Consider the following 72,089-nt stretch of genomic DNA (forward strand, 5'->3'; position numbering starts at 1 on the left):
AGCCCAACGCCTCGCTCGGGTTCAGTTAGAACCAACGCCTCGCACACACGCGCATACCTTACAAGAGAAACACACATCGCTCGGCCCCGACCTCCCACCGTAACCGGGAACTCTCCAAAATTTTCCTCCCCCTCGCTTCTACCACGGTTTTTTCCATCATGGACGGCCCAAAGAATATCATGCAGCTGCATCTCCGGCCCGCCCAGGACGAAAAGCCCATTTGCTGTCATGATTTTTTGTCATAGAAGTAGGAGCCCACCACATCTATGATGATACCGGGTTTTGTCAAAATTATCGTCATAGAAGTGTCATATGTATGACAGAAAAAAAAATTCGTTCGGCCCAAAATGTCATGGATGTGTCTTTTTTTTGTAGTGATGTTCCGGTCTTTCTCCGACACACCTTGATCTCGGGTATTGACAGCTTCCATAGTCTGCCAAGTTCCATAAGGGTAGCCTTCCTAGGTCATACTAATCTGGAAATTCTTCAGAACCTTCAAATTCTCCTAGTTTTCGGAGTCTTCAACCATTGTAGTTTCCATCATTGTAATGCACGATAAAAATCATCTTTACTCCAAAGTGGTCTTAGTTGTCCGAAATCTTGTACTTCTGGGAGTGGTCTCATCAATCGTATCTTCGTGTGGTCAAAAGGGGAAAGGGGTATGGTCTAACTAAAAGGGACTATTTGATAAATCTCAGAAAAGAAGAGAGGTAAAAGATCTTTTTGAAAATAAAGTTTTTAGAGAAAATCTTTCCTATGGGCTTGCCAGTCTACAGGGTCACGTCCTACATTCAACATGTGCTCTGATACCATTGTTGGGGATCGTTGCAGAAATTAAAATTTTCTACGCATCACCAAGATCAATTTATGGAGTAACTAGCAACGAGAGAGAGGGGAGTGCATCTTCATACCCTTGAAGATCGCGAGACAGAAGTGTTACAAGAACGCGGATGAAGGAGCCGTACTCGTAGCGATTCAGATCGCAGTGGATTCCGATCTAAGCACGAACAACGGCACCTCCGTGTTCAACACACGTGCAGCCCGGTGACGTCTCCCGCACCTTGATCCAGCAAGGAGGAGCAAGAGGTTGAGGAAGAAGGATCCAGCAGCAGCACGACGGCGTGGTGGTGATGGAGTGGCAGTTCTCCGGCAGGGCTTCGCCAAGCTCACGCGGAGGAGGAGAGGTGTTGGGGAGGGGAGGGGCTGCGCCTTGGATGTGGTGCTGCACCCCTCCCTCCACCCCTCTATTTATAGGGAGAAGGGGGAAGGGGGCAGGCCCCTCTAGATGAGATCTAAAGGGGGGCGGCGGCCAAGGGGGAGGGGGCTTGCCCCCCAAGCGAGGGGGCACCCCCTTTAGGGTTCCCCCCCAACCCTAGGGGGGTCATGCCCAGCCCACCTAGGGGCTGGTTCCCTTCCACCTACAACCCATAAGGCCCTCCGGGGTAGGTGGACCCTCCCGATGGACCCCCGGAACCCCTCCGGTGGTCCCAGTACAATACCGGTATACCCCGAATATTTCCAGTGACCGTATGATGACTTCCCATATATAAATCTTCACCTCCGGACCATTCCGTAACTCCTCGTGATGTCCGGGATCTCATCCGAGACTCCAAACAACATTCTGTAATGACATACTCCCTCCGTTCCTTTATATAAGGTGCATTTGTTTTTTGATAAAATTTCAAAATGTAAGGTGCATTTCTTCTAATTCTTCATAATTCCCTTGTTAGCCCTCCAAAAAAATGGAAAGTATCTCTCTCCTGATTTTTTGTATCTCTCCTTGTAGCAAAATAAGGAAAGTATCTCTCTGTTGATTGCATGCATCTCTTAATTTCCCGGACTAATTGATTTACTTACCACTAATGAACAATTTGCCAAGGGTAATTTAGTCCTAACATGTCTATAATTCTGTGCCTTGGTCACCGTGCCAAAAATAATACACCTTACATAACGGAATGGAGGGAGTACAAATCTTCCTTATAACCCTAGCGTCATCGAACCTTAAGTGTGTAGACCCTACGGGTTCAGGAATCATGCAGACATGACCGAGACAGCTCTTCGGCGATTAACCAACAGTGGGATCTGGATACCTATGTTGGCTCCCACATGTTCCACGATGATCTCATTAGATGAACCACGATGTCGAGGATTCAAGTAATCCCGTATACAATTCCCTTTGTCAATCGGTATGTTACTTGCCCGAGCTTCGATCGTCACTATCCCAATACCTCGTTCAATCTCGTTACCGGCAAGTCACTTTACTCATTCCGTAATGCATGATCCCGTGAACAACTACTTAGTCACATTGAGCTCATTACAATGATGCATTACCGAGTGGGCCCAGAGATACCTCTCCGTCATACGGAGTGACAAATCCCAGTCTCGATTCGTGCCAACCCAACAGACACTTTCGGAGATACCTGTAGTGCACCTTTATAGCCACCCAGTTACGTTGTGATGTTTGGTACACCCAAAGCATTCCTACGGTATCCGGGAGTTGCACGATCTCATGGTCTAAGGAAATGATACTTGACATTAGAAGAGGTTTAGCAAATGAACTACACGATCTTGTGCTATGCTTAGGATTGAGTCTTGTCCATCACATCATTCTCCTAATGATGTGATCCCGTTATCAATGACATCCAATGTCCATAGTCAGGAAACCATGACCATCTGTTGATCAACGAGCTAGTCAACTAGAGGCTCACTAGGGACATGTTGTGGTCTATGTATTCACACATGTATTTCGGCTTCCAGTCAAGACAATTATAGCATGAACAATAGACAATTATCATGAATAAGGAAATATAATAATAACCATTTTATTATTGCCTCTAGGGCATATTTCCAGCAGTCTCCCACTTGCACTAGAGTCAATAATCTAGTTACATTGTGATGAATCGAACACCCATAGAGTTCTGGTGTTGATCATGTTTTGCTCATGGAAGAGGTTTAGTTAACGGATCTGCAACATTCAGATCCGTATGCACTTTACCAATCTCTATGTCTCCATCTTGAACATTTTCACGAATGGAGTTGAAGCGACGCTTGATGTGTCTGGTCTTCTTGTGAAACCTGGGCTCCTTAGCAAGGACAATAGGTCCAGTGTTGTCACAGAAGAGAGTCATCGGTCCTGACGCATTGGGAATAACTCCTAGGTCGGTAATGAACTCCTTCATCCAGATTGCTTCATGTGTTGCCTCCGAGGCTGCCATGTACTCCGCTTCACATGTAGATCCCACCACGACGCTTTGCTTGCAACTGCACCAGCTTACTGCCCCACCATTCAAAATATACACGTATCCGTTTTGTGACTTGGAGTCATCCAGATCTGTGTCGAAGCTAGCATCGACGTAACCCTTTACGACGAGCTCTTCGTCACATCCATAAACGAGAAACATATCCTTAGTCCTTTTCAGGTACTTCAGGATATTCGTGACCGCTGTCCAGTGTTCAATGTCGGGATTACTTTGGTACCTTCCTACCAAACTTATGGAAGGTTTACATCAGGTCTGGTACACAGCATGGCATACATAATAGACCCTATGGCTGAGGCATAGGGGATGACACTCATCTTTTCTCTATCTTTTGCCATGGTCGGGCTTTGAGTCGAGCTCAATTTCACACCTTGCAATACAGGCGAGAACCCCTTCTTGGACTGATCCATATTGAACTTCTTCAATATCTTATCAAGGTATGTGCTTTGCGAAAGATCTATGAGGCATCTCGATCTATCTCTATAGATCTTGATGCCTAATATGTAAGCAGCTTCTCCAAGGTCCTTCATTGAAAAACACTTATTCAAGTAGGCCTTTATGCTTTCCAAAAGTTCTATATCATTTCCCATCAATAGTATGTCATCCACATATAATATGAGAAATGCTACAGAGCTCCCACTCACTTTCTTGTAAACACATGCTTCTCCATAAGTCTGCATAAACCCAAACGCTTTGATTATTTCATCAAAGCAATTGTTCCAACTCCGAGATGCTTGCACTAGCCCATAGATGGAGCGCTGGAGCTTGCATACCTCGTTAGCATTCTTAGGATCGACAAAACCTTCCGGCTGCATCATATACAATTCTTCCTTAAGGAAGCTGTTAAGGAATGCCGTTTTGACGTCCATTTGCCATATCTCATAATCATAGAATGCGGCAATTGCTAACATGATTCGGACAGACTTCAGCTTTGCTACGGGTGAGAATGTCTCGTCGTAGTCAACCCCTTGAACTTCTCGATAACCCTGAGCGACAAGCCGAGCCTTATATATGGTAACATTACCATCCGCGTCCGCCTTCTTCTTAAAGATCCATTTATTTTCTATCGCTCGGCGATCATCGGGCAAGTCTGTCAAAGTACATACTTTGTTTTCATACATGGATCCTATCTTGGATTGCATGGATTCAAGCCATTTGTTGGAATCTGGGCCCGCCATCACTTCTTCATAGTTCAAAGGTTCACCGTTGTCTAACAACATGATTTCCAGAACATGGTTGACATACCATTCTGGTGTGGAACGTGTCCTTGTGGACCTATGAAGTTCAGTAGCAACTTGATCCGAAGTACCTTGATCATCATCATTAACTTCCTCTCTAGTCGGTGCAGGCACCACAAAAACGTCTTCCTAAGCTGCGCTACTTTCCGCTTGAAGAGGCAGTACTTCATCAAGTTCTACTTTCCTCCCACTTACTTCTTTCGAGAGAAACTCTTTCTTCATAAAGGACCCGTTCTTGGCAACAAAGATCTTGCCTTCGGATCTGAGGTAGAAGGTATACCCAATGGTTTCCTTAGGGTATCCTAGGAAGACGCATTTTTCCGACTTGGGTTCAAGCTTTTTAGGTTGAAGTTTCTTGACATAAGCATGGCATCCCCAAACTTTTAGAAATGACAGCTTAAGTTTCTTCCCAAACCATAATTCATACGGTGTCGTCTCAACGGATTTAGACGGTGCCCTATTTAAAGTGAATGTAGCTGTCTCTAGAGCGTATCCCCAAATAGCGGTAAATCGATAAGAGACATCATAGATCGCACCATATCCAATAGAGTGCGATTACGACGTTCGGACACACCGTTACGCTGAGGTGTTTGAGGCGGCATGAGTTGTGAAACAATTCCACATTTCCTTAAGTGCGTACCAAATTCGTGACTCAAATATTCTCCCCCACGATCTGATCATAAGAACTTTATTTTTCTGTCACGTTGATTCTCTACCTCATTCTGAAATTCCTTGAACTTTTCAAAGGTCACAAACTTGTGTTTCATCAAGTATACATGCCCATATCTACTTAAGTCATCAGTGAGGGTGAGAACATAACAATAGCCTCCGCGAGCCTCAATGCTCATTGGACCGCACACATCAGTATGTACGATTTCCAATAAGTTGGTTGCTCGCTCCATTGTTCCGGAGAACGGAGTCTTGGTCATTTTGCCCATGAGGCATGGTTCTCTTGTGTCAAATGATTCGTATTCAAGAGACACCAAAAGTCCATATGCATGGAGCTTCTTCATGCGTTTGACACCAATGTGACCAAGGCGGCAGTGCCACAAGTATGTGGGACTATCATTATCAAACTTACATCTTTTGGTATTCACACTATGAATATGTGTAACATCACATTCGAGATTCATTAAGAATAAACCATTGACCAGCGGGGCATCACCATAAAACATATCTCTCATATAAATAGAACAACCATTATTCTCGGATTTAAATGAGTAGCCATCTCGTATTAAGCGAGATCCAAATACAATGTTCATGCTCAAAGCTGGCACTAAATAACAATTATTGAGGTTTAAAACTAATCCCATGGGTAAATGTAGAGGTAGCGTGCCGACGGTGATCACATCGACCTTGGAACCATTACCGACGCGCATCGTCACCTCATCCATCGCCATTCTCCGCTTATTCCGCAGCTCCTGCTTTGAGTTGCAGATATGAGCAACCACACCAGTATCAAATACCCAGGAGCTACTACGAGTACTGGTAAGGTACACATCAATAACATGTATATCACATATACCTTTGGTGTTGCCGGCCTTCTTGTCCGCTTAGTACTTGGGGCAGTTCCACTTCCAGTGTCTGTTTCCCTTGCAATAAAAGCACTCAGTCTCAGGTTTGGGTCCATGCTTTGGCTTCTTCCCAATAACTGGCTTACCGGGTGCGGCAACTCCCTTGTTGTCATTCTTGAAGTTCTTCTTACCCTTTCCTTTCTTGAAACTAGTGGTTTTATTGACCATCAACACTTGATGTTCCTTTTTGATCTCCACCTCCGCTGATTTCAGCATTGAATATACCTCAGGAATGGTTTTCACCATCCCCTACATATTGAAATTCATCACAAAGCTCTTGTAGCTAGGTGGGAGCGACTGGAGGATCCTGTCGATGACCGCGTCATCCGGGAGATTAACTCCCAGCTGAGATAAGCGGTTGTGCAACCCAGACATTTTGAGTATGTGCTCGCTGACAGAACCATTCTCCTCCATCTTACAACTGTAGAACTTGTTAGAGACTTCATATCTCTCGACCCGGGCATGAGCTTGGAAAACCATTTTCAGCTCTTGAAACATCTCATATGCTCTGTGCTGCTCAAAACACTTTTGGAGCCCCGGTTCTAAGCTATAAAGCATGCCGCACTGAACCAAGGAGTAATCATCACTATGCGACTGCCAGGCGTTCATAACGTCTTGAGTTGCTAGGAAAACGGGTACTTCACCTAGCGGTGCATCTAGGACATATGCTTTCTTGGCAGCTATGAGGATGATCCTCAAGTTCCGGACCCAGTCCGTATAGTTGCTACCATCGTCATTCAGCTTGGTTTTCTCTAGGAACGCGTTGAAGTTGAGGGCAACATTAGCGTGGGCCATTTGATCTACAAGACACATTGCAAAGATTTTAGACTAAGTTCATGATAATTAAGTTCATCTAATCAAATTATTTAATGAACTCCCACTCAAATAGACATTCCTCTAGTCATCTAAGTGATACATGATCCGAGTCAACTAGGTCGTGTCCGATCATCACGTGAGACGGATTAGTCATCATCGGTGAACATCTTCATGGTGATCGTATCTTCTATACGGCTCATGTTCGACCTTGCGGTCTCTTGTGTTTCGAGGCCATGTCTGTACATGCTAGGCTCGTCAAGTCAACCTAAGTGTTTTGCATGTGTAAATCCGACTTACACCCGTTGTATGCGAACGTTAGAATCTATCACACCCGATCATCACGTGGTGCTTCGAAACAACGAACCTTCGCAACGGTGCACAGTTAGGGGGAATACTTTCTTGAAATTTTTATGAGGGATCATCTTATTTATGCTACCGTCGTTCTAAGCAAATAAGATGTAAAACATGATAAACATCACATGCTATCAAATAGTGACATGATATGGCCAATATCATTTTGCTCCTTTTGATCTCCATCTTCGGGGCGCCATGATCATCATCGTCACCGGCATGACACCATGATCTCCATCATCGTGTCTTCATGAAGTTGTCTCGCCAACTATTACTTCTACTACTATGGCTAACGGTTTAGCAATAAAGTAAAGTAATTACATGGCATTATTCAATGACACACAGGTCATACAATAATTAAGACAACTCCTATGGCTCTTGTCGGTTGTCATACTCATCGACATGCAAGTCGTGATTCCTATTACAAGAACATGATAAATCTCATACATCACATATATATATCATTCATCACATCCTTTTGGCCATATCACATCACATGACATATGCTGCAAGAAGAAGTTAGACGTCCTCTAATTGTTGTTGCATGTTTTTACGTGGCTGCTATAGGTTTCTAGCAAGAATGTTTCTTACCTACGCCAAAAACCACAACATGATATGCCAATTGCTATTTACCCTTCATAAGGACCCTTTTCATCGAATCCGATCCAACTAAAGTGGGAGAGACAGACTCACGCTAGCCACCGTATGCAACTAGTGCATGTTAGTCGGTGGAACCTGTCTCATGTAAGCATACGTGTAAGGTCGGTCCGGGCCGCTTCATCCCACGATGGCGCCCAATAAAGATAAGACTAGTAGTGGCACGTAAATTGACAAAATCGACGCCCACAACAACTTGTGTTCTACTCATGGATAGAAACTACGCATATACCTAGCTCTGATACCACTGTTGGGGATCGTTACAGAAATTAAAATTTTCTACGCATCACCAAGATCAATCTATGGAGTAACTAGCAACAAGAGAGAGGGGAGTGCATCTTCATACCCTTCAAGATCGCGAGATGGAAGCATTACAAGAACGCGGATGAAGGAGAAGTACTCGTAGCGATTCAGATCACGGTGGATTCCGATCTAAGCGCCGAACAACAGCACCTCCGCGTTCAACACACGTGCAACCCGGTGACGTATCCCGTGCCTTGATCCAGCAAGGAGGAGGGAGAGGTTGAGGAAGAAGGCTCTAGCAGCAGCACAACAGCGTGGTGGTGATGGAGTGGCAGTTCTCCGGCAGGGCTTCGCCAAGCTCATGCGGAGGAGGAGAGGTGTTGGGGAAGGGAGGGGCTGCGCCTTGGATGTGGTGCTGCACCCCTCCCTCCACCCCTCTATTTATAGGGAGAAGGGGGAAGGGGGCCGGCCCTCTAGATGAGATCTAGAGGGGGGCGACGGCCAAGGGGGAGGGGGCTTGCCCCCCAAGCAAGGGGGGCGCCCCCTTTAGGGTTCCCCTCAACCCTAGGCACATGGGCCCTAGGGGGGTGGCGCACAGCCCACCTAGGGGCTGGTTCCCTTCTACATACAGCCCATAAGGCCCTCCGGGGCAGGTGGACCCTCCCGGTGGACCCTCGGAACCCCTCCGGTGGTCCCGATACAATATCGGTATACCCCGAATATTTCTGGTGACCGTATGATGACTTCCCATATATAAATCTTCACCTTCGGACCATTCCAGAACTCCACGTGACGCCCGGGATCTCATCCGGGACTCCAAACAACATTTGGTAATCACATACAAATCTTCCTTATAACCCTAGCGTCATCGAACCATAAGTGTGTAGACCCTACGAGTTCGGGAATCATGCAGACATGACCGAGACAGCTCTCTGGCCAATAACCAACAGCAGGATCTAGATACCCATGTTGGCCCCCACATGTTCCATGATGATCTCATCGGATGAACCACGATGTCGAGGATTCAAGTAATCCCGTATACAATTCCGTTTGTCAATCGGTACGTTACTTGCCCGAGATTCGATCGTCGGTATCCCAATACCTCGTTCAATCTCGTTACCAGCAAGTCACTTTACTCATTCCGTAATGCATGATCCCATGACCAACTACTTAGTCACATTGAGCTCATTACGATGATGCATTACCGAGTGGGCCCAGAGATACCTCTCCGTCATATGGATTGACAAATCCTAGTCTCTATTCGTGTCAACCCAACAGACACTTTCGGAGATACCTGTAGTGCACCTTTATAGCCACCCAGTTACGTTGTGACGTTTGGTACACCCAAAGCAATCCTACGGTATCCGGGAGTTGCACGATCTCTTGGTCTAAGGAAATGATACTTGACATTAGAAAAGCTTTAGCAAACAAACTGCATGATCTTGTGCTATGCTTAGGATTGGGTCTTGTCCATCACATCATTCTCCTAATGATGTGATCCCGTTATCAATGACATCTAATGTCCATAGTCAGGAAACCATGACCATATGTTGATCAACGAGCTAGTCAACTAGAGGCTCACTAGGGACATGTTGTGGTCTATGTATTCACACATGTATTATGGCTTCCAATCAATACAATTATAGCATGAACAATAGACAATTATCATGAATAAGGAAATATAATAATAACCATTTTATTATTGCCTCTAGGGAATATTTCCAACAACCATCTTGTAGCGACCCGACCTCAGATGGTCAAGTCTCTATGCTTAAGTGTCATCCCTGGATCGGTATGCTGACACACAAAATACTCGAGGATTTATAACAGAGGTAAATCACATGTATAAAGTAACAAAAAATACTATTACCTCAATCCATATAGCGGAAGTAACAACAAAGCTGTGGATTCCCATCAACACCAACGACAAAGTTGAGTGTAGATATCGTAACCCTAACGTATCACTTACTCGTCGTAAGATTCCTGCAACATGAGACGTTGCAGCTATGTAGGTCGGTACATTGAATGTACTGGCAAATTCACACCATAGAGCAATGATGAATAATGGCTATCACTACATGCATATTTGTTTGGTGGAGGCTCTAAGTTTAATTTTTGCATAAAGCTAATTTTTCCCTACAACAAAGTAATAAAAAAAATTTAACTACAAAGTTTGTTGAAATTATTGAGAAGGTAACCCCAACTAGATCCCTAATTAACATCAATAACCCAACAAATTATTTAAGTAACATGATGAGATCAATCAAATAATTCAAGTACCAGATACTCAAGATGTCCATAACCGGGGACACGGCTAACCATGATTAGTTTGTACACTCTACAAAGGTTTGCGCACCTTTCCCCACAAGACTCGATCTCCTCCGTTGGATTTCTCGCACTACATGATGTTTGAGAAACGGATGACCGAGACACAGTCTTTCAGAATCATTAACTCTCTACTCCGGGTAAACAGTACCACCTACATCCCCTACATCTGCTAGTCTACCTCTTCAAGAGCTCACGCAACTTACTCAACTATGCCAGAGCCCATAATTGCTTGTGGCTGCACACGGAAGTTTCTAGCATGAATAATCTTATGATCCCTTTGAGCCTAGGTGGCATTCCATAGGGTGATCGCACGTGTACTCGGGGATCCCCTTGGGCAAGCACTGGGTTCTCCAGGTGCCCGGGCAAACCACTGGATGCTCCAGGGTGCCCCAACCAATCTTCCCAAATGTATATTAAAGTAGCCACCTTAAGTTAAACCCTTAATTAACAATATCTCTCACATCTTTCATGAATTCCCTCAAACCAAACCACGTCTACGAGCACAGCATAGCAATATAAGCATAATGTAGTAACACCCAAGGGTTTGAATATAATACAATAGGTTTCTACCTCATCAACTACTCCCCGGTACCCACATGTTATCAAACCTAATCATGCAATGTTTGAGCGTAAAACTAATGCACAAAAACTGGGGATAAGAAAATATGATCAAAGTGTGAACTTTCATGTACTGTTGATGAAGATGATTCGCACTCATAATCCTGATAGTCCTATTCGTCACACTCCGTTTAATCTATCGAGAGTAGGCAATTGCACACATAAGCACTCATGCAAAGAATCAAAGAAAAGATCTTGGAAAATTTCGAAAACAAGCAATTAACTCTTGCAATAGAAAAACAATTTTTAGCAGTACCAAAATTGAGTGAATTTGGCCTTATCAGGAAGTTTAGGTCAAGAGCTTCGATTTGCAGAAAGAATCAACTAAAACAGAGGTAAGAAACTCAAGAAACAAACGAAACAAGATCGAATACTAATCTGAACTCAACTTCAATTTTAAATTGTCAAAAGCATGTTTAAGTTGGTTTACTGGACAGATGGGGTCGTTACAAAGATTTAGACGTTGGTTTCAACGAAAATGGAGGTACGGATAAAAAGATATGATCAAAAGAAATTTGATCATGAATCTGAACAAATTTCGAAATTTGATAGTTGCAAAAAGTTTATTTGATACATTCATTAGATAGGTGGAATCAAGACAAAAATATTGGCATTGGTTTCGTCTAATTTGGATGACCGAGTAAAAAATTATGGCTATTTGAAAATCAGGGCTATGCTATTTTACGGAAGAAAAATAGCTATGGCTAAAAGAATTCTATTCTTAAAATGTAACTACATGGACTAATTTATAAATCTAATTATTCTATCGTACTAATCTAGAAATAATAAGCTACGAGAGTATATATAAAAAGAATACGAAGAAAGATACATTTATAAGGTAGAGAAAAGACGACTTCACGGAGAGGAGACGACTTCCAGAATTTTTGCCGGAGAGAAGTAATATATTTTTCTTTAGTGAATCTAGTCAAACCAAAATATATTGATTTAATCCGAATCAGATGATTTTTGGAGGCTCTATGAGAGTATATTTATAGGTGGAAAAAAGACTTAAGGGTCAAAGGCTAGGCAATGTGAGACTAAACGAAGATGTAAAAATAGTAAAAATACAAAAGAGAAAAACACACGGGCTAAAGTGTTCGGCCAGCCAGCGCACGCGCTGCAGTTTTTTTTTGAACTCTTTTTTGAAAAAGAAATATTTCTAAAAATTAATATATTGGTTTTCTCCAATCATAACCGAAAAAAATAAAAACAGTTACGGGCCTGTCTGCTGAATATGTTGCGCACGTGGGCGACAGATAGTTCTGGGCCGCACATGTAGTTTTTTTTAAATAGAGGCAGAAAAGGAAAAACTGAATAACCAAAATGAAAATAAAATTTTACATAGGCATATTATATATCAAAATTTTCATAAAAATATTTTCTACAACATGAACGTTTACCGAGCGTGAAATAATATGCGCAAAATTTTAAATAGAGCAAACAGTGCTACTGGTTCATTTAAAAACCAAATAAAATCATTTTAAAAATACCAAAATGATTTCAAATTTATTTATCTCCAATTTTCTGATGTAGGGAATCATTTTACCCTATTTTCCGTATATTCTATTTTTGGAGAAAAATAATTTGAATAAAAACCCAAATACTCCAAATTAAAAATAATTTCAAAGGGACTTTAAATATGATTCTTTTTGAACTTCAACTCATATTTCATATGATTTGAAGAAGTCATTTTTTCTTCTCTCTTGAAAATCATTGAGTTGCATAAAGTTTCTGAATTGGAAATATTTCCAAATGAAATTCAAATCTTTTCAAAACCCTTTTCATTTATTTCAATGGAAAAAGTCATGTCATCTTCTCTCTATGGTTTTGTATTTGAAAAGAAATTGAATTCATGGAGACCATAAAAGCAAGATGAAAGTTTGGGAAAATCCTTTTATTCCCTCTCATTTAACTTTCAAAAGTTTCAAATTTCACTCAATTTCACACAGCACATCACACACGCAATCAAAACTATCTAGTTAATATAACATTCCAAAATTTAGAATTTTGGGATGTTACAATATACCCCTCGAACCTGCTGACCTCCTTATCGCGAAGAAATCTCTTGTTTTCTTTTCTTGCTGTTTTTCTGTCAGATCTAATCCACCATCTCCGCTTCAAGCTCCTCCAAGGACAAGTTCTTCGAGAACGTCATCAACCCATATCTGCGGGAGGTGATGCAGCATCCTCAAGCTATTCAGATGCGCAATGTGGTGTTGCATATCCGCGATGTGCAAGGCCTGAAGGGAACTGGATCCGTGGAGGCCAGGCTTGAAGCTATGGAACAGGAAGTCTTCCGCTGCAAGGGGATGGTGGAACATGGACTCAATGCCAATCACCTCATGATCGCGGACTACACCCGTGATCTCAAGGTGGATGGCAATTCCATGAAGGACATCATCTTCTCCTTCAAAGAGCAAATCAACTTCCTCCAGAGCCAGATCTACGACCTCCAAAACCAAGTCTTTGAATATGAGGCAAGGTTTAAAGGTATGAGTTTGGCTGCCGGTTGCAGGAATCGAGAGACTCACTCTTCCTCTTACGACGGTGAGCCTCTACCATGGAAACCTGAGGACAAGATTGCTTCTACTTCACCACTATCACCTCCTTCTTCATCACCAAAAGAAAATTGAGTATCGGGTATGGGCACTCCCCTTGGCTTTCGTGAAGCTTGGGGAAGGTTCCCCAGTATCGTATCATCTCCACTATCTTTTGCCTTTACTTTTCTTAGTTCAATCCATAGTTATCTTTTGCCTTAGATGAATAAAAGTTAGTTCAATCCTTTCTTTTCGAGAGTTTGCTTAGTGATCTATCTTTGTAATCATGTGCAAGATATATAATAAACTTTAGTTTGAGTTCTGCTTCTTTTACTTTCATGTTTCAATAAAAAAAGGAAATAAATAAAAAAGATCATATGCTAATCTTATGGTAAGTGATGACATTGCACAAGGAAAAGTATAAGTAGAAAATTTTATTGTACATTGAGAAACATAGCATTGGTCAATGATGCAACTCATGAAACAATTAATAAGGGAAGAGAATATTCACATGCAAATACACTATCCTGGAATTCTTCTGTGATTGTGAGCACCCATCAAAATATTTTATGCCAAAATTGTTGACGTTGGATAAGGAAGACAACGTAATTATTTATGTTTGTTCATATTCACATAGAAGTTATATTGTCATAGATCCTTCAACATGTGGTGCTTGCCCCTCACTACTGCAGGATGTTGCTAACATGACACTACGATCAGAGACCCTTTTACGAAACTGTGTGCGATGCAATAATTGCAAACGATGGTGTAAAAGAACCGTCCAAAAAGGTGCAAAATGTTTGCGATGACGGATGCATCAAACACGGTTCAGATTTGACTTGCGTGTGCGATGCTGGGTATACGGTTGATCAAGCAGAACTATTTGCGATGAGGTAGAACAACAGAAACGAGCAACCTAATCAATGTGTGTGCGATATACAACATACAGTTTGCTCCGATGAACCGTTTGCGATGATTTAGGTGAACACAAACGATTCAGCGTAACAAGATGTGTGTGATACCCGACAAACAGGTAGGTAATCAGAATTGTGTGCGATCATTATAAACAGCCCATACGGTCTTTTTTGTGAATTGTGTGTTCGTCAGGGCACACAGTTCAACAAACCAACTTGTGGGTGATAATGTAGAAGATCTCTGTCGAATACATATTACTAACCGTCTGCGATGAGATTGATAGGATAAACAGAGATATATACAGTCTACTTAATTTAGTCCTTCTTCTTCTTCTTCTTCTTCTTCTTGTTGGATGGCCCCGCGACATCGTCCTGGCGAGAAAGCTTCTTACCGTTGTTCGTTGGCTTTTCATCACCGTCGCCATCGTCATCGTCGTTGCTGTCGTCGTCATCCTCCTCCTTGTTCGACCATTCCTCCTCATCATCATTGTCGTCCTCTTCTTCGTCCTCCGACGGCTCCTCGTCCGTCTAGTTGTGGTCTGACAACTCTGGAGGTGGCGTCCCTTCCATGAAATGGATATAATCGAGGTATGGGCTCGACGCCGGACTCATGGAAGACGATCAGGATGATTCCGATGTTGACCTATCATCGGGCGCCAGACTGCTGGCCGAACTGTCGTCCTCACTGTCGCTCGACATGGTTGTCGAGTGTGTGCCAGTGTGTAGCGCGGCCTGCTGGGGACGATGAGGATGGTGGACACTTAAGAGGGGTATGAAGAGAAGAGAAACTGCCAATTGAAGCAGGGGTTGACGTATTATCTAACCGCAATTATTTGTACCTAGTTGCTCCAAATTCCCGGGGTTGCACAGGACTCCTATTGGCTATTTGGCTGGTTTCCTTTTTCAGGACAAAAACAAGGAACAAGTTTTGGGATTATGCACCGGTAACGGTATGAACGGAGTAGGACAGTTGGCAAGCAATACATTGAGCTCTTCTTATTGATAAAGCCAGTAATAATAAAACTAGAAAGAAAAAGAAAAAAGACAAAGAAAAATATATGCACGAATCTTCGCGTAACATCAATGGCATAGGACCTAGATGTGCATTACTTAGAGCACATCTATATGTGCTTTCGCAATACTGTCAAACAAAACCCCTAATCATCATTGCAAATAACACATAGAACATCGCTAATGCGACAACCACAACTACACATGCTTGTTCCTTCTTGTCTCTTGCTTTCATCTGTTGCCTGTGATTGATTCATTCTTGCTTCATTGTATTGATTGTACATTCTAGATCAGTCAGTTTCTTCTTCATCTTAACATTATCTTCTGCGAGCTTGGTGATAACACTCCGAGCCCTGCCATGCCATTCTTCATCCAGCCAGTTAACAAAGCCACAAGCCTCATATCCCTGTCAATGTTAAATAGTATTCAGGATGAGCGGTGGTATTAACTCAAGTAAAACGATGAACTTAGCACTAACCTCTAAGGGGCAACTGAGAAACCTCCTGCCAATGTCGAATCCCTCCGTGCATACATGTCGAGCGGGAGTGTGCCCATGCACAAAACTTACCTTTTGGTACTTCTCGGTGGCGCAAAACTTAGAGTCGAACTCATGTTGCGGGAGTCTGGAGTCATGCTTTGGATCCAGCGGCAAATCGCTTTCCTAGGGGAGGTTCAATTCAGGACGGATTCAGCAAGGAGCTACTTTGGACATGCTAAAAAAGACCATGATTGATTGGAACCTGACAGGACGATTTAGATCCATAGAACACCTGCGTTCTGATGCCTTAGGCAAGTGCTCTGCGGCGACCGCTATCGTGGCGGCGATACGAGCAGGAGCAGCCGCACCGAAACCATCAACACCACTCGCCCGCATTCCCCCAATGTCAGCTCCACGCAAGGGAATTTGGAGGCTATGTAGGGATTTGGGGGAAATGGGGGAAACTGTGGGGATAAGCTAACGGTCGGGAACTACTTATGGCACTATACGTTGGAGTATACAGCACACTGTTTATACATGTCGTTTGGGTCATGTATTACAACGTCACACACGATTTGTGCACCAAATCGTGTGAGAAGACAACGTAGGTGATACAAGGTTGTTGTTACATAACCGTATGTGATGTACTACACTGTACATATAATTGAGTTACGGTGATACCGTGTAAACAGCCGCTCTGCGGATATCTATAAAAAAAACAGCCGGTACGCATATAGAGATGGAGGCGGCGGCCTAGGCAAGGGCTACCAGAGAAGAGGTCAATCCTCGGTCGGTGGGCAGTGGCGGCGTCATAGGAGGTCAATCCTCGGTCTGCGGTGGGAGATAGGAGGAGCTCAGCCGTCAAGGTCGGCGGCAGCGTGATTCGAGCACATCCATCGCGGTCGATGGCGGGATAGTGGAGGTCGAACTTCAGGCGGCAGCTGCACTAAGCTTTGCTCCTCGACCCTGCTATCTCGGCGTGCCACCACATCACGCTTGTCTGTCTGCTGGGTGGAGGTTGCCGCACGGCTAATTAATGAAGGTATTCTTTTCGTGAGTGGCTTAATTAAGGTATCCAATTCCTAAGGGTAGTGATGTACTAGTACTCTGCGTGTAAATTGACTGGCAATGAATTTTGGTCATTGCACGTCTGGATAACAATATGGAGCGCCCTCAATAATTATGAAAGTAAAGCCTTGTGATTTATGCGCGCATCATTGGGCAGCAGTTAGTCCATGTATCAATGTTGTTTGTTTTGTTTTTAATTACCGTTTGTGTGGTGCAGATGGAACGATCTGAATAGATGAAGGATCGAAATACTGCATATTTTATCAGCGGCGTGACAGAGTTCATGAATTTGGCTGAAAGTACAAAGAGGAGAATTGGTGATGCGTATTACATCTTGTGTCCATGTGCTGATTGTGCCAATACAGAGTCACGTGTAGTTGCAGATGTCCACTGGCACTTAGTCTCTCAGGGATTCATGGATGGATATACACGTTGGACCAGACACAGTGAAGACGAGGTCATGGATGAAGATACCCAGGGCTGCGAGATGCCAAACCGCGATCAGTGTCACATGGATGTTGAATCTAACATCGGGGCACATGCGTCAAGCTACCAATGGAACACCGGAAAGCCAAAACACCCACTGGAAAACCAAGACGTCGATGCAGATGACGACGATCTTGATATGCCAGATTTTGCTGTTATGATTGCAAATTTCGAGGGCCCAGACAAGGATATGATTGGGTACAAGGATCTGCCAACCATTGATGCAGACTCCAAGAGAGAATTGTATCCAAGTTGCAAAAATAAATATTCCAGGTTGAGTGCTGATACGTCCATTTTGCATCATGCTTTTATATCAATATTTATTGCATTATGGGCTGTTATTACACATTATATCTCAATACTTATGGCTATTCTCTCTTATTTCACAAGGTTTACCATGAAGAGGGGGAATGCCGGCAGCTGGAATTCTAGCTGGAAAAGGAGCAAAAGTTGGAAACCTATTCTGCACAACTCCAAAAGTCCTGAAACTCCACGAAACAACCTTTTGGATTTGATAAGAATTTATTAGTGAAAGAAATAGGCCAGGGGGCCCACACCCTGTCCAGGAGACAGGGGGGCGCGCCCCCCTTGTAGGGCGCGACCCCCTATCTCTTGGGCTTCCTGGTGGGCCTCCGGCGTCCATCTTCTGCTATATCATCACTTTTACCCTGGAAAAAATCATGGGCAAGCTTACAGGATAAAACTCCGCCGCCATGAGGCGGAACCTTGGCGGAATCAATCTAGGGCTCTGGCGGAGCTGTTCTGCCGGGGATACTTCCCTCCGGGAGGGGGAAATCATCACCAATGTCATCACCAACGATCCTCTCATCGGGAGGGGGTCAATCTCCATCAACATCTTCACCAGCACCATCTCCTCTCGAAACCCTACTTCATCTCTTGTATCCAATCTTGTATCAAAACCAGAAATTGGTACCTGTGGGTTGCTAGTAGTGTTGATTACTCCTTGTAGTTGATGCTAATTGGTTTACTTGGTGGAAGATCATATGTTTAGATCCTTTATGCATATTATTACTCCTCTGATTATGAACATGAATATGCTTTGTCAGTAGTTACGTTTGTTCCTGAGGACATGGGTGAAGTCTTGCTATTAGTAGTCATGTGAATTTGGTATTCGTTCGATATTTTGATGAGATGTATGTCGTCTTTCCTCTAGTGGTGTTATGTGAACGTCGACTACATGACACTTCACCATTATTTGGGCCTAGAGGAAGGCATAGGGAAGTAATAAGTAGATGATGGGTTGCTAGAGTGACAGAAGCTTAAACCCTAATTTATGTGTTGCTTCGTTAGGGGTTGATATGGACCCATATGTTTAATGTTGTGGTTAGGTTTACCTTAATACTCCTTTTTGTAGTTGCAGATGCTTGCAATAGGGGTTAATCATAAGTGGGATGCTTGTCCAAGTTAGGGCAGTACCCAAGTGCCGGTCCACCCACATATCAAATTATCAAAGTATCGAACGCGAATCTTACGAACGTGATTAAAACTAGCTTGGCGATAATTCCCAATGTGTCCTCGGGAGCTCCTTCTTCATTATTAGAATTTTTCCAGGCTTATCCTTTGCTACATAAAGGATTGGGCCACCTTGCTGCACTTTATTTACTTTATTTACTTTTTGCTCGTTACTATCTTATCACAAAACTATCTATCACCTACTATTTCAGTGCTTGCAGAGAAAACCTTACCGAAAACCACTTATCATTTCCTTCTGCTTCTTGTTGGGTTCGACACTCTTACTTATCGAAAGGACTACGATAGATCCCCTATACTTGTTGGTCATCAAGTGCCACCCTGGCGCTTCTCAGATTTAAAGCAGCAAACGGTCTATCAAATAAGGGCTTCACAGAGATGTTAGGTATTTTCAAAGAAAATCTTCTGGAAGATAATGTGCTCCCTAGAAGCACGAATGAAGCGAAGAATTTTTTTTGCCCATTGGAACTTGAAGTACAGAAGATAGTAATGATTGTATATTGTACCATGGTGAGTACAAAGATTTGCGTGCATGTCCTAAATGCAAGCATGCACAATACAAGCGCATGAGAGCAAAGGACAAGTACAAATTGGACTACGAGATCAAGACAGGAATCCCGTTCAAGGTTGTTTGGTACTTGCCTTTAATTCCAAGGTTGAGGCGATTGTTTGCAAACCCTAGAGAGGCAAAGAGGTTGTGGTGGGATCATGTTCAGCGAATTGCGGATAAGTATATGAGGCACCCGAAAGATGGGGCTTAGTGGGAATTAATTGACAACAAGTTTGAAGACTTTCGCAAGGATCCTAGAAGTATAAGGCTCGGGGAGTGTACTGACGGGATGAATCCTTTTGGCGATATGAGCACTAATCACAGCACATGGCCGGTGCTTCTGTGCATATATAACCTAGCTCCTTGGTTGTGTATGAAGAAAAAAATACATTATGATGTCAATGATTATCCAAGGCCCAAAGCAACATGGAAATGACATCGACATTTACTTTCAGCTACTGGTAGAAGAACTGCTGACAGTGTGGATAGATGCACCTGCTGTAAAATGTTATGATGCTTACAAAAAGGAGATTTTTGATCTACATGCTATGCTGCTACACACCATTCAAGATATGCCGGCATTAGGCAACACATCGGGGCAGAAAACAAAGGGAGATGTAGGGTGTGTCACATGCATGGATAGGACAACTAGCAGAAGACTTCTCAACTCGTGCAAAACCGTGTATTTGCGTCATCGTAGGTTCTTACGGAAAAATCACCCATACCGAGAGATGAAAGCTGAATTTGATGTTACGACAGAGGTAGAAGTGGGCCCAATACCCTATGATGGGAGGTGGTCCACAACATGGCTAAACAAATTAATGTTGTGCTTGGCAAGAATCACGCTAAGACATTGAAACAAACACCCAAGGGTCAAGTGTTTAAGAAGAAATCAGTGTTCTGGAAATTATCTTACTGGGAGATTCTACGTGTACATCACTGCATCGATGTCATGCACGTAGAGAAGAATGTATGTGAAAGCATCCTTGGTGCTCTGCTCAAGATTAAAGGTAAAAGAAAGGATGGTGAGGGTTCACAGCTTGATATGCTTGCTGATCAATCAAAAGTCAAGAGTGAAGTAGAAGATGATGAAAAATTCATCAAAGCTCGCAAGAGTTACAATTTCAGTACAAAAGAAGCAACATAGTTCTTCACCTATTTGTTGTCAGTTAATACACCCTCTTCCTACTTCGCAAACATCAGAAGTCTCGTGGATGTGAGCTCAGGTAAAAAGAAGTTGGGAAACACGAAGTCACATGATTGCCACGTAATGTTGACACAAATCCTCCCGGTGGCCATCAGTCTGTTCGACAAAGATATAAGGAACACACTGATTGAGCTCTGTGATTTCTTCAACCAACTATGGCAGAAAGTTGTAGATCCTGAAGAGCTGGATCATATGCAAGATGATATTGCAATAATATTGTGCAACCTAGAGATGTTTTTCCCACCGTCATTCTTTGATGTGATGGTCCATCTCACTGTGCACCTTGTCCACGAGATAAAGTATTGTGGTCCTGTGTTTCTTTGCAACATGTATTCCTTTGAGCGGTTCATGGGAATACTGAAGCGTTTTGTCGAAACCGAAACCATCCAGAGGCAGGCATCCTACAGGGTTATACCGCAAAGGAGGTGGTTGAATTTTGCACCGAATACATGAAACAACGACCAATAGGTTTTCCCCTCTCTAGCCACGAGGGAAGGCTGAAAGGTAAGTCGGTCCTTGCTGGCACGCAAATGGCTGCACCCAGAGAATTGATAGAGAAAGCCCATTTGACGGTACTGCTTAACAGCCTAGTTCTCACCGCTTACGCCAAACAACACTTGGCGGAGATACGCCAAATCTTCTTAACAATGGTGCCTTTATCAGATGTGGAGATGAAGGAGCACACTAAGAACTACGCCGAATGGCTGAAGAAGCGTTTGACACAAGGATCCATCAATGACATTGCTACGTGGTTGGCACAAATGCCATAACCTACGATGTTGATGTACCAAGCATATGACATAAATGGATACACGTTCTACACTGATGAACGTGATGATAAGACCTCATATCAGAACAGCTCTGTTCGAATAGAATGCATGACTATAGATGAAGCTGATAAAAGGGTATACTATGGAACCATCAAAGAGATTTGGGAGCTTGACTACGTGAAAGTTAAGGTGGCATTATTCAGGTTCTCATGGATCCCTCTTGGTCAAGTAAAGGTTGATGTTACAGGAAGACCTATGTTAACAGGACAACGATGGCATATCACGTGGACCCGTTCATTCTTGCTAGCGACGCTACACATATTTTCTTTGCGGAACACCCTTTGCATAAAAACTGCCATGTAGTGATGCATGGGAAGAGGAGGGTACTGGGTGTCGACGATGTTGCTGATGAGGACGAGTACGATGAATTTGGTGAGTTGCCAGCCAAGGGATCACTGTAACAAAGAAGCATAAAATCATCAGAAAACCCAAGTTCATTTGGGGTCAACTTAATGACCCCAGTTCCCCCATGTACATGGGAATTTAGCCGTAAGACTAGTCTTTATGCCTATGCTGCAACTTAATTCGTTCAATTTAGAACTGTTGCGTGTACTGAATTTGTGAGTTATGCCCAGTTTTCTGTTGATGTAAGAACCGTTAATATGTTGACCTTGATATGCTGTCAGCTCAGGCAATGAATATGAACTGTTTTTTGTTATTATTATTATTATTATTATTATTATTATTATTATTATCATCATCATCATCATCATCATCATCATCATCACCATTAGATCATAGAGGTAGCACACTCAATTGATCTCACTACAGTATGTGTGAACAAAAATATGTATGCAATCTGGTTGACAAAACCCCGCCCACGATCTTAGTCGTGCGTTCTGATTGGCCAGAATCCAAACCCCACGGATCATACGTCTGCACTGTTAGATGCTCCCAGATCGAATGGCGATCCTCATCCCTTTCGATAGCACATGCAGTTCCGGTTGTAATTTTTTTATGCACAAAATGCACGTTAAACTCAAAAAATGTCTTAAATATAGCTAACGATACCCAAAATGCACCAGAAAATAAAACTCGTGGTATAATGGTGATTGTGTACTGTGGAAATATTTATGAGGCCAAATGATGAAGTCACCGACCACATGAGTTTGAATTGACACGTTTCCTTTGGGAAACCATGATCCTTCATGTGAGATGCTCCGGTTTGGAAGGAACGTTCATAAAAACTTGTGCCAAAATTTACCATTTTGTTCCACGGGGTCGTGATAGCACGCCACGGGCACACATCGATTTTGATGATGTCCGGACTCCATCTGAATTTCCTGTAATTAAAATACCAACTAGGCCTACGCCAGTGGCCGCACCTCGCGGCTGAAATGTTTGAAACTTCTCCCCGCTTCTCGAACAAACGGATGAAAACTCGCAAAGCGACGCACAAATGATCTGTACACCTTCTTTGCTAGGCTGGTCGTAATGGGATATCATAGCTAGTATCATGCCAACTAGGCAATTTTGATGGGCTGTCGTAGAATTAAATGAAGAAAGAGAGGGTTAAGTATCATATCATGAAACCGTTTTCGTATTGAAATGTTTTTCTAATTCCTTATGGTTTAAAAACAAATTCGAATACGGTCAAATTTGATTTCGAATGCGTATTTTTTTAAATTTGTCGACATGAGGCAAATAATATACCATTGGAAAGATATCGAAAATACGAAACTTAGTCATATTGAACATTTTCTAAAATTCACAACCGCTGAAGAGTAATTTGGATTACGGTGAGACTCATCGTGTTGATTTTCCATTAGAAAAAATAGAGTACTTGTACTGATCTATGTGTGCGTTTGTACTGATGCATTCTTCAGAGAGTAATTTTGAAAGGTTCCGAAAAAAGAGTACTTGAAGTGATGTTTGCATGGGTTTGTACTAATTTTTTTCACTAACTAGACTTTGCTCTGTTTTGGGTAATATTTTTGCTCGTAAGTTTTCAACGGTTTATTGTATCGTCGCCCCTGTACTTGCATGGTTTATATCATCGAACTGAATGATATTTTTTTCAAAAAGAAAATGTTTTTTATTCTTTTTTTGAACTAAAGATTTTTTTACAACAATGTTCTGGACTTCTCTTATTTTACGACTTGTACTTTTCTCATTTGAATTGCATGGGGTTTCTTTTTGCTTGATTTTTACAAGTTGAATTTCGGTCATTTCTTTTATTCCAAACGGACCACCATTTTTAACTTGTACTAATCAATATTTTTAACTTGTTGGAGAACTGATGTTGTTTTGCAAGGTGGACTTTCAATATAACTCGCAACAAGTTGGCACCATGTTCACTACAGCAGCTATGCAATATAGGAAACAAACTTTCACCAAAAAAACTGAGAACAAAATGCTTCATGTGCAAATTTCATTAGGTACCAAACAACAGTTCTCCAACAATACAGTCCAAGAGTCCATAGAGAATTTTGTTCAAGATTACATATATGCACTTGATTTTATATATGAGAACAAAATGCTTCCTGATGTCTACTACACAACCTTCTTCTTGTAGACGTTGTTGGGCCTGCAAGTGCACAGGTTTGTAGGACAGTAGCAAATTTCCCTCGAGTGGATGACCTAAGGTTTATCAATCCGTAGGAGGCGTAGGATGAATATGGTCTCTCTCAAACAACCCTGCAACCAAATAACAAAGAGTCTCTTGTGTCCCCAACACACCCAATACAATGGAAAATTGTATAGGTGCACTAGTTGGGCGAAGAGATGGTGATACAAGTGCAATATGGATGGTAGATAAAGGTTTTTGTAATCTGAAATTATAAAAACAGCAAGGTAACAAGTGGTAAAAGTGAGCGTAAACGGTATTGCGATGATAGGAAACAAGGCCTAGGGTTCATACTTTCACTAGTGCAAGTTCTCTCAACAATAATAACATAGATAGATCATATAACAATCGCTCAACATGCAACAAAGAGTCACTCCAAAGCAACTAATAGCGGAGAACAAACGAAGAGATTATGGTAGGGTACGAAACCACCTCAAAGTTATTCTTTCGGATCAATCTATTCAAGAGTTCATACTAGAATAACACCTTAAGACACAAATCAACCAAAACCCTAATATCACCTAGATACTCCATTGTCACCTCAAGTATCCATGGGCATGATTTTACGATATGCATCACACAATCTCAGATTCATCTATTCAGCCAACACAAAGTACTTCAAAGAGTGCCCCAAAGTCTCTACCGGAGAGCCAAGAACGTGTGCCAACCCCTATGCATAGGTTCATGGGCGGAACCCGCAAGTTGGTCACCAAAACATACATCAAGTGGCACGTGATATCCCATTGTCACCACAAATAAGCACGACAAGACATACATCAAGTGTTCTCAAACAAAGACTCAATCCAATAAGATAACTTCAAGAGGGAAACTCAATTCATCACACGAGAGTAGAGGGGGAGAAACATCATAAGATCCAACTATAATAGCAAAGCTCGAGATACATCAAGATCGTGCCATAGAGGGAACACGAGAGAGAACACGAGAGAGAGAGAGAGAGAGAGAGAGAGAGAGAGAGATCAAACACATAGCTACTGGTACATACCCTCAGCCCCGAGGGTGAACTACTCCCTCCTCGTCATGGATAGCGCCGGGATGATGAAGATGGCCACTAGTGATGGGATCCCCCTCCAGCAGGGTGCAGGAACGGGATCCCGAGAGGTTTTTGGTGGATACAGAGTCTTACGGTGGCGGAACTCCCAATCTATCTTGATATTCGAAGGTTTTAGGGTACGTAGGCTTATATAGGCGAAAGAAGTCGGTCGGGGGGTGCTCGAGGGGTCCACGAGATAGGGGGCGTGCCCAGTAGGGGGGCGCCCCCCTATCTCCTGGGCTCCTCAAGTATCTTCTGACGTGGACTCCAAGTCTCTAAGATGATAATCTTCCAAAAAATCATGTTCCGAAGGTTTCATTCTGTTTGGACTCCGTTTGATATTCCTTTCCTTCGAAATACTGAAACAGGCAATAAAACAACAATATGGGCTGGGCCTCCGGTTAATAGGTTAGTACCAAAAGTAATATAAAAGTGTATAATAAAGCCCATAATCATTCAAAATAGGTAATATAATAGCATGGAACAATAAAAAATTATAGATACGTTGGAGACGTATCAAGCATCCCCAAGCTTAATTCCTGCTCGTCCTCGAGTAGGTAAATGATAAAAAACAGAATTTTTGATGTGGAATGCTACCTAGCATGATTCTCAATGTAATTTCTCTTTATTGTAGCATGAATGTTCAGCTCCAAATGAATTCAAAATAAAAGTTCATATTGATAAAAGAAATAGTAATACTTCAAGCATACTAATCAAAGCAATCATGTCTTCTCAAAATAACATGGCAAAAGAAAGTTCATCCCTACAAAATCATATAGTTAGGCTATGCTTCATTTTTGTCACACAAAGATGTTCCCAACTTCTATACCCCCGATGACAAGCCAAGCAATTGTTTCATACTTAAATAATCTCCAACTTTTTCAACCTTCACGCAATACATGAGCGTGAGCCATGGATATAGCACTATGGGTGGAATAGAATATGATGATGGGGATTGTGTGGAGAAGACAAAAAAGGAGAAAGTCTCACATTGACGAGGATAATCAATGGGCTATGGAGATGCCCATCAATTGATGTCAACATGAGGAGTAGGGATTGCCATGCAACGGATGCACTAGAGCTATAAATGAATGCTCAACAAAAGGAAACTAGTGGGTGTGCATCCAACTTGCTTGCCCACGAAGACCTAGGGCATTTGAGGAAGCCCATCGTAGTAATATACAAGATAAGTTCTATAATGAAAAATTCCCACTAGTGTATGAAAGTGACAACATATGAGACTCACTATATGAAAAACATGGTGCTACTTTGAAGCACAAGTGTGGAAAAAGCGATAGTAGCATTGCCCTTTTTATTTATTTTCCTTTTTTTCTTTTTCTTTTTTTTCTTTTTTTCTTTTTCTTTTTTTTGGGCCTTTTTTTTCTTTTGGCCTTTCTTATTTTTTTGGGCAATGCTCTAATAATGATGATCATCATACTTCTATTGATTACAACATATGAATTACAACTCGAAACTAGAACACGATATGACTCTATATGAATGCCTCCGGTGGTGTATCGAGATGGTGCAATGAATCAAGAGTGACATGTATGAAAAATAATGCATGGTGGCTTTGCCACAAATACGATGTCAACTACATGATCATGCAATGGCAATATGACAAAAGTAATGCATGTCATAATGATAATGAGCGGAACGGTGGAAAGTTGCATGGCAATATATCTCGGAATGGCTATGGAAATGCCATAATAGGTAGGTATGGTGGCTGTTTTGAGGAAGATATAAGGAGGTTTATGTGTGATAGAGCATATCATATCACGGGGTTTGGATGCACCGGTGAAGTTTGCACCAACTCTCAAGGTGAGAAAGGGCAATGCACGGTACCGAAGAGGCTAGCAATGATGGAAAGGTAAAAGTGCGTATAATCCATGGACTCAACATTAGTCAAAAGAACTCATATACTTATTGCAAAAATTTAGAAGTCATCAAAAATCAAGCACTACGCGCATGCTCCTAGGGGGATAGATTGGTAGGAAAAGACCATCGCTCGTCCCCGACCGCCACTCATAAGGATGCACAAGCCAGGTACACTTCATGTTTCAAATTTATACACAACTTTAACCATACGTGCATTCTACGGGACTTGCTAACTTCAACACAAGTATTCTTTAAATTCATAATCATCCAACTAGCATGACTTTAATATCACTACCTCCATATCTCAAAACAATTATCAAGTATCAAATTGATCATAGCATCCAATTCACTTCGTATGATAGTTTTCATTCAAATTACCATGTTGTTTAAGACTCTCAAAATAATATAAGTGAAGCATGAGAGTTTATTAATTTCTACAAAATAAAACCACCGCCGTGCTCTAAAAAGATATAAGTGAAATACTAGAGCAAACGACAAACTACTCCGAAAGATATAAGTGAAGATCAATGAGTAGCTAAATAATTATGTAACTATGTGAAGACTCTCGAACATTAAGGAATTTCAGATCTTGTTATTGTATTCAACCAGCAAGAAAAACAAAATAAAATGACATTGCTAGGATAGCACAACTCATGTGAAGAAGTAAAAACTTAGGCTCAACCGATACTAACCGATAGTTGTTGAAGAAGAAAGGTGGGATGCCTACCGGGGCATCCCCAAGCTTAGATGCTTGAGACTTCTTGAAATATTGTCTTGGGATGCCTTGGGAATCCCCAAGCTTGAGCTTTTATGTCTCCTTAATTCCTCTCATATCAGGGTTTCTCTTTTTATCAAAAGCTTCATCCACACCAAACTCAACAACAACTCGTGAGATAGGTTAGTATAAACCAATGCAAAACCTTACCATTTTCTACTGTAACAAATCACTTAAATTATTATTCAACATTGCATTTTCATACTAAATGCCTCTGCATATTTAATACTCCTATCCTAAAATAGAATCATTAAACAAGCAAACATATGCAAACAATGCAAACATAACAGCAATCTGCCAAAACAGTACATTCTATAAAGAATGCAAGAGTATCAATACTTCCCTGACTCCAAAAATTATGAGAGAAAATTCCCACTGTAATAAATTTATCAGAGCTCAATATGAAAAAAGATTCAACATTATACCATTCTCTGACTTTTCTAGGGAATATTTGCAACAGTGGTAAACTTTCTGTTTTCAAACAGCAACATGTATACTAGCAAAATAAGCATGGTAAAGGCTATCCTTGACATTTTTATTGAAAATAAAGATGCAAAACATTATTCTAACTAAAAGCAAGCAAAAATAACAAAAGAAAATGACGCTCCAAGCAAAAGACATATCATGTGGTGAATAAAAATATAGCTCCAAGTAAAGTTACCGATGAACGAAGACGAAAGAGGGGATGCCTTCCGGGGCATCCCCAAGGTTAGGCTCTTGGTTGTCCTTGAATATTACCTTGGGGTGCCTTGGGCATCCCCAAGCTTAGGCTCTTCCCACTCCTTATTCCGTAGTCCATCGAAACTTCACCCAAAACTTGAAAACTCACTACAACAAAAACCCACCTATAGCAACGCATACCCACCAACGAAATGATAATATGTGTTGTTTGTTTTATTATTAATCTCCCACCTCCCCAACTTATCCCACCCACCCCTACTTTGTGCTAACCTCCTTTCTCTCCAAAGGAAAAATCCAACCTCCCTGTACGGGCGTACCCCCCATCCAGCACTTTTTCTTATCCCCAATCTCCCCTTCCTCATGATTCCCCTCTCACCCCGAGCTCCATGACCATGACGCTGCCCGTCACCACCAATTTCTGCTAGGTGAGGCGCTTTCCCACGACGTCACTCACAAGCCCGGCTGTCGTGCAGTCCTCTCCTCTGATGCTTCACTGCCGTGACTTCCTCCTCGCTGCCACACATGCCCCTGCAGCAACCCTAGCCGCCACGGGCCTCCGGTGCGACTCCCGCGTAGGCCCTCTACCCCGCATCTCCGTATGCGCCGGTGCCAGCTCGGGCTCAACGGTGTTGCCCGCCTCTGGAGACCTCGCCTTCGATATTGACGATTTAGTAAGGAATTTCTCTGCTCTGCTCGTACCCTCTCTAGATCTGGTTCCTTGTGGTGACATAGCATCGTTCCATGGTCGATTCTTTTCCGGAAATCAGAAGCATTGTCTACGCTACCTAGTTTCAGTCGTTGTGGTATCATGCATCACGGATGGATAACAGCTCATCCCATCACGGCCAGTGACCTTGCCGGAGGCTCAAAATTTCACTTCACAATTCTAGGTATTTTAATTCGTGCTTGCATCTTTCAGTGTGCAATGCTATTAGTTCTGCACATGCAAGCCAGTTGTTTCTACTTTGGTTGCTCTAATTGGATGTATGGCTGAGCCCGTATGTGTTAATTCTGAAAGAGTGCTTGTGTGTCCTTTTTTTATCTCAATAGTTCGTTCTTGCTGCTATTTGTGTGGATGAATCCTTGCCAATTTTATTGTCACATGTCGTGTAATACTGTAGGAATAAGTCTCACATGTGTACATCTTTCCCAATATTCCTCTTTATTGTATATATAATCCTTATTTTCATCTTGCCTTACAGGTTCTGAAATTGACATTGCTTCAGCCAACATGTGTGTGCTTGTTTGATTGCATTCTCATCCTAGTAGCAGTTCAATCTGTTCTGTTGATGAACATGCAGGTGAGGCTGCAACATGGTTTTGAGTTACCAAAATATTGTCTGCCTTAGTTAACAAATAGCTGACTCATTTCAATGGTTGATCCGCCTGCTGAGTTGAGCATGAAGTTTTGGTCTGACCTTTTCATTGCGGTGCTTGCAGAATGGTGTCGTGGCAGCACTGCACAATTAATTAACTACGCTGAGAAACATTGTAGCTCTTCTTTTCGTGCCCACACACTATGGAGCCACCAGCCTGCTCGATTTGCCCTCACACAGTGCCAACCCTGTGAGAGAAAATTATGGTACTGATTTCTTAGGTTATAAGGTTATGTGTTCCCCTAGGATTTAAGATGGTGAAGTTACTTGATGTAGGACCTAGGGTATACTATAACTGTATCACCTTTTGTTGTTTATCGGCTTGCTTCAATAAGAACTTCAGTGCTTGAGTCCAACCCTTTAAGGTTTCACTTTGCTCCAATTACTCAATCAGAACTCGTGGTTCTATATGTTGTAGGCTCTGAACTTCCTTCAATCAGAATCTATTTTTTCACAAGATTATGAAATATTTATGTCCCCCAGGTTCTTATTGGCCAATTTCTCAGATTAGGAGTTGATATAAACATCAATATGCTCAAGGTAATAGACCCTACTTTGCATAGTAAACCATATTGAGCTATTGTGAATGCAAAACATCTTTAATAACTGAAGATGATGTCACAACCCTACTTTGGTTTATAGATTACAAAGAGATTGCCCAATCTAGAAAAGAAAAGGTGTATGCCAAACTGAAGAGTCGTGTGACGTAAGCAGCTGAGATGCTAAAAAGTTTGTGTAAGTTCTACTGGCTTGCTCCCGAATATTAGCTTGCTCGAATAGAAAATGTCTCAGAATCTTCTGAAAGATCATTTGTTGATGTTATTTGAGCAAAGAAGTGTGTAATTTCCCAATCTACATTACTACTAATGCTATTTTGATGTAATGCTACATTTGATATCTTCTAGCATTCCTTTTAGATTTTATGCTACGTTTGAATAGAGGGTTGCCAAGGGTCCTGTAGCTTACAGACGCTAATATCTCATTTTGTCAAGATAGTTAAGACTTCTTGTACTAAAGTTTACTATATCAATTTTGTACTAAAAATTTACCCTGTTTTACTAAATTATCTTGCTACTAATTTTTGCATTGCTGTACTAAAATTTGCCTTTCTATTGTTGTACTAAAATTTAACCATTGAGTAGGTAGGAAGAATTCTACGGAGCAATAATAATGATTAAGGAGCGCCCAGGAGAAACCAAATCACAATCCACTCCCAAAACATAACCAGTACATGATTCATGATAGAATTGCACTAGACACATGACAATTGTATAACTCCATGTAGTAGAGTGTACCTGATGCCTATATTGTTCCTTTTTAACTTGTTCGCAGAAACCAGTATATAAATATATGTCTTGGTAAATCACATTGTGAGCATGTATCTCGGTACGTAATTCAGGCACATTCAAATTTGGCCATGTGTGAATCATTTTCTTTGAACATAAAGTATTTTTGAGTTGTTGAAACCTTGCATCTATTTGTATTTTCTAGAGAACTATAGATCTTTCTTTGAAACCAAACAATGTGTTGTGTGTTAGCACATGTTTATTTAAGGGAAATACCTCATTTCTTACAGAGTATGTTTGCCTTAAGGTCTACATGGACTCAATTGATGACATATAGTAGATTTTTTCATAAGAAAACAAGGATCAAAAGTGTTTGTCAGATGTAGGCTATTACTCTCCTTTTGTGCATACAAAGCTACTAATGTCATGACCTTCAACCTCCTTTACATTTTGCTCCTCCTTTACATTTTGCTGATCTATTAACTTGATTTTATCTACAGTAAGTTACTCATCTCGTTTCTTTGGTTTTGTAGATTGTCAAGATAAAATGGATAATGCATGGCTTGGATGCTGATTGCAAGGATGCGAATGGTGCTACAACTGGATAATTAGAATGTCATTTTCAGGATGATGTTTGAAACATTATAGTTGATTGCAAGGTCTAGAAATTGGCTACTACTTGATAGTTTCACATCTTGTAATCTTTGGATCCTGTTCTTTGTAATGCAACATAGTTGATTTAATATATGAGACCTTCCAGTTTATTATATTGTGTCTCCTATACACTAGATATATTGACCTTGTAATTCTGGATGTCAATATATAAAATATCATAAATTATTCATGCCATGTAGAGAATCCTCTAGTCGTTGCCATGACATGCTACACCATTGTGCAGGGTCACCAACGCATATGATGTGTTGTTAGGCTACAACTCTATATGTTGCTACCTTACAACGCTTCTACATGTCGTTTGCCAACGCAAGTATATATGTTGTGGTAGACCCTAGCAACGCCACCTATGGCAACGCATATTAATTTGTTGGTGTAGACATGAGCAACGCATATATGGACATACGACAACGCATTGATGCGTTGCTGAAGGTTTTTTTTGTTGTGGTGACTTCAACCACACAAAACTCAACACAAAACTCGTAAGCTCCGTTAGTATAATAAAACCACCACTTAGGTACTGTAATGAACTCATTATAAATTCATATTGGTCTAATATCTACTGTATTCTAACTTCTCTAGGTTCATACCACTTAATACTAGCCATAGATTCAGCAAAATAAGCAAACAACACATAGAAACAGAATCTGTCAAAAACAGATCAGTCTGTATTAATATGTATCAAACGTATACCTCTGGAACTCCAAAAATTCTTAAATAACTTTCTGGACCTGAGGAATTTGTCTATTAATCATCTGCAAAAAGAATCAACCTAAAATAACTCTCCAGTAAAAAATGGCAGCTAATCTTGTGAGCGCAAAAGTTTCTGTTTTTTTACAGCAAGATCACATAAACTTCACCCAAGTCTTCCCAAAGGTTCTACTTGGCACTTTATTGAAACAAAAGCTATAAAACATGATTACTATAGTAGCATAATCATGTGGACACACAAAAACAGTAAGGTTAAATATTGGGTTGTCTCCCAACAAGCGCATTCCTTTAATGCCTTTCTAGCTAGGCATGATGATGACAATGACGCTCACATAAAAGATAAGAATTGAAACATAACGGGAGCATCATGAAGCATATGAATAGCACATTTAAGCCTAACCCACTTCATATGCATAGGGATTTTGTGAGCAAACAACTTATGTGAACAACAATCAACTAGCATAGGAAGGTAAAACAAGCATAGCTTCAAAAACTTTAACACATAGAGAGGAAACTTGATATTATTGCAATTCCTACAAGCATATGTTCCTCCCTCATAATAATTTTCAGTAGCATCATGAATGAATTCAACAATATAACCAGCACCTAAATCATTCTTTTCATGATCTACTAGCATAGAAAATTTACTACTCCCCACATAAGCAAATTTCTTCTCATGAATAGTAGTGGGAGCAAAGTCAAGAAAATAATTATCATGTGAGGCATAATCCAATTGAAAACTAAAATCATGATGACAAGTTTCATGGTTATTCCTAATAGCATACAAGTCATCACAATAATCATCATAGATAGCAACTTTGTTCTCATAATCAATTGGAACCTCTTTCGAAATAGTGGAATCATCACTAAATAAAGTTGACACTCTTCCAAATCCACTTTCATATTTATCACAATAAGATTCAACATCCTCCAAAATAGTGGGATCACTACTTCCTAAAGTTGACACTCTTCCAAACCCACTTTCATCAATATAATCATCATAAATAGGAGGCATGCTTTCATCATAATAAATTTGCTCATCAAAACTTGGGGGACAAAAAATATCATCTTCATCACACATAGCTTCCCCAAGCTTGTGGCTTTGCTTATCATTAGCATCATGGATATTATAGGAATTCATACTAACAACATTGCAATCATGCTCATCATTCACATATTTCATGCGAAGCATTCTATGTAATTCTTCTTCTAGCACTTGAGCACAATTTTCCTTTTCATCATACTCATGAAAGATATTAAAAAGACGAAGCATATGAGACAAACTTAACTCCATTTTTTTGTGTAGTTTTATTTTATAAAATAAACTAGTGATAAAACAAGAAACAAAAAGAATTGATTGCAAGATCTAAAGATATAACTTCAAGCACTCACCTCCCCGGCAACGACGCCAGAAAAGAGCTTAGTTGACGGGGTGTGAGTGCCGTTTACCTAGCCTCCCCGGCAACGGCGCCAGAAAAGAGCTTGATGTCTACTACACAACCTTCTTCTTGTAGACATTGTTGGGCCTGCAAGTGCACAGGTTTGTAGGACAGTAGCAAATTTACCTCAAGTGGATGACCTAAGGTTTATCAATCCATGGAGGCGTAGGATGAAGATGGTCTCTCTCAAACAACCCTGCAACCAAATAACAAAGAGTCTCTTGTGTCCCCAACACACCCAATATAATGGCAAATTGTATAGGTGCACTAGTTGGGCGAAGAGATGTTGATACAAGTGCATTATGGATGGTAGATAAAGGTTTTTGTAATCTAAAATTATAAAAACAGCAAGGTAACAAGTGGTAAAAGTGAGCGTAAACGGTATTGCAATGATAGGAAACAAGGATAGGGTTCATACTTTCACTAGTGCAAGTTCTCTCAACAATAATAACATAGATAGATCATATAACAATCCCTCAACATGCAACAAAGAGTCACTCCAAAGCAACTAATAGCGGAGAACAAACGAAGAGATTCTGGTAGGGTACGAAACCACCTCAAAGTTATTCTTTTGGATCAATCTATTCAAGATTTCATACTAGAATAACACCTTAAGACACAAATCAACCAAAACCCTAATGTCACCTAGATACTCCATTGTCACCTCAAGTATCCGTGGGCATGATTTTACGATATGCACCACGCAATCTCAGATTCATCTATTCAACCAACACAAAGTACTTCAAAGAGTGCCCCACAGTCTCTATCGGAGAGTCAAGAACGTGTGCCAACCCCTATGCATAGGTTCATGGGCAGAACCCGCAAGTTGGTCACCAAAACATACATCAAGTGGCACATGATATCCCATTGTCACCACAGATAAGCACGGTAAGACATACATCAAGTGTTCTCAAACAAAGACACAATCCGATAAGATAACTTCAAGAGGCAAACTCAATTCATCACAAGAGAGTAGAGGGGGAGAAACATCATAAGATCCAACTATAATAGCAAATCTCGGGATACATCAAGATCGTGCCATAGAGGGAACACGAGAGAGAGAGATCAAACACATAGCTACTGGTACATACCCTCAGCCCCGAGGGTGAACTACTCCCTCATCGTCATGGATAGCACCGGGATGATGAAGATGGCCACCGGTGATGGGATCCCCCTCCGGCAATGTGCCGGAACGGGCTCCCGAGAGGTTTTTGGTGGCTACAGAAGCTTGCGGCGGCGGAACTCCCGATCTATCTTGATATTCAAAGGTTTTAGGTTACGTAGGCTTATATAGGCGAAAGAAGTCGGTCGGGGGGTGCTCGAGGGGTCCACGAGACAGGGGGTGCGCCCAGTAGGGGCGCGCCCCCTATCTCCTGGGATCCTTGAGTATCTTTTGACGTGGACTCCAAGTCTCCAGGATGATAATCTTCCAAAAAATCACGTTGCCGAAGGTTTCATTCCGTTTGGACTCCATTTGATATTCCTTTCCTTTGAAATATTGAAACAGGCAACAAAACAACAATATGGGTTGGGCCTCCGGTTAATAGGTTAGTACCAAAAGTAATATAAAAGTGTGTAATAAAGCCCATAATCATTCAAAACAGGTAATATAATAGCATGGAACAATCAAAAATTATAGATACGTTGGAGGCGTATCACTTCCTAGAAAGTACAGAAAGTTCATAGAGTATATCTCTTTGTTCAAAACAGACACTATAATACTAGAACTATTGAGAGTTCTCCAACAATACTCTATGAATAGGTCTAGGAGTTCATAGAGTTTCCAGTACAGGAATACTTTATGAACATGTCCAGGAGTTCATAGAGTTCTATGTAAAAGATGATATATGAGTAACAGAATTGTTGCCAACAAGAGAGAGGTTCCCATGTGATTTCACAAAAAATGTTGTATCCTCCAAACAATAGTACTGAGGCCAATAAAGCATTGGAGCAACCTAGGCACCAGTGCAGAAAAGTTATACAATATATCCCTAATTTTGAACTACTATCACAAAAATCGGACATAACTGGAAGGAGGGACTTTCTTCAACCATAACTTCTATGTTGTCTCCTTTGTTATCAAACGAGCAGTCTGACTGTACATAGGGTTTCATTGCAAATAAACCAACATGCCCTCCAGTCTGCGAGCGGGTTAGACTAGCTCCCAGGGGCCCATTCTGCACCAATTGCTCCCTGCATTTTATTAATAACAAGAATGAGTTCCCATAACAAGTTCAAACACATTCTAAGTGACTTGCACAATCAGTTTCATATATGTGTAACCAAGCAAGTTCATGTTCAATAACTTTAGAAGTTCCCAAAGAAACCTAAAAAGATTTCTGTACTTTGAAATACTTCATTTTTACTTCCCAAATACTTTATTTGTTTTGAAACATGAACTTCTACATCTATTACCTTAGAACTTGTTATCTTTTCCCTGTGAATTCCCAGGGTTTTTTGCGTTTCACTATTTCTATTTATGTTGTTTTCTGTCTTGTATGAACTTATAGGGTTATACATGTTGAACTTATAGACCAGTGGTGCTCAGAGGCAGGGGGTAGGCGACAGCGGCGTGTTGGACTATGCTGGACATTTTTTCTGCACTAGATAGTGTGTAGACATGCTGCCAAGGTCACACACATGTTTTGCTAGAACAAGTTGAACTAAATATCTTTTCATTCTAACTTTGAAAGAAGCTACAACTTCTGTTGCCCAAATGTGTATATAATTTTAAGTTTTCCAAGCACATACCTTTCTGTTCTTGTTTGTTGACGGGCACGCCGCCCCTACTACTGTGGACTGACGAGCCGACAAAGTGGAGCTGAAGGAGGAAGGATCACGAGCAGCCTATGGACTGAAACTCACTGCGAATGGTTCGACATCAATGACATGTTTGGAAGGGAAATGGCAGTCAACATCTTATAGTGCCCTATTTTGATAAAAAAAAGATCAAGGCTTCGGTATGAACAACTTAATTGTTAGCAATGTATAGTCAACATCTTTTTGTTTTGATTTTTTTCCGAACTTATTAAGTTTCTATGTATGAACATACAAAGTTTCCAAGCATGAAATTTTTGCTATGAGAAAACTGAAACATGCATATACGCACTAAAGACTCTGCCTACTGAGCATAGAATGATAGCAAAACTAAGCAACAAGTTACTAAGATTAGCGACCAATAGTAAATGATGTCTGACTGAAATATGCAAAAGACAAGTCACAGTGATGAACTTACATCTCCATCTTCCTCTGCCAATGGGAAAAAGTAGCAGCAAACACATAAATTGTGCTATAGTGTGTTTGTGCTTCTCTTGTTTGCTGAGAAGAATGAGAGTGGGAGTTATAACTGAAAAATGATACAATTATTTGATACTAGAATATCGATTTACATAGTTGAAGAAAGACCAATTATTACAATATTATGAAAAAATGTTATATATGGCAGTTCTATGTGAGTTAAGAAAAAGGTTCGAAGAGTGTTTACAAAAATGCTGAGACATATATATACTTACATTGCTGGTCTTTGATTTATACTGACAACATATATTTTGTATTCAATTTCTATGCCTTTGTTCCCTAAAACTAATATCAAGTATACATACACAGTAAGAAAAGGTTTTGGCTGGGATGAGGGAATTATCTTCATTGCTGTTATGTCTTGCAGGAACTTGCTATAACAGTTTTGAGTCATATATACTTATTGTGGAGACATCCATTGAGGTATCTGGTCAGCTCTGTTGACTTTGGCGAGGGAATGCCGGCTCTAACAATGTAAGCTCTTTGTTTTTAGTGATTTCAACTATTTGTCCTATGCTGAATTTCTGAAACTATCAATGTGTATGCAGATCAATATACCACTGATGCATAGTATATGTTTCAATTCTAGCAGATCGTATCGATACGCCATGCACGTGGTGGCAGTACCTTTTTTTCTTGGCAGTAGATCATGTTGACACTTTGCACCATTCTTTCGCTCTGTTAACCAAGACGGGGTACCCTGTTCTCTCCACCTTCCCCTGGTTTGTTCTTCAGTTCAACAACCATTTCGCTAAGCTATATAAAACCTTACATTTTTGGATGTATACACAGCCAAAAAAATAGAACTTTCACTAGTAATATCAAACTTGTATGTGCTTGACTAAAAAAAGAAGGATTTTGTTGTCATTATCAGAAGTTGTACACTGGACTAAAAATTGCCTTTTTGATCTTTAGTTCTAAACCTTTTTTCTGAACTTACTACTCTGTTTGCGTACATTGTCTCCTGATCAGTTTTGTGATTTTAGACTAAGTTTCAGCCCTTGAGCAAGAGCTCGTCCACCACGGGTGCTCGCAGCCGTCCAAGTCAAGGGTTGACGCCAGTCCAAGTAGAATCACACCCACCATCTTCACTAGCACTGCTAATGTTCATATAATATCCCTGGAAAAAAATCAAATACATTATTATCAGTACAATTTGTATTCTGTCATTAGTTCATATAGAATCCCCAGAAAAATATTGTATGCCAGTTAGGTGTATGTTAAATGTCGTAGCCTCGCTCCTCCAAAAATCAAATACATTATTTATCAGTACAAAATGTATTATGTCATTAGTTCATATAGAAGCCCCCAGAAAAAATATTGTATGCTACTTTTTTGTGAATTGAACCTGCATAATTAAATGTCTACTATTGTTTTTTAATTGAACCTTATTCATTTTTTACATAGAATAACCTGCAGTATCATTTTTCAATTGTCTTTTCCCATAGTTAATTTTTTTAATGAATGGCACAACATACACAAGAAAAGAACCTGCAGCAGATGTCGAACTGAACTGAACATGCGTGCGTCGGTAAACATTTTTATGAACAACAATGTGAACCTGATCCGGCGTTCACATGAGCTAGATCTTCATTCCCTTCATCAACATGCCACCGAAGAAGAAGACTTCAGCGTCAGCCGCTCCGTCCACGTCACTTCCGCCACCGTTGGAGAAAACGGGTGGTGGAATGGACACCGGCGGAAGAATGGACGTCGACGAGGAAGCTCATGATGCCGCCAGGTCCAAGAACAAGGCTGCACAAACCTCGGCGACTGTACATGTTCCGCGCCACTCTCAGCAGGTGCAAGATCAACAGCGTCATGGCACTCGCAGTGCCATACGCGTGATAGGCCAAGACCAAGCTGGTGGATCTCGGGGCGCTCAAGACCAGCATGCACGCCAGCATGTTGGCACGAGCAGGGCACGGTCGCCTGGACGGGATACTGCTCCTTCTAACATAGTTAGAAGTTCGAGCACGTCCCACTCCTCGCGCCGTCCGCCCCTGCCACCCACCACTCCAGCAGAAGCTTTGGCGCGAGCTCAACTTCTCCTAGATTACCCTTCGACGTCGGACAAGATCGACGAATGGAGGGCCACCATTCAGAGTCTCATCGGCTACGCCAACGGCGACACTCCACGGCGGCCGAGCGCGTCGCCGCCGCGGCAGGGTTGCCGAGCGCGAGCCGGTGGCGACGAAATAGGTGGAGGTGCAACTACCATGCAATCACCACCCCGAAGGCCAAGATCGCCGACTCGCCGGATCCACCTCGACAGCGACTCCACCGCATCGTCGGATCCACGAGCTCGTCGCGATCAGCGCCAAGTCCTTCATGATCGCCAACAAGAAGACACTCGAACACGCATCGAGCGCAGAAGAGAAGCGCGACGTCAATCCGACAAGCGCGCTGGGCCCTCTGATGACATGCATGCGCCAGGGGAACCAGGCAATCTGCCGTACGCGGTAGGTTGCCCTGCGTTCACTCGTGAGCCCCCAGAAGGAAGGAGAGCCCCTGCGCAAGTACATTTAGAGATTCAGCAGTGTGCAGGACAACATCCCAGACGTCCACCCTGCCGCGGTGATCAGCGCGTTCCGTCAGAACGTGCGGAACCGCAGGATGCGGGAGGAAATGGCGATGTGCAAGATCAGGGACGTCAGTGAGTTATATGCACTAGCCGACAAGTGTGCACGCGCTGAGGAAGGGAGGAGACTCCCCGGAGAGAATGTAGGAGCGGGAGGATCTGACAGTGAAGATGCTGCCCCGTCAAGGAAAAACGGGCGGCGGAACAACAGAAGGAGGAAAGGCAAAGAGGTGCTAGTTGTTGAGCAGTCCGGCAACGGTGGTGGCGCCAAGGAAGCCAAAGCTGGTGACTCCGGCAAGGAGGTTGCCGCGGGGGTGGCGGTCGCCGACAAGCAGGACGGCACCAACAAGCAGTATTGCAAGATCCACCGCACCAAGGGCCATGATCTCCAGAACTGTAAGAGAGTCGAGCAGCTTGTTGAGCAACAGAAAGCTGAATACGAGCGGCGCGACAAGGAGAAGGCCTAGGGAGGTGCTGGGGGATCCGGCAAGAAACGTCCCGGCCGAGGAGGACGCCGCGGCAAGGCCAAGCAGCGGCAAGGAGACAGACCTCCCCGCGGCCGCGACAAGGATGAAGATGACAACGACGATAAAGACATGGATGACGAGGAGACTGATGAGCAGGAGTTCCAGAAAGCCAAAGAGGTCCTGTGCGTTGACGGTGGAGCTTCTCTGCATACCTCGCACCGTCAGCTCAAGCAGTGGGTGCGGGAAGTTAATGCAGCAGAACCACCCGTCGAGTCACGCAAGCCTCTGAAATAGTCCGACATGCCTATCATCTTTGATATTGAGGACCACCCGGATCGCATAACTGTGGTCGGGTGCTTGCCGATGTTGGTTTCACCAACAATCCGCAACCTCAAGGTCACTAAGATGCTAGTTGACGGCGGGGCCGGCTTGAACCTGATCTCCTCCGCGGTGCTCCAGAAACTCCAGATCCCTGACGGCGAGCTCGAAGAGACCGGTACATTTCAAGGAATCAACCCGGGAAGGAGCAAGCCGAAGGGAAAGATCACGTTGCCGGTAACATTTGGCAGTGAACTGAACTTCAGGACTGAGAGGGTCACATTTGATGTTGCTGACTTTACATTACCTTACAATGGAATCCTTGGCCGTCCGGCACTCGCCAAGTTCATGGCAGCCTCTCACTATGCGTACAACGTACTAAAAATGCCAGGCCCGATAAGTGTCATCTCTGTCCCTGGCGACAAGAAGGATGCTCTTATCTGTGCCGACAAGATCTACCGAGAAGCAGTAGCCGCAGCAGAACGCAAGACACTTGCCGCTGAAGCTCCCGGGGGGAAGAAGAAGACCAAGTCCGGCAAGAGCTCTGATGCCCACTCCGGCAAGCACACCTCTTCGGAGTGCTACACTACCGTCGAGGACGCACCATCGAGCTCCACCGGCAAGTGTAAGAAGGCAATGGCAGCTCCACCTGAGACCAAGAAGGTGTCCGCCAAGGAGGTGTCCGCCAAGGAGGATGGCGCTGGTGGTACCTTCACCATCAGCGCCACTCTTGACCCTAAATAGGAAAGCGCGCTCGTTGCTTTCCTACGGGCGAATGTCGACGTGTTTGCATGGCAACCGTCTGATATACCCGGTGTTCCCAGGAAAGTAATTGAGCACCACCTTGCCGTCTGTCCTCATGCGCGGCCCGTCAAGCAGAGAGTCAGGAAGCAGGCAGTGGAGCCCCAAGAATTCGTCGCAGAAGAAATCAAGAAGTTGGAAGCAGCAGGCCTTGTCAGAGGAGTGCTCCATCCCACATGGTTGGCCAATCCTATTGTTGTGCGCAAGGCTAACGGGAAATGGAGACTTTGTATTGACTTCACTGATGTTAATAAAGCTTGTCCCAAAGACCCATTTCCCTTGTCGCGCATTGACCACATTGTTGACTCCACAGCCGGATGTGTTGCTTTCATTTCTTGATGCATACTCAGGATACCATCAGATCTTCATGGCAGAAGAGGATGAAGAGAAAACCGCATTTATCACCCCGTGTGGCACGTACTGCTTCATACGGATGCCTTTCGGTTTGAAGAATGCTGGTTCAACATTCGCAAGGGTAGTCCACCACGCTTTTGAGCCGCAAATGCACAGAAATGTGGAAGCTTACATGGATGACATAGTGGTCAAGAGCAAGAACAGGGCGACCCTGATTCAAGATTTAGACGAGACATTTGCAAATCTGTGCAAGATCAACCTCAAGCTTAACCCCGAGAAGTGCGTGTTCGGAGTCCCTTCCGGCAAGCTTCTCGGGTTCTTCATGTCTTAGCGGGGAATTGAAGCCAATCCCGACAAGATCAAGGCCATTGAGTAGATCGAAGCACCAAAGCGCGTCAAGGATGTACGAAGGCTTGCCGGTTGCCTGGCTGCTCCCAGCAGGTTTATCTCTAGATCTGCTGAGTGCGCCCTGCCATTTTTCAAAATTTTGAAAAAGGCAGGTCTAATGAAATGGACTCCAGAGGCGGAGGCTGCGCTGCATGACTTGAAGAGATACCTATCCTCCACTCCAACACTTGTCGCACCTAAGCCGCAAGAGAAGTTGCTGCTGTATATAGCGGCAACCAATCAAGTGGTTAGTGCTGCGTTAGTGGCGAAGAGAGAGGCAGATGATGAGCCAGCAACCACGGCAGATGCATCCAGCGACAAGCAGGGGGCTTCGCCGACAAGCTCTGGTCCCGACAAAAATGGATTTGCGCAGGAGCATGATAAGATGCAGAAGAGAATGGTACATCATCCAGTTTACTTTGTCAGTTCCCTTCTGCAAGGGGCTAGATCAAGGTACTCTGGTGTGCAAAAGTTGCTTTTTGGCCTCCTCATGGCCTCGAGAAAGCTGCGCCATTACTTCCAAGCACATGAAATCACAGTCGTCACTCGCTTTCCGCTGAAGAGGATACTGCAAAATCCAGAAGCAATAGGCATGATTGTCGAGTGGGCGCTGGAACTGTCAAGCTTTGGCCTCAAGTTTGAGAGCACTTAAACTATCCAAAGCAGAGCATTGGCAGAGTTCATAGCAGAGTGGACGCCAACCCCAGATGAAGAAATTCCAGAGACGAGCATCCCCATCAAAGAGGCAAGCAGAGAGTGGCTGATGTACTTTGATGGTGCCTTCTCGCTACAAGGCGCTGGTGCGGGCGTGCTGCTTGTCGCACCCACCGGAGAGCACCTCAAGTACGTAGTCCAGATGCACTTTCCCAAGGAGCAAGCAACCAACAATACTGCAGAATATGAAGGATTGCTTGCCGGTCTCAGAATCGCAGCAGACCTTGGGATCAAGAAGCTCATTGTCAGGGGTGACTCACAGCTTGTCGTCCGCCAAGTGAACAAGAACTACCAGAGTCCATTAATGGAAGCATATGTCGATGAAGTGAGGAAGCTAGAAGAGCACTTTGACGGCCTACAGATGGAACATATCCCGAGAGCTCAGAATGACAAATCTGATGGCCTGTCAAAGTGCGCCGCACTAAAGTTACCTGTGGAACTAGGGATCTTTGTGCTCAAGTTGACTCAACCATCCGTAACACCCTCAACCGGACAAAGCAAGAAGAGGAAGTTGGTTTATGGCGACTACTTTCCGGCAGAGCTCCCCGAAGCCGCCACCAAGAAAGTCCCCAAGATCAACACCAAGAATGCTGAGGGGTAGTCTGCTCTGGCAAACCTTATGGTTTGTTCCGTTGAAGCAGACGCTCCCGACAAGTTTTGCTCCGGCAAGCTTGCCGGGGAACATCAAGCTCCGGCAGGGCCGCAAGTCCTTGCCATAGAAGCGGATGTTCCCGCAGCAGCAGATGTGCCTTTAGTCCTTGTTGTCGAGCCACAAGCTCCAGCATAGGCACAACAGATTGTCCATTTCCTTCAGACAGGAGAACTTCCCGAAGAGCAAGAAGAAGCGGAAAGAGTAGCCCGGCAGTCAAGTATGTACCAGTTTGTCGATGACATGCTGTACAAAAGAAGACTCAACGGTGTAAAATTGAAGTGTATTTGCCGGGAAGATGGACAAAAGCTGTTGGCAGAGATACATGGAGGCATATGTGGCCACCACATAGGCGCAAGGGCACTTGCCGGCAAAGCTTTCCGGCAAGGCTTCTTTTGGTCGACAGCCCTCCAGGATGCAACTGCACAAGTAACCAAGTGTGAAGCATGCCAGTTCCACTCCAAACAGATACACCAGCCAGCTCAAACTCTCCAGACGATCCCTTTATCTTGGCCATTTTCGGTCTGGGGGCTCGATATCCTCGGCCCTTTCCCCCGAGCTGTCGGGGGCTTTGAGTACTTGTACGTCGCAATCGACAAGTTCACAAAGTGGCCGGAAGTGCAGCCAGTGAGGAAGGTGACAGCACAGTCAGCAGTCAAGTTCTTCAGGTCAATTGTTTGCCGTTTCGGGATCCCTAACAGGATCATCACCGATAACGGCACGCAATTCACGAGCCGCACCTTCATGCAGTACGTCCAAGACCTTGGCGCCAAGGTCTGCTTCGCTTCTGTTGCTCATCCGAGAAGCAACGGTCAAGCAGAGAGGGCAAATGCTGAAGTGCTGCGCGGGCTCAAGACCAGAACTTTCGACAGGCTGCGCAAGTGCGGGAGAAACTGGATCGAGGAGCTGCCGTTGGTTCTTTGGTCGACCAGAACGACGCCAAATCGAGCCACTGGCCAGACGCCTTTCGCTCTAGTCTATGGAGCAGAGGCAGTTCTCCCCATGGAACTCATATACGGATCGCCTCGAGTGCTCGCTTATGATGAGCTTGAGCAAGAACAGCTGCGACAAGACGACACACTGTTCCTTGAGGAAGATCGTCTTTAGGCTGTTGTACGAGCTGCTCGATACCAGCAAGCTTTGCTCCGCTACCATAGCCGCAAAGTTAAGGCCAGAAGCTTCGAGGAAGGCGAACTTGTTCTTCGGCGCATTCAGTCCGCCAAGAATTCCAACAAGTTGATGCCGAAGTGGGAAGGCCCTTATCGGGTGGGACGAGTCACAAGGCCCGGCGCTGTCCGCCTTGAGACCGAAGATGGCATTCCGGTGAGCAACTCCTGGAACATAGAACATCTTCGTAAGTTTTTCCCGTAGGGCGCGGTTGCCGGAACCCCGTCCCGGCAACCACCTTTTGTACAAGTCTTGCTGCTGTTGCATGTAATCCTTTGTACAAAGCCGGGTGCAGATCCCGTGCATAAAAAGAACCCCATGTGCTCCGCACAGCTTGTCCATTTCATACATTAGTTTCTTTCTTGCATGCGTTATCTGACACTTTGTGCAGCACCTACATCCGATAAGCAGTAACGAGCCGAAGGGCTCCATATCATTATTTTCTCTTCTTTCTTCTCTTTCAACAAAGGAAAAGAAGGTTCCCTCGCACACATGTTTGCCGGGGGGGGGGGGGAAGGAGAAGATTGTGGTATGGACCAGGCGTCGTTCAAGCGAAGTCTTGCCTTGCCGAGAAGCAAACGACAGAAAAGCTAAGTTGCCAAAGTTTGAGCAATCAGTTTTTAAATTTTTGAGTTATCTTCCTCGAACGACCCTGCTTTGTATGGAAAACCTGTGCGCGGAGGAACCAACTCGTGGCTAGTTGCGCCCTTACTTTGTTTCGAGTCCGCTCAACAGCTTAAGTGTGCTGCATCTAGTCGCGATAAGGTTTCTTGTGAGAAGCAGCGCCGCCAGCAGGCTGCTGAAGTTCCGCACTCAGCGCTCGCGGCTCGGGTGCCTGCGCCGACAAGTTCCCTAGAAGCGTAGGGTAAAAACATACAAAGGAAGGAATCTAGTAGAGGAAATAACATAGCAATTGATAACAGAAATAAAGTTATATTACAAGATAACTTGTCGCAGCTCTAACAGAATGTTTTCATAACATGATTAGCAGCGGCAAGGGAAAAGAAGAAATGGACGGCCTAGTCTACGCGTCCGCCCTCGACCCTCTTGATCTCGCTCACCTTGTCCACTTTGGAGATGTCGGGGAAACTGATCGTCGAACACCTATGGGGCCGGTGGACCGGGCCCCTTTCGGTTCGGCGGGGGGCGGAGATCGCACGAAGAGCAGATCAGGCGAAGCACACGAGCCGTTTACCCAGCTTCGGAGCTCTCCGGAGAGATAACACTCCTACTGCTGCTTGTCTGGTTCTATTCTGTTCTTGCTCTAGAGAGAGAACGTAGTGTTTTTCTGGGTTACGAATGAGTCGAACCGAACCCCCTCTACGTTGCGCATGGGCCTCCTTTTATACGCTAAAGGGGTCACCGACAGGTGGCAACGCAGAGAAGGGTACAAATGTAAAAAGTGGGGTGGTTGGTACAGTTACTTGTACAGTGCACCCTACCTAACCCTGATGGCAGGGGAGAAGGGCATTAAAGGCCCGTCTGAGTCGCCCAAACAGTGCAGAAAAGGACCGTTAGGGGCGCCACCATTCGCCATGATGGCGATCTTGTCAGCTTCGCATGCCACTGCGCACCGCTGGCTGCACAGCCTCCCGCCACGCACACCTAGAGAGGCCCCCAGAGCGACACGTTGGTGGATGCGCTGGAGCGTGGGCACAGAGTGGCCGCCTGCCGCGGCAAGCGCCTTGCCGCTGTTGTTATCTTGTCGGGTCCGGAAGCTTGTCGCTCACCGGGCCTCGAGGTACCTTGGTTGGTCTTCCCGGCAAGCTCCTCTTGCCGGGGCCTTGTTGCCTTGCCGGAGCGCTAGGCGTGTCGCGGCAAGTTCCTTGGAGTGTCCTGGTTGGCCTTCCCGGCAAGCTCCTCTTGCCGGGGCCTTGTCTCCTGAGCTTAAATACTTTGTTCTTGAATGGCTCCAAGGGAACCATGGAGGATCTTGGCGTTCGCCCGGCAAGCCTTGCCGTGGGGTGCTGCAACTGCCCGTGCACAAGTTCGGGGTACTAGGGTACCCCTATTCTAGTACACCGACAAACAGTGACTCTAGGAGCTCGACCGACAGCAGGTAGCGAGAAGAGAAAATGTTGGACAAAAAAAATGAAAGATAAGCATTTTGCAAAACAGAGCAAGCACACGCCCGCTGTAGGAAGATTGTATGGTCGAAATTCATCTAGAACATAGGAACAACAACATCAAATTTCATCAAAATATGTCGATTCTCAAAGGAATTTCAGCAAGCACCTATAGAACAACAACATGGCAGTTTGCAAACTCCGCTGCACATCTACAAATAATCTCATGCTATATGAAGAATATGGAAAATAGATGTAATTCAGTAATTGGACTTACCATCGGCAAGTACATGAACTGAACAGAATACAAAGACCTATTTGTGCTACACGAAGAACATGGAAACACAAATGAAATTCGACTTATGATAGCCAAGTAGATGAACTGAACAAAAAACAAAGCCCTGTTGTGCTATTATCAGTAGTACACCCTCCATGGCAAGGTCTGAACTAAACATCTGCATTTTTTCTACACTTGAATACTTACTGACACTACAGAGGGGGGGGGGCGTGAGAGCTGTGGTATTGAACGAGCTCTGTTGGCGGTGCTAAACGGCCCGGGGTCGCGAAGGTGTATGGTCTGGCGCCAAAGAATTGGACTGGGGCGTGACGTGTGTTGTCGGCGAGGGCGCTTCGCCGGGAGGAGGCCACACATGGCGCGGTGAGAGCACGATGTGACATTGCGAGAAGCAGGGCCACGGTGTTGGCCAAAAGTGGTGCTTAGGGCATAGGGCCATGGCGATGGGCCAGGACAGCATCTCGCGTTGTTCTTGGTCCTTGAGCGGAAGATAGCTGGGCTGGCGGCAGTGGCGGCGAGTGGAAGCAAGGGGCGCGGCGGCAGTGGGGGCGAGTGGAAGCAGGGGGCGCGACGGCAGTGGCGGCCGGTGGAAGCAGGGGGCGCGGCGACGGTGGCGGCGGGTGGAAGCAGGGGGTGCGGCGGCGGTGGCGGCGGGTGGAAGCAGTGGGCGGGGTGACGGTGGCGGCAGGTGGAAGCAGGAGGCGCGGCGGCGGTGACATGTGGGAGTAGGGGAGGATGCGGCAGCGGTGGGTGGAACCAGGGATCTGGCGGCGTTGGCTAGTGGAACCGAGGCATCGAGAGGTTAGGGACACGCCTGGAGTGGGTGAGCTTCTCTTTTTTTGGTAACACACCAGTTTGGGTGGGTACTTACTGGATTTTGGAAATCGGCGTCAGTTCCTATAAGGGGCCGAGGGGTAACAGAATATTATTCTGTTACTAGTAACAGAATAGTCCAGCCTATATATATATATATATATATATATATATATATATATATATATATATATATATATATATGACACTCTCCACTATGAGTAGCCTAATTAATTTTGTATAGCCTAATTAAAACACCCACATGTAGTCGTAGTAGGGTTTTTGACTTTATATGCACTAAAATGCAAGGTAAGTGCAAAGAATGACTTGAACAAAGCAGATGAACTAAATGGGCCGGAAAACCAAACCAAAGGTATATCCGCGATTGTTTACCATGATTTTTTTTCCGAGGCGAAACAATGTAGAGTAACTGATGATTTGTAGTTGAAGTGTTGCTTCTTCTTTTTGGAAACTAAGATCCTTCTTGTGAGATGTTCTAGTATGGAAGGTGCGAGCACCAAAACTTGTGCCAAACTTTACCAAAAATTTTCCATGCGATCGTCAGGGCACGCCACAGTGGCACAATGATTTTCGTTATTTTCAGGACTCTATATGCATTTCCTGAAATTAAAATACCAACAAGGCCTACGCCTCTGGTCGCACATTGCGGCCGAACTATTTGAAGTTTTTTCCCGTTTTGCACAATGAATGAAAACTCGCAAAGCGAAACCTAAATAATCTTGCGCTAACATGCACGTGTATTTGCGACTATATATATTAAAAGTTGGAGATCTCCAATTAAATGAGATGTCTTTTCTTTTTGCATATTCAAAGTTGGAGATTGCTAGCGAGGCCTGCCGCCTGGTAAAATGTACCAGAAAATCAAAACATAGGGTACAATCATGATTTCATACCGTGGGAAAAAATTTGGAGGCGAAACGATGAACTCATATTTTCGTTCAAACAAAAAATGATGTTAGTTAATGTAAATGTTTTAAATAGCACATGGTTCACTCACGAAAGCCGTGTGTCCACTAAACCGTGGCCGATGCCCCCTGCCACGCGCGCGATCTGATTCGTGCGTTCTGACTGGCCAGAATCCAAACCCCATGGGTCATACGTCTGTACCGTTGGATGCTCCCATATCGAACGACGATCCTCATCCCTTTCGATAGCAGATGCAGTTCCGGTTGTGATTTTCTTTTTATGTGGTTCCTCCTCCGACGACGACTCCTTCACCACCCGCGTGTGCTGTTAGTTAATGTAAATGCTTTCAAATAGCACATGGTTCACTCATGAAAGTCGTGTGCCTACCAAACCGCGGCCAATGCCCCACTTTGCTGCGCACGTGTTTTGAGTCGTGCGTTCTGATTGGCCAGAACCCAAACCCCACGGATTGTACGTCTGCACTGTTGGATGCTCCCAGATCGAACGACAATCCTCATCCCTTTTGACAGGAAATGCAGTCCGCCTAGGAATTGATTTATATGCCAAAATGCATGGTAAATGCCAAAAAATGTCTTACATATAGCACATGAGACCTGAAATGCGCCAGCAAATCAAACCCGTGGTATAATGGTGATTGCTTAATATGGGAAAAATTTAGAGGCGAATGATGAACTCACGTCTTCATTTCAAAATTAGTACTTCTTCATTTCAATTTTTTTTCTCTTTGTGCACATGAGAGCTTAGAGGCAACCATTTGCAGAGGCCTTTCCGCGCAGTGACCGGGGATATTTTCCACTCTCTTCACCTAGGCTGCCAACACCCCCCCCCACAGCCCGCCCGCGTTTCACTCAACTAGTCCACCCAATCTCCAGAGCCAGCTCCCCTCCCCCATATCCACAACAAAACCCTCACCGGCGCCGGCGTGCTCACCCCGGCCGTGTGCCCGCTCTTCGGCGTCAAACCTACCTCCACTGTCGTTCCCAACATGCGGTTGCCCGTGCCTCACCGTCTTCCTTTGCTCGCTAGCCACCCTCGAGCATATCGATGATGTAATCCTCGCCTCTCCTATGGTCCGGACGGATTTGCATTAAGAAGCCTGTTTGTTACTGCTCTCCATCGCGGTGAGGCATATTTCCTTGCAATCCCTCTTTCTATTTCGTTTCGTATGTTCCCAAATTGGTTATAAAATAACGGAGAGCGTATATATGTTAATTATCTACCTTCCTAACTAGTACATATAAGTTGTATTTGTTCCAATAAGTTACTGTCGATTTCCAGACCGGCGGTGCCCAAGTCACACAAACTTAACAAATTAGCCGTACATTTTCTAAATTATTGCATGACATGTTTAGAAAGCTTGATACAAACTTATTAGTTTTATGCTTATCCTCCTTTTATGAGTTTCGCATGTGTTCTCTTTAGATGTTGAATAGCAGCGATAGTACTCATGCTTCAGGCGATGTATCTTCATCTGATTCCGACAACCCTAGGTCTTCAGAAGATGGTGAGGGATCAAGTAATCTTGAACGGGATGGAGCTGCAGCAATTACCCTTCCAGTCAGGACATAGAGGTACATTCCAAGGAAGCCCACACACCAGCCTAAAGGTGTATATGTAGTAATTGAGATAGATTTAAAGTCTTGGGCTCCAACTAAACCAGATCAAGCACGCACGAGGTTCAGGAGTGTGTGTGGATTTGTTGGCAGGGCAAGGCTCAACATAAATTTGCCGGGGTTTCGGAAGGCTGACACAGAAACACGGCGACGAATAGTCCGTGAGATCATGGATCACATCAACATCTCAGAGCAGTGGAGAATGCATGTGGAACATGCTGCACTGAAGAAGGCTAGGGATGCTTGGAGAAACTGGAAGCACGTGTTGTACACGAAGTACTTAAGTGAAGGAGAGGACCCAATCCCCGCATACCCCCAAATTACAAAGGCAGACTGGGTAGAATTCAAAAGGGTCAGGGAAACTAAAGAGTTTGATGAGAAGAGTTTCAAGCAATCGAAACTTCAGAAGAACACACACACACACCGTATGGGTGTGGCAGGATACTACGGCATGAAACTGATATGGGACCAGGAGGACAAACAAGTAGTAGCGGCGGGTGGGGAACTACCCTTTAGTGAAATCAGGAGCGAACGCGCCAGAGACTACTTGCAGGCACGTGCAATGAGTCGTGATGACGGAACTTATTACTTTAAAAATTCACATGACGAAAAACTGTATCTAGTGATGGTAGAGGCTTCCAAGATCCCTGGAAGGTTCTATAGGAACTCAGGGCCATGTGACATTCTGTCCATTGCTGTGGAAACAAAAGAGCCCCCTGGTCGTGCAAGGGGTATAGGTGTTAATGTCCTGCACAAGAGGGCTTTCAAACTCAGCAAAGAAGAGAGGCTCAACATGAAAAAAGTGAATAGTGAAATGAAGAAGAATGAATTGTGTGGAAGGTTGAGGAAGGAAATGTATCCAACTGTTCGAAAGGATCTTGAGCAGTCAATGATGATTGGGAAGACTCTAACACTGACAGATAGACAGCAGATGGGAGGGGACGTGGGCATGGAGGATGCTGCTTATTGCGCGACAACACAGCACAAGAGTAGTTGTGCTGACCCCAGCGACACTGAGACTGCAGCTGCTCATGATGATGCTATATCTGATCTATCTAGAATGAAAGATAGACTAACGGGCGTGCTTACACATTATGAAGGTACATTAAAATGTGCAATAGCCTGGGTTTGCCCACCCTTCTTGGAAGAGGGCCTCTTGTTGGACAATGTGCCATTGAAGACGGGCTGTGTGAAGTGCTATGTGACTAAAGTAAAGCCTGGATTCAATGAATTCGCCCTCAAGAATGTCCTAGGAGACTTTGATGAGCAAAGGACCTTGCGAGAAACACTATTACATCACATCTAGTGGCCACGAAAGGAAATAGAGTTCATCGATGAGATCCCTGAAGCCCCGCCAAGAGCAACCAATGTCTCCCCTCAACCGATGATGCTCTCCTTTCCATAGCAGCTCTTGCGTGCTTCCCCCAAAGAACCTAATACTTGTAATCCGACGGCTAATGCATCAACATGCGATCGGTTGGCCCGACTTTGTGGCGTATAGGCCATGTCATCATCCGCCCCAAAGCAGCCAGTGCCAAGGCCTACAACTGCTGAAGACGCACCATGGTTTAGATGCCGGCCGCTGAAGTAGTGGGGGGAGACCCAGCTACAACACATGCTCAGCAGACCAACCTGGTGGAACGGCCTGCTAAGTAGTCTGATGCTTCGGAACCGCCTGCTAAGCAGTCTGTAGGTCCAGAACCGACTGCTCATCAGTCTGTCGGTCCGCAGTCACATGATCATCATACCAATACGTCAGCACTTCCTACTCAGCAAACCAACGAGTTGGCACGGCCTCCTCACCACACTGACAAGTTGGCACCACTTGCACAGAAACCGGACTTAGCTTCAACGCATGGTCAGCAGTCCGATGCCTCTGCTCCTACAGCCCAGCAGTCCGTCACAGCAGCACCGCCAGCTCAGCGGTCCGGCAAAGATTAACTGTCTACTAAGCAGCCCGTCAAAGCTTCACTGTCTGCTCGGCAGTCTACCTTGCAGGCAACCAGACGTTCTGCCAGAAATGCTTCAAAGCTGATACGTCTCCGTCGTATCTACTTTTCCAAACACTTTTTCCCTTGTTTTGGACTCTAACTTGCATGATTTGAATGGAACTAACCCGGACTGACGCTGTTTTCAGCAGAACTGCCATGGTGTTATTTTTGTGTAGAAATAAAAATTCTCGGAATGACCTGAAAATCCACGGAGAAACTTTTTGGATTTAATAAAAAATATTGGCGAAAGAATCAACATCAGGGGGCCCACACCCTATCCACAAGGGCCCTGGGCGCGCTCCTTGCCTCGTGGGCCCCCTGATGCTCCACCGACCTCAACTCCAACTCCATATATTCACGTTCTGAGAGAAAAAAAATCAGAGAGAAGGATTCATCACATTTTACGATACAGGGCCGCCGCCAAGCCCTAAACTCTCTCGGGAGGGCTGATCTGGAGTCCGTTCGGGGCTCCGGAGAGGGGGATTTGTTGCTGTTGTCATCATCAACCATCCTCCATCACCAATTTCATGATGCTCACCGACGTGCGTGAGTAATTCCATCGTAGGCTTGCTATACGGTGATGGGTTGGATGAGATTTACCATGTAATCAAGTTAGTTTTGTTAGAGTTTGATCCCTAGTATCCACTATGTTCTGAGATTGATGTTGCTATGACTTTGCTATGCTTAATGCTTGTCACTAGGGCCCGAGTGCCATTATTTCAGATCTGAACCTATTATGTTTTCATGAATACATGTGAGTTCTTGATCCTATCTTGCAAGTCTATAGTCACCTATTATGTGTTATGATCCGTTAACCCCAAAGTGACAATAATCGGGATACTTATCGGTGATGACCGTAGTTTGAGGAGTTCATGTATTCACTAACTATTAATGCTTTGGTCCGGTACTCTATTAAAAGGAGGCCTTAATATCCCTTAGTTTCCAATAGGACCCCGCTACCACGGGAGGGTAGGACAAAAGATGTCATGCAAGTTCTTTTCCATAAGCACGTATGACTATATTCGGAATACATGCCTACATTACATTGATGAACTGGAGCTAGTTCTGTGTCACCCTATGTTATAACTATTACATGAGGAATCGCATCCGACATAATTATCCATCACTGATCCAATGCATACGAGCATTTCACATGTTGCTCTTTGCTTAGTTACTTTACCGTTGCCACTATTATCATTACTACAAAACTGCTACTATTGCTTTTGCTACTATTACTGTTACTTCCATACTACTTTGCTACTAAATACTTTGCTGCAGATATTAAGTTATCCAGGTGTGGTTGAATTGAAAACTTAACTGCTAATACTTGAGAATATTCTTTGGCTCCCTTTGTGTCGAATCAATAAATTTGGGTTGAATACTCTACCCTCAAAAACTATTGCGATCCCCTATACTTGCGGGTTATCAAGACTATTTTCTGGCGCCGTTACCAGGGAGCATAGCTCTATTCTTTGAGTCACTTGGGATTTATATCTGCTGATCACTATGAGGAACTTTAAAAAGGAAAGAACTAAGATCTTTCCCTCAACTACGAGGGGAGGTAAGGAACTTTCATCTAGCTCTACACTTGATTCTCCTGCTGTTTTGAGTAAGCTTGCGACACCTATACCTGCTTCTGCTATTAATTCTGATATGTCGCATGTTATTGATGATGCCACTTCTGCAATGCATGATACTTATAATGAAACTACTTCTATGCTTGATACTACTGTGCCATTGGGTGAATTTCTTGATGAACAACTAGCTAGGGCTAGAGAGAATGAAACTATTGAAACTGATAATATTGATGAAAGTGATGATGAAGATTCTCCTCCTAAATATGAATTGCCTGTTGTGCCTGAGGGTTATGTTATGGATGATGAAACTGCTAGAGACTTTCTTGCTTGCAGTGATAGATCTGATCTTAAGAAATTATTAGCTAAGCTGAAAGAAAAGTCTCTGAATGCTAGAATGAAATATGACCCTGCTTTTGCTACTTCACCTATCTGTGTTACTGATAAGGATTATGATTTCTCTATCGATCCTGAGATAATTACTTTGGTTGAATCTGATCCTTTTTATGGATATGAATCTGAAACTGTTGTGGCACATCTTACTAAGTTAAATGATATAGCCACCCTATTCATTAATGATGAGAAAACTCGCTACTACTATATCCTTAAGTTATTTCTGTTCTCATTAAGGGGTGATGCTAAAACATGGTTTAATTCTCTTGATCATGGTTGTGTGCGTAGTCCCCAGGATATGGTTTATTACTTCTCCACTAAATATTTCCCCGCTCATAAGAAACAAGCTGCTTTAAGAGAAATATATAATTTTGTGCAAATTGAAGAAGAGAGTCTCCCACAAGCTTGGGGGAGGCTTCTCCAATTACTTAATGCTTTGCCTGATCATCCTCTTAAGAAAAATGAAATACTTGATCTCTTTTATAATGGACTAACGATGCTTCCAGAGACCACCTGGATAGTTGTGCTGGTTGTGTTTTCAGGGAAAGAACTGTCGATCAAGATGGATTACTATTGAATAATATGTTGACTAATGAAAACAATTGGACACTTCCTGAACCAACTCCTAAGCCAACTCCGAAGAAAAGAGGTGTTCTATTTCTCAGTCCTGAAGATATGCAAGAGGCAAAGAAATCTATGAAAGAAAAGGGTATTAAAGCTGAAGATGCTAAGAATTTACCTCCTCTTGAAGAAATACATGGCCTTAATATACCACCTATTGAAGAAATACATGGTCTTGATGACCCGACACAGGTAGTAAAGGTAAATTCTCTCTATAGATATGATAAAGTTGAAATCCCGTCTACTAAGTTTTCTAGCCAGTGATTGGATGAGTTTGATGACTTTATGGCTAAACAAGAAAACTTCAATGCTTATGTGGGTAGACAATTGAAAAGTAATGCTTATATGATTGGACACTTGAGTGATTATATGTCTAGAGTTAAGGGTGAACTTAAACTCATTAGTAAACATGCTTCTATGGTTACCATTCAAGTAGAACAAGTGCTTAAAGCTCAAAAATGATTTGCTCAATGAATTAAATAGTAAGAAAAATGATAATGTTGTTAGAGTTATGACTAGAGGGGGTAAAATGACTCAGGAACCTTTGTATCCTCAAGGCCACCCTAAGAGAATTGAGCAAGATTCTTAGAGAAATAATGTTGATGCACCTAGTCCTTCTAAAAAGAAGAAGAAAATGATAGGACTTTGCATGCTTCTAGTGGACCTGTTGTAGACACACCTGAGAATCCCAATGATATTTCTATTTCTGATGCTGAAACACAATTTGGTGATGAACATGAACCTAGTGATAATGTTGATGATAGTGTTCATGTTGATGCTCAACCTAGCAATAACAATGATGTAGAGATTGAACCTGCTGTTGATCTTGATAACCCACAATCAAAGAATCAACGTTATGATAAGAGAGACTTTTTTGCTAGGAAGCACGGTAAAGAAACAGAACCATGGGTTCAGAAACCCATGCCTTTTCCTCCTAAACCATCCAAGAAAAAGGATGATGAGGATTTTGAGCGCTTTGCTGAAATGCTTAGACCTATCTTTTTTGCATATGTGTTTGACTGATATGCTTAAAATGAATCCTTATGCTAAGTACATGAAAGATATTGTTACAAATAAAAGAAAGATACTGGAATCTAAAATTTCCACCATGCTTGCTAATTATACTTCTAAGGGTGGAATACCTAAGAAACTAGGAGATCCAGGAGTACCAACTATACCATGCCCCATTAAAAGAAACTATGTTAAAATTGCTTTATGTGATCTTGCACTAGTAGAAAACAGGGCTTTCGTCCAGGCCAGTTTAGCCCATTAGTCCCGGTTCAATCCAGAACCGGGACCAATGGAGCTATTTGCCCTGGTTCGTGAGCCCAGGGGGCCGGCCGGGCCACGTGGGCCATTGGTCCCGGTTCGTCCGGACCTTTTGGTCCCGGTTTGTGGGACGAACCGGGACCAATGGTCCTGGCTCCTGGCCCACCACTATTGGTCCCGGTTGGTGGCATGAACCGGGACCAAAAGGGTTACCTTTAGTCCCGGTTCATGCCACCAACCGGGACCAATAGTGGTGCCTATATATAGCCCCTCGCGCAAGAGCAGAGCACACTGCTCTGTTTTTTCTGGCCGAGGGGGAGAGGGCTTGGTGGTGCTCTAGCTCACCTCCTATGCACACAAGGTGTTCGATGGAATGCCCGAGCCACACTACTTAAGGTTTCTCCTCTCCAAGCTCGACCGCCAAGCTCCATTTTCCTCAATATTTATCTAGGTTTAGCGGTCCGTCACGCCCCGTCCCCGTCTTCACCGCCGTCGATCACCCGCGCCGATCTCATCGCCGGCACCACCGTGGTGAGCCTCTTGTTCTTATCTTCTTTCTGAAAGGAAAAATATTATTACTTGTTTGTTTAGATAGATACTTGTATTATTTTCTTACTTTTATTATTGCATCTTATATAGTGCGCCGATGGTTTTGGTATCCGCCCCCGTCGGCCCTCGTCCTGTCTATGATTCGGATGTGGTATATATTATCTTTTCATAACTATTGGTTCATTTATTGTTTATGAAAATTATGCCGACCAACGTGACATAGATTTTATTTATCTAGGAGGTTGTTGAACCGGAAATTCCAACCGACCCTATTGTCGAGAGGTTAAATTTAGTTGAAGAAGAAAACAATTTCTTGAAGGAAAAAATAAAAAAAACTTAAGGAGGAGAAGATGATATTGGAGTTGCATGTTGCGGATGTCGTCGATGATCACAAGATCAAGATGGATGCAATGCGCTTGAAGATGAGAAAGATTAGAAAATATGCCATTCATACCGAGGCTTGGTATCATTATGCCGTTGGATCAGTTGTTACCTTGGTTGCGATTATGATCGCATTTGTTTTCGCATTGAAATGTTTTACATAGTTTCAATGTATGGTTTAATTAATTTAGATGCTCTGCAGAGCTTTATGTTGTTAGATGAGAACTATGTATCTACTTTGGTTTTTATGTGATGATGAACTTCTATTAATTTGGTCACTTAATTATCTATTCATGATGTTCTGTAATGATTTTTGACACACTTAATTATATATAATGCACGCAGATGAACCGGCAATGGATGTACGGTGACAGACACACCTCCGAGTACATTAAGGGCGTGCATGATTTTCTCGAAGTGGCTGAGGCAAACAAGCAGAATGGTTTTATGTGTTGTCCATGCCCTATATGTGGGAATACGAAGTCTTACTCTGACCGGAAAATCCTTCACACCCACCTGCTTTACAAGGGTTTCATGCCACACTATAATGTTTGGACGAGGCACGGAGAAATAGGGGTTATGATGGAAGACGGCGAGGAAGAAGAGTACGATGACAACTATGTGCCCCCTGAATACGGTGATGCTACTGAACATCAAGATGCACCAGACGATGTGCACGATGGTGCTGCAACGGGCGAAGCTGCTGAAGATCAAGAGGAACCAGACGATGTGCCCGATGATGATGATCTCCGCCGGGTCATTGTCGATGAAAGGACACAATGCGAAAGTCAAAAGGAGAAGCTGAAGTTCGATCGCATGTTAGAGGATCACAAAAAGGGGTTGTACCCCAATTGCGAAGATGGCAACACAAAGCTCGGTACCGTACTCGAATTGCTGCAGTGGAAGGCAGAGAATGATGTGCCTGATAAAGGATTTGAGAAGCTACTAAAAATAATGAAGAAGAAGCTTCCAAAGGATAACGAATTGCCCGACAGTACATACACAGCAAAGAAGGTCGTATGCCCTCTAGGATTGGAGGTTGAGAAGATACATGCATGCCCTAATGACTGCATCCTCTACCGCGGTGCCTACAAGGTCTGAACGCATGCCCGGTATGCGGTGCATTGCGGTATAAGATCAGACGAGATGACCCTGGTGATGTTGACGGCGAGCCTCCCAGGAAGAGGGTTCCTGCGAAGGTGATGTGGTATGCTCCTATAATACCACGGTTGAAACGTCTGTTCAGAAACGGAGAGCATGCCAAGTTGATGCGATGGCACAGTGAGGACCGTAAGAAAGACGGGAAGTTGAGAGCACCCGCTGACGGGTCGCAGTGGAGAAAAATTGAGAGAAAATACTAGGATGAGTTTGCAAAGGACCCAAGGAACGTATGGTTTGCTTTAAGAGCGGATGGCATTAATTCTTTCGGGGAGCAGAGCAGCAATCACAGCACCTGGCCCGTGACTCTATGTATGTATAACCTTCCTCCTTGGATGTGCATGAAGCGGAAGTTCATTATGATGCCAGTTCTCATCCAAGGCCCTAAGCAACCCGGCAACGACATTGATGTGTACCTAAGGCCATTAGTTGAAGAACTTTTACAGCTGTGGAATGGAAACGGTGTACGTACGTGGGATGAGCACAAATAGGAGGAATTTAACCTAAAGGCGTTGCTGTTCGTGACCATCAACGATTGGCCCGCTCTCAGTAACCTTTCAGGACAGACAAACAAGGGATACCACGCATGCACGCACTGTTTACTTGACACCGATAGTATATACCTGGCAAGCTGCAGGAAGAATGTGTACCTGGGCCATCGTCGATTTCTTCCGACCAACCATCAATGTCGAAAGAAAGGCAAGCATTTCAAAGGCGAGGCAGATCACCGGAAGAAGCCCGCCATGCGTACCGGTGATCACGTACTTGCTATGGTCAATGATTTACACGTAATCTTTGGAAAGGGTCCCGGCGGACTAGCTGTTCCGAATGACGCTGAGAATCACGCACCCATGTGGAAGAAGAAATCTATATTTTGGGACCTACCCTACTGGAAATACCTAGAGGTCCGCTCTTCGATCGACGTGATGCACGTGACGAAGAACCTTTGCGTGAACCTGCTAGGCTTCTTGGGCGTGTATGGGAAGACAAAAGATACACCTGAGGCACGAGAGGACCTGCAACGCTTGCACGAAAAAGAGGGCATGCCTCCGAAGCAGTATGAAGGTCCTGCCAGCTACGCTCTTACGAAAGAAGAGAAAGAAATATTCTTTCAATGCCTGCTCAGTATGAAGGTCCCGACTGGCTTCTCGTCGAATATAAAGGGAATAATAAATATGCCAGAGAAAAAGTTCCAGAACCTAAAGTCTCATGACTGCCACGTGATTATGACGCAACTGCTTCCGGTTGCATTGAGGGGGCTTCTACCGGAAAACGTCCGACTAGCCATTGTGAAGCTATGTGCATTCCTCAATGCAATATCTCAGAAGGTGATCGATCCAGAAATCGTACCAACGCTAAGGAGTGATGTGGCGCAATGTCTTGTCAGTTTCGAGCTGGTGTTCCCACCATCCTTCTTCAATATCATGACGCACGTCCTAGTTCATCTAGTCGACGAGATTGTCATTCTGGGGCCCGTATTTCTACACAATATGTACCCCTTTGAGAGGTTCATGGGAGTCCTAAAGAAATATGTTCGTAACCGCGCTAGGCCAGAAGGAAGCATCTCCATGGGCCATCAAACAGAGGATGTCATCGGGTTTTGTGTTGACTTCATTCCTGGCCTTAAGAAGATAGGTCTCCCTAAATCGCGGTATGAGGGGAGACTGACTGGAAAAGGCACGCTTGGAAGGGACTCAATAATATGCAGGGACGGATATTCTTGGTCTCAAGCACACTACACAGTTCTACAGAACTCTACCTTGGTGACCCCGTATGTCGATGAACACAAGAACAGTCTGCGCTCCAAACACCCGGAGCAGTGCGACGACTGGATTACATGTGAACACATCAGGACTTTCAGCAGTTGGTTGGAAACACGTCTCAGAGGTGACAGCACTGTTTGTGATGAGCTGTACTTGTTGTCCAGGGGACCATCTTCGACTGTAATGATTTGGAAAGGATACGAGATAAATGGGAATACATTTTACACGATTGACCAAGATGAAAAGAGCACCAACCAAAACAGCGGTGTCCGCTTTGATGCAGCAACCGACAATGGAAATGACACATATTATGGTTACATAGCAGACATATGGGAACTTGACTACGGAGTAGATTTTAAGGTCCCTTTGTTTAAGTGCAAGTGGGTCAATCTGTCAGGAGGCGGGGTACAGGTAGACCCACAGTACGGAATGACCACAGTGGATCTGAAAAATCTTGGGTACACTGACGAACCGTTCGTCCTAGCCAATGATGTGGCACAGGTTATCTATGTGAAGGACATGTCTACCAGACCGAGGAAAAGAAAAGATAAGGAAGCGAATACATCATACAATGAGCCAAAGCGCCACATAGTTCTTTCAGGAAAAAGGGACATCCTGGGAGTGGAGGGCAAGACAGACATGTCTGAAGAGTATGAAAAGTTTCATGAAATTCCCCCCTTCAAAGTCAAGGCTGACCCAAGCATCCTGATAAACGATGAAGATTATCCATGGTTACGGCGCAATAAGCAAACGACACAAGCGAAGAAAAAGTGAAGACTTTCTCCCGCAACTATTATGATGATAACATGCCAACTTTGTAACAGACGAGTATGATACCATTGTCCGTTTTGTACATGCACATGCTATGCCAACTTTTTCAGAGTTCATTTGAAAACTATGAATTTTAAAACCTCGCCAACCGAAGGGCGCTCACACCGGTTTATAAATAAAGCAACAAAGAAAACAAAAAAAGAGTTTCCAAATTTGAAAACTAATGGCACTAACAGAAAGTTTATAATTTTTCTAAAACTAAAAGCAAAAAGAATTAAAAAATAAAGCAAAAAACAACAAAAAATAAATAATGCAGAAAACAGAACAAAAAACTGAAAAAAAAATAAAAATAGCAACAATAAGTATTTTGTTGTAAGTAGAAACAAAATAAAATAAATAAAGCAACAAAGGAAACAAAAAAAGAGTTTTCAGATTTGAAAACTAATGGCACTAACAGAAAGTTTATAATTTTTCTAAAACTAAAAGCAAAAAGAATTAAAAAATAAAGCAAAAAACAACAAAAACTAAATAATGCAGAAAACAGAACAAAAAACTGAAAAAAATAAAAATAGCAACAATAAGTATTTTGTTGTAAGTAGAAACAAAATAAAATAAATAAAGCAACAAAGAAAACAAAAAAAGAGTTTTCAGATTTGAAAACTAATGGCACTAACAGAAAGTTTATAATTTTTCTAAAACTAAAAGCAAAAAGAATTAAAAAATAAAGCAAAAGACCAAAAGAAAAATAAACCAAAACCAAAATAAACTAAATAAAGCAACAAATAAAACAAAAAAACAAAAAAAAATGCCACCTACTGGGCCCCCACGGCTTGAATACGACTAGAAACCCTATGGGCCAGGATTCAGGCCCGTGGAAGGCCCAGTAGGCCCACAGGCACAGATGGCAGAGTTGGGCCCGAAAGCCTGCTTTAGAGAGGAGCTCGAGAGGGGAGCCGCACCGCACCTTATAAACTGGTGCGGCTCCCTCTCAACTAGCGAGGTGGGACTAAACATTTGGCACGGGGCAGCACAAGGCCTTTGGTCCCGGTTGGTGGCACCAACCGGGACTAAAGGGGGCCTTTGGTCCCGGTTGGTGGCTCCAACCGAGACTAATGCCCCCCTTTAGTCCCGGTTGGTGCCACCAACCGGGACCAAAGGCCGCCGCTTCCCGCCCTTTGGGCTGCTGAAAATTGGCCTTTGGTCCCGGTTGGTGGCACCAACCGGGACTAAAGGGGGGGATTAGTCCCGGTTGGTGCCACCAACCGGGACTAATGCTCAGTGTATATAAACAACACTTGTGAAAATTTTCAGTTTCATCGCGCATTTGCCCCCCGACGACACCGCCAGGCTGCCCCGCCGCCGCCGCCGTCGCCGTCGCCCGTGCCCCCGAGCCCACGCCGTCGCCGGCCGCGCCCTCAAGTCCAGACGCCGTCGCCACCCCGCGCCGCCCCGACGCCGTCGCCACCCCGCGCCGCCCCGACGCCGTCGCCGCGCGCCACCCCGGCCGCACCGTCCCGACTCCGTCGCCGCCCCGCCTCTGCCTCGCCGTCGCCTCTGCCTCGCCGTCGCCTCTGCCTCGCCCCGCGCCGCTTTGGTCAGGGCCGGCACCGCCCCCCTCTTCCCCCTTTTTTTGCAAATATAGTTTTTTTCCTGATTATGTGTGTATATGTATGAGTATATATGTATATGTGTATATCTGTTTATATGTCTTTTTTTAGATTTTTTTGTTTTTTGCATTTTTATAAAAATGTATATATGTTCTCTGTGTATATATATGTTTTCTGTTCATAGATTTTTATTTGAACATTATTTTAAAAAAACAAGCAATACAAGAAGAAGAAAAAGAATGAGAGGAAAAAGGAAAAAAGAAGAGGAAGAAAGGAGAAGAAGAGGGGATAGGAAGAAGAGGAGAAATAAATAAGAAGAAGAAAAAAGAAGAAAAAGAAGAGGAGAAGAAGAAAAGAATAGAGGAGAAGAAGAAAAAATAGAATTTTTTTCTATTTTTTCTTCTTCTCCTCTATTCTTTTCTTCTTCTCCTCTTTTTTTTCTTCTTTTTTTCTTCTTCTTCTTCCTTCTTCCTTCTTCCTCTTTTCTTCCTTTTCCTTATTTTCCTTTCTCGAGGGATAAGAAGAAAAGAAGAGGAGAAGAAGAAAGAAAGGAATAGAGGAGAAAGAAGAAACTTTGACACGAGGGGGGGGTACCGATACCCCCTCCCCGATAACATTATTTTCCCATGTATATGTATGTTGCGTCGTTGTCGATATAACGAGGGTGTCGAGGATCGCCGAGGGGTCGAGGGTCGGGAACTAGGGTAGAGGGTCGAGGGTCGTTAAGGGGTCAAGGGTCGAAGGTTTCAGGGTCGAGGGTTCCTATAGTGTCAAAGTATTGATGAAATCCAATAGCTTGTGGGCGTCGATGCCCACGTCGATGCCCACGTCACTTGTGGGACATAGATGTACTGTTCAACGCCGACCCCCTCCCGATAGCTTCAACACGTGGGGGGGGGGTCGATATTACCCCCTCCTAGCTTGAAGTGTTCTCGAGGCCACCCCCTAACCCTTGAAGCGTTGTCGAGGCCACCCCAAACCCTAGAGAAGCAGCGTCGAGGCCACTAATATGATTCCTTATTGTGATTAGCTACCTAGTTCTACGTTTGCCACTAATATATCCATATCTGTCATGTTTGAATAATAATTGCCATGTTGTAAATATTTGTAGAAACTATGGACACCCCCCGAGACGAAGCACAAGAAGCGTTGTTGAGGGACATAATCGCAGAAGGAAGTGATGCCCTCTCGATGTTTCTCGTCTTTGTTCTTTTTTCTAGCGCTCCGGATGAAGTGCGTAAATAACAATATTCACAATTTTATTTTATTACCATCATTTGTGTTGAGTTTCATTCATTCATATATATATATATGTATTGACCCCCTTCTTAAAATTAGATTTTTCGGATGCGGGATGAACTCCTAGCACCAGATCACATGCGAGCAATTTAAGAGGAACTGGAGGCATTCTTTCTTGACCACGTGATCGCTGAAGACGGAGAATACTATGTGGACCACGCGTCCGTATTTTAGGAGATTATATATTTGTAAAAGATAATTATTGTATATATGTAGCCGGTAGTGTCGGATAGATATACGAGAACTTGTTTGTTCGACCAATCTCTCGGAGAAGGAGAGGTGGTCGATATCACTTCTCTCTGTATGCATATATGTTCATGACGATCTTCTGTTTGCTTACTAGCTAGCTAGCGTGTCTAGCTAGTCCTCTCTATACGTATGTATGTATGGTACGTAGCGTCGACCAAGCACGGACAAAAGAGAGGACACTTCTCTCTATTAATTAGCTAGCTATAGCACAATATATGAAACACCTAAATTAACCCCCCAAAACCCCCAAACCCCCCCCCCTTTCAAAAAAAACAAAAACCACAGCCACATAAACGCTGACGCGTGGATGCCTATTGGTCCCGGTTGGTGCCACCAACCGGGACCAAAGGCCCTCCTGCCTGGGCTCAGGGGACAGGCCACGTGGAGGCCCTTCTGTCCCGGTTCTGGATTGAACCGGGACTAAAGGAGTCAGGGCATTAGTACCGACCCTTTAGTCCCGGTTCATGAACCGGGACTAAAGGCCCTCACCAACAGGGACAATAGGCCCTTTTTCTACTAGTGTTGGAGCTGGTGTTAGTGTTATGTCTCTCTCTTTATATCGTAGACTTGAATTGAATAAGTTGACACCTACTGAAATATCTTTGCAAATGGCCGATAAATCAACTGCTATACCTGTCGGTACTTATGAGGATGTGCCCGTTGTGGTTGCAAATGTTACTATCTTAATGGACGTTGTTATTCTTGATATTCCCGAGGACGATAGTATGTCGATTATCCTTGGTAGACCCTTTTTGAATACTGCAGGGGCTGTTATTGCTTGCAATAAAGGCAATTTCACTTTTCATGTTAATGGTAATGAGCATACGGTACACTTTCCAAGGAAACAACCTCAACTTCACATTATCAATTCTATTGGAAAAATTCCATCGATTATTATTGGAGGTTTTGAATTTCCTCTTCCAACTGTCAAAAAGAAATATGATATTCTTATTATTGGGGATGTACATATCCCCGTTGAGGTAATCTAGTGTTATTTGAAGTTTCTTCGGTTTCATGCGATTCGGAATGAGTTTGTTAACAAGACTTGATCAACCTTGTTAGTGGGTTCCTTTTGATGAATATGAGATGGATGAAGCTAGAAGACATAACCTTCTGTACCCTCCTTTTACTTTCTGTTATTTATATTAAATAAAGCAAATATAGTATTTGCTGTCTGTTTTTTGAATTATCCTTGCAATACCCCGAAAATAAAAGTTCTCCAAATGCCCTGAAAATGAAATATGATTTTTTTCTAGAATATTTGAGAATATCTAGCACAAAGAACACAACAGAGGGGGCAAGCACCTGGCCACAAGGGTCCAGGGCGCGCCCACCCCCCAGGGGCGCGCCCCCTGCCTCGTGGGCCCCTGGTGGCCCCCTCCACTCATTCCTGCACCCACACACTTCTTCTTCCTCCCAAAAAAATCACTAACCAGCTCAAGCACGAGTTCTAGCTCATCTTGCTGCTATTTTTGATCTCCTTGCTCAAAGCTCCACTCACAAAACTGCTTTGGGGGATTGTTCTTTGGTATGTGACTCCTCCAAAGGTCCAATTAGTTTCTGTTCTAGTACTTTATTCATTGCAAATTTTTGCTGCTAAGGTAACCCTGTTCTTGAGCTTGCATCTCAAATTTATATGGTCCCAAGTAGTTCTAATGCATGATACAATCTCTAGGCACTTGTGGGAGTAGTTGCTATCAATTTTGTTGAGTTTGGTTCACTTTTATTTTGAGTTACTAAAAATTTTAGAAATTTTCAGAAAATGATGAAGAGATTTTTGAGGGGCTCTTCGAGCCAAACTCGAAGGATAAACAAAATAAGGAGAATAAAAAGCCCAAGTATAATCTCCCTCACGTCGCGGAGGTTCGGCCGTGTGAATGGCCTTGTGATGAGTTCTTGAGAGCAGTCGGGATTCATGATGATTTTTATTCTTTGGCTGATAATGCAGGCCTCACCAACTTCCTTCACGACCAGCTCGAACAGTATCTCCTACTCACTAATACTTTCGTGCAAATTTTTTACTTTCATGCTAAGAAATCACCACCTTTAGTGGAGTTTCATTTATATGATGAGATTAAGGAGATGTCACTATGTGATTTTTGTGGGGTTTGTAAGATACCCTTCGAGGGCAGCATAGAGGAACTACACCATAGTGATGTGTATGGATTTATTGATATGATTACTGTAGGGGAAATGAGGAAGGTTTCCGATGCAAGAATTATTAGCATACACTTTCCTCTTCTACGTTACTTTGCAATATTTGCTAGTAGATGCTTAAGTATAATTTGAGATTTAATAAAACTCACAGTGAGACTATTATCTTGCCTGCACCCTCTTTGTTTGACTTATCTTCAGGCACGTACCTCATCCTGCCGGAGGCTCTTCACGCATACCGGAGCCAGACACCAGCTCCAGAGCCTGCGCGAGAACCACCACTTGACCCATATCGACCGTCCTTTTATCAGTGGGATCCGGAGGAGATTGCCAGCCAGTGGTACTTGGATGACACTCCTCAGTACACCAGAGAGAGTAGCTCTGATCCATGGGCATAGACCAACTTAGGCCAAAAGCCTAAGGTTGGAGGAGTACGTATTTCTCACCGACATTGCATTCATGTTCACACACTCATGCTAGTTGTCGGTGCTCATACTTTTTCATTGTACTATCCATGCGAGTTTAATTTCTTTTTCTTGTTTTCTTCTTGTGTGTTTGATAACCTTAAGAAAAAACCAAAAAAATTAGTTAGTTTACTTTCCATGCTTGTAGTAGTAATTAAAAGAAAACCCAAAAAGATTTCTTGTTCTTCTTTTGCTTGTTGGGAGCTTTCCCGTGTAAATAGTTTTATTTCCTTTCTTTTCTTTGGGGGTTGATAGGAGAAGACCATGATGAAAAATGTTGAGTGGCTCTCATATGCATTATTGTTGATTTAACCAAGAGCCCATATTACCTTGTCTTCTCCCTTGAATTGAATGCTTGCAGATTCCAGCTTAGTCCAATGCACATGCACTATTATTATTATCCACACCGTTCAGTCGTGCAAGTGAAAGGCAATAATGACGATACATGATGGACTGATTGAGATGAGAGAAGCTGGTATGAACTCGACCTATCTTGTTTTTGTAAATATGATTAGTTCATCGTTCCTGATTCATCCTATTATGAATAAACATGTTTGCAATGACAATTAGAGATTATAGTTGCTTATGCCATGCTTAATTAGCTTGGAGTTTATAATAGTTTACCTTGCGTGCCAACATGCTATTAAAATGGTTGTGATGCGGTATGATAGTGTGGTATCCTCCTTTGAATGATTCGAGTGCCTTGACTTGGCACATGTTTACACATGTAGTTGAAACAAAATCAACATAGCCTCCACGATATTTATGTTCATGGTGGATTATATCCTACTCATGCTTGCACTCAGTGTTGATTAATTTTAATGCATGTTCATGACTGTTGTCGCTCTCTAGTTGGTTGCTTCCCAGTCTTTTTCTAGACTTCACTTATACTAAGCGGGAATACTGCTTGTGCATCCAAAATCCGTAAACCCCAAAGTTATTCCATATGAGTACACCATACCTTCCGATATGCGGTATCTATCTGTCGTTCCAAGTAAATTTATATGTGCCAAACTCCAAACCTTCAAATGAAATTCTATTTTATATGCTCGAACAGCTCATGTATCAACTAGGGTTGTCTGTATCTTCCATGCTAGGCGGGTTATTCTCAAGAGGAGTGGACTCTGCTCCTCACTCATGAGAAAATGGCTGGTCAACGGGATGCACAGTCCCATGTTCAAATCAAAATAATTGCAAACAAAACTCCCCAGGATTGTTGTTAGTTGGAGGCACCCGTTGTTTCGGGCAAGCCATGGATTGATGATTGTTGGTGGAGGGGGGATATAAACTTTACCATTCTATTTGGGAACCACCTATAATGTGTGTAGCATGGAAGATATCGAGATCTCTCAGTTGTTATGTTGACAATGAAAGTATGCCGCTCAAAATATTATTTATCTCTGTTTCAAAAATCGAGCTCTGGCACCTCTACAAATCCCGGCTTTCCTCTGCGAAGGGCCTATCTATTTACTTTTATGTTGAGTCATCATCCTCTTATTAAAAATCACTAGTTCGAGAGCACCGCTGTCATTTGCATGCATTACTATTAATTTATATTGAGTATGACTATGACTGGATCTCTTTTACCATGAATTACAATGTCTAGTCAGTCCTTGATCTTCAGAGGTGCTCTGCATTTATGTTTTGCGGTCTCAGAAACGGCTAGCGAGATACCATCTTGTTATATCATATTATGCTTGTTTTGAGAAAGTGTTGTCATCCGAGATTTATTATTATTTCTCGCTAGTTGATTATGCCATTGATATGAGTAAACATGAGACCTAAGTGCTATTGTGAATATGGTTAGTTCATAATCTTTGCTGAAAACTTGAATGCTGGAAAATCCGTCATTTTCGGAAAAAATTTCCAATAGTCTGCAAATACCTTTTCTTACGCTAGTCAAATGTTCAAGATTCTAAATAAACCTCTTTCTATTTTTTGAAAGAAAAAATAATACATCTAACACCGGTTAGGTTGTTCCTAACAGGACAAATACATGACTAATTTTGTACAAAAAAATCAGTGTCCTCAGCAAGAAGTAGGGACCAACCATTGTGGATACTATGTTTGCAGACACATGATCTCCATCTGCAAATCTGCTGATAGTTGTGATGATCCTTGCGAATTAGTACCAGTAAGTCTATCTTAATTAATATCTTCTACTCCACTCATATGGCACATTCTGATCTTAAAAATACTACAGCTCATCTTAGAACCGAGGACCCCTAAACCACTCCCGGCTGGTGAATTGCTGATGGTTCGGAAATTTATCAGCGACTACTTCCTAAATCACTACATCTATCCCACTGGTGATAATGAAGATTTCAGCATGCCTTCTCATGAAACATTGAGTAAGAGTTAGCCGCTAAACATATATGCATGGATCCATTGTTTTCCATCTGATGAGGTCTTCGTATTTCATACACTATGATTAATTATGCAATGCATATATGTGTGAACAAATCATTGGAATTTAGCTACCATATGTTCAAATGCAATTGTTGCGAAATCTGATGAATGTTCTTCCTATGGACACTATTTTTTCAATTGAATATTGTCGCGAATTTGCTTTTTGTGTGCCGATTCAAAAGGGATATTGTTGTTTATTTGTTCAATTGAATATTGTGGCCAAATTGCTTTATGTGTACGATTCAAAATGGGATATTTTTGTTTATTTTTTCAACTGAATATTGTGGCGAATTTGCTTTTTGCATGCCGATTCAAAATGACATATTTTTGTTTTAACCTGGCAATTGCTCCGCACACGGTTCAATTAAATGAGTGTGTGCGATCCACATCGGAAAGCATACGTCAATCATAGTGGAACCGTCGGTGATACACAACAGATCGGAATTGATTTGCAGCGCTACTACTGTGCATAGGCTCTCAGGAACCGTTAGTGATATCAAGTTATCTCACACGAGAACTCGGAGTAAATTGTGCCCAATGTAAAATACAATCCCAGTAGTAATTTTTTCAGGAAACATGTGGGATCCCAAACGAAAAGGACACGACACTCTAGCCGCAACCGTCGGTGATCAAAACAAATCACAAACGGTCTACAACACTTGTATGTGTGCGAAGGGGCTCCTGAACCGTTTGTGATAGAACATTATCATAGACGGTAAATGTTGGGAGTACGTGTGCGATGGAGTCTAGCATGGCAGACGGGTTCCCCAGAAACTCGTGTGTGATAGGGAACATATTGCACACAGTTCATATGTTGGCCCGTTTGCCTTACATAATGTTTCCCAAACGGTTCATTACAACAGATCGTTTGGTTTCACTGCGTCATTAGAAATGTTTAATCACCGATCCTACACGTGCGAAAGAATTTAGTGTCTGCTGCATCACACACGATTACATTTGGCAAGGCCTCTCGATCATGGCTCCATATCCCCAACGGTTTCTGGGTCCTGTGGGAAGGACCCCCTATTGCCCACACTCACTTGGCGACAGTTCCAAATGTCATCGCGGAAAGGGGTTTAAAACCGTTTGTATAGCACTGATGCGTACCAGTGCCTATCTTTGCTAGCCAAAATTCCACACTAAGTAGAGATACTATTTGTGCATCCAAAACCCTTGAACCCAAATCTTCTTTGAGAGTCCACCATACCTACCTATGGATTGAGTAAGATCCTTAAAGTAAGTTGTCATCAGAGCAAAAAGGCAATAAAAATTGCTTCTAAAAGTGTGAGATCATTTAGTGTAAGGGAAAATTGAGCGTTGTACAAACTTGTGATGGCGAAGAATAAAAGCGACAGACTGCATAATAAAGGTTGCCATCATAAGGGGAATATAACGTGATGTTCTGTTTCACTAAGGGGTTGACCATACAAACAAAAAGCGCATGGCAACCTCTGCTTCCCTCAGTGAAGGTCCTATCTTTTACTTTTATGTATTTACTTTCATGCAAGAGTCAAAGTTCTTTCTCTCTGTTCCTTTTTATTTTCTCCTTTGGCAAATATTATGTGGTGAGGAAAGATCTAGGCACATATATCCAGTTGAATATGGGTAGCACGAGTTATTATTGTTGACATCACCCTTGAGGTGAATACGTTGGGAGACAAAACTATAAGCCCCTATCTTTCTATGTGTCCGGTTGAAACGTCTTGCTCATGTGTACGCGGTGAGTGTTAGCAATCATAGAAGACTAAATGATAGTTGAGTATGTTGTCACGCCCAATATGCGACCCTATCCAAAAGGAACTCGAAGGTCCCACCAAGGATAGACCCGCATATTGAAACGCTTTTGCAAGGTGGATATCATTACATCAACATTACATAATAGATGGGGATACATACAAAAGGCATACAATGCCACATGAATACAACATCATCTTACATAAGATCAACATCCGACTACGGATGAAACATAAACAGAAACTCAAACGACATCCACCCTGCTAGCCCAGGCTGCCGACCTGGAACCTATCCCCTGATCGAAGAAGAAGCAGAAGAAGAACTCTGAAATAAGCAAACATCGCTCTCGCGTCATGATCATCGCATAACCTGTACCTGCAACTGTTGTTGTAGTAATCTGTGAGCCACGAGGACTCAGCAATCCCATTACCATGGGTATCAAGACTAGCAAAGCTTAAAGGGAAAGGAAGGGGTAAAGTGGTGAGGTTGCAGCAGCGACTAAGCATATATGGTGGCTAACATACGCAAATAAGAGTGAGAAGAGAGCAAGCGGAACAGTCGTCAACTAGTAATGATCAAGAGGTGATCCTGAACTCCTACTTACGTCAAACATAACCCAAAACCGTGTTCACTTTCCGGACTCCGCCGAAAAGAGACCATCACTGCTACACACACGGTTGATGCGTTTTAATTCAGATCTGGTGCCAACTTATCTACAACCGGACATTAACAAATTCCCATCTGCCCATAACCGCGGGCATGACTTTCGAAAGATTATACCCTGCAGGGGTGTCCCAACTTAGCCCATGATAAGCTCTCGCGATCAACGAAGGATATACCTTCTCCCAGGAAGACCCGATCAGACTCGGAATCCTGGTTTACAAGACATTTCGACAATGGTAAAACAAGACCAGCAAAGCCGCCCAGATGTGCCGACAAATCCCGATAGGAGCTGCACATATATCGTTCTCAGGGCACACCGGATGAGCAAGACGACGGGTTGGCATAGACCCTGGTTGTCCAGGGGGCGCCGGACATCGCTCGGTTTTGACCAGCACTCGGAGGAGAACTGGCCCGGGGGGGGGGGTAAATAAAGATGACCGTCAGGCTCCGAAAACCCAAGGGAAAAAGGGCTATGTGAGGC

General features: G+C 43.4%; 1 long non-coding RNA gene across 2 annotated transcripts; it reads left to right on the forward strand.

Annotated features, from left to right (window-relative positions):
• The first annotated feature begins 28,916 nt into the window (after nt 1-28,916).
• LOC123091321 (uncharacterized) lies at nt 28,917-32,019 on the forward strand. Of its 2 annotated transcripts, XR_006443036.1 has the most exons (5): nt 28,917-29,276; nt 29,808-29,906; nt 30,046-30,521; nt 30,624-30,716; nt 31,801-32,019. It is a non-coding gene; the product is annotated as an uncharacterized lncRNA (long non-coding RNA). The 2 variants fall into 2 exon arrangements; XR_006443035.1 differs by having other exon boundaries at nt 30,046-30,716.
• The last annotated feature ends 40,070 nt before the right edge of the window (nt 32,020-72,089 follow it).

The sequence above is a fragment of the Triticum aestivum genome, chromosome 1B (genome assembly GCF_018294505.1).
Source record: "Triticum aestivum cultivar Chinese Spring chromosome 1B, IWGSC CS RefSeq v2.1, whole genome shotgun sequence".
Taxonomy (NCBI): domain Eukaryota; kingdom Viridiplantae; phylum Streptophyta; class Magnoliopsida; order Poales; family Poaceae; genus Triticum; species Triticum aestivum.